Here is a 72,089-nt window from a genome sequence, read left to right as displayed (position 1 = left end):
AATGGTTTATGTGTGGCGCACTCTTAATGCAGATGTATGGCATTGAATGAGCACGTGGTCGCTTCTCGTCCACCAGATGTCCAACTTCTGGGGTCAATTATCTGAATGTGCTTCTCCTACGCTGGTGTGCTGCGTGGACAGAGGATGGCAGTCAGGCCCAAAGGGATCGTAAATAGATAATTAATGCTTGGCTGGTTTCTAGCATTTCACGCCAGGATCAGTTAGACTTTCCTAGCTTCGATCCACTTGCGAGCCAAATAGGAAATTGACATTCTTTGCTAACACAACTAGTTAATGTAAGAAAAATAAAATATACAAACGTAATAAATAAATAGAGTAGGCCTACCTAACAAAAGTTTGAGAAAATCAGTTAATGTACGAATTTATTGTACGAATAGGTGTGGAAAATATTTTGTGGCTTTTCGTGTTGACGAAAATCAACCGTTGAAAAATCGAATGAAGTTTAAGAGTTCTAATTTTTCAAATATTTTGAGAACATATAAATGTACCCCACACTTCGGTGCAATGACCATCCCATTCACTAAACTATAAAAAGTATATGACTATTTTTTCCTAAATAATTATCCAAGAGAGTGTATATTGGCATAAAAGCCAATTTGCATAAATATTAGGGGCCCGGCTTATTAGAACCCCTACACGTTATGTTACTCACGCTACATCACGTAGTAGCGGGATAGATGACTCTTCCTACTGGCTAAATTAGTTTTCATTCCAACGTATTTCTGCATACACATCCGCACTCTAGTGATGTTAGTAAGGAAGAAACCTAAGAGGATTGAACGTTAGGTACAAAAACGCGAAACTGAAACAGGTAGATTATTTCAAGGTGTATTCTCCCAGGATGGTAGTTTATTAAGTGAGATTGAATCAAGGTGCAGGCAAGCTAATGCAGTTCATCCGCAGTTGTGACGAAAGGTATTCTGTAAGAAAGAAGTCAATTCTAAGACGAATTTATCTTCACATTTTGCTCTAGGGGAGTGAAACTGGGTGAATCCAGGATACGAGGTGTATTAAAAAAGAAACGGAACTTCTGAAATAGCGCACCAGTCGGCAGAGGGAGCGCGCTGAGTGCACGTGACAGCAGCTGCTATTTGTCGCGTGCGTTACGTGGTGAGCTGCAGCCGTGCACAAGTTCTTCGTCGGATTAGTGCCAAAGTGACAGTGAAATGTTGGTACAAACTTGACAAAGCTATCACAGAGGATCTCCCCGTCCAGAAATAGCACACATGAGTCGATCAAAGATGAAGGTGATGTTGGTTGAGTTTTTTGGCTGCAAAGTCATTGTCCATCAGGAATTTGTCCTCCGTGGTCAGACGGTAAACAAAGAAAGCTACAAGGGGACAAAGACTTTAAATATTACTTATCTAGACTCACAGAGCGCGCTGATGCTATGAGGAATATTGAACACATTCGCGCTGTTCTCAAAAACGTGCATTTTTTACGGACAATGTACCGGTACTAATAATTGAAAAAACACGGGCCCACAATGTGGAAAATGTGGTTGATAAAGCTACATAAAAATCTGTCCACATTTAGGGCAATGTATTGCTTCAAACTATTAAAGATTATCTGAGCAATGCTTTATAGGTATGGTAAGTCTTAATTTATCTTTGTTTCACACCTGTACTGTGATACAAGAATAGTTAAATATGCTATTCCGAATACTTTATCTAGGCCCAAGTCTATAAAATGCTTATTACAAGCCTGGTATATGATGGCTATTTTTCTGTTTTCGGGGACTGTTCTCTTAATTTAACTTAATTGTTCAATAAAAATGAAAAATATATTAACTTTTTATGTGTGCATGGTAGTTGGCGTAGCTTATGTATTTCAATATCAATTACTTCGTAATGGCTAATTTTCTCTGAGTCCTTAATGAGGCATTGTCGTATATTTACCGACAATCACTGTGAAACAACACACAGACTTTCACACTTCACGGTCCATTTTAACCACTTTAGACCTCGGATTACTTCCATGTATAAAACTTATGCTTGGCATTTGATTTATAATTAGCAGTACAGTGTTTTTTGTAGGTGAACTGACGAGAGTATCCGTACGGATCTTCTGTTTCCTATTGCGGTCACTTATTGAAATATTTTCGATGTACCTAATTAACATTAGTTTTTACCGTGTTAACTTGTGATATAGAAATATTAATAACATCGAGAGATGTTTTCATGCATGTATTAATGTAAGTTATCGCATGCCTTCCGTACTACGATATCCTTGGCGAGCTCAGGTGTGCCCTAAACATGGCGGTACGCGCATAGACATCTCTCTCCCAGGCACCTGCTACTGCGCAGCTGGCGGTGTGGGGCCTTGCCAGGGAATTCCGTCGCGTATGAGGGATGTTATGTTCAGGTAGAAGCCTGAATCGTCGGAAGATCAGACCTGGATGTTGCATCATGACAATGCCTCGGGTGACGCGTCGTTCATTGTCCGCAGCTATCTAGCAGAACGTCACAATTCCATTGTGCCTCATTCATGATATTTCCGGACTTAGCTCCAGCAGACCTTTTGTTGTTTCTCAAACTCAAATCCACGTTAAAAGGTCATCAATTTCATACTATAGAGGAGATTCAAGACAATGGGAGAAGAGACCTGCGCGCCTTCCCAGAAAGTGCGTTCCAGGAGGCTTTACAAAAATGGAAGAAATGATGGGAACGGTATAGATTTAGTAGAAGGAACTTCTTTGTGGTTGGCAGTGCTTAAAATGAACTATAAGCGATAAAGATGTTATACCAAAAATGCTGTTCCTTTTTTAACATTCTTCGTATTTTTGGTGAGTTGAAAGTAAGAGGCATGAATGTAGCGGGAATGCTTCCAGGTACAATGGCAGGGGTTTACTCTGAATGGGGCGTTAAAGGCTAAGTTGGTATTAAATTCATTGGATGAAGCTGTATGCATAAACCGACTTCCATGGTTAGGTTATGTGAGGCGAATGGAGAAGGGTCCGTTACTTGGAGAATAATTGAGTCGGCCACGGAGGATTGCCAGTAAAGAGCATGTTCAGAGTAACGGAATGTAGCCTATTCAACTTGCACGCTATTATTATTATTATTATTATTATTATTATTATTATTATTAGTTTATTAAATATTTCTTGTGATTTCGGTATAATATCTTGTGCAGACGAAAGTCTGTTGTATTCTTAAATGGTTTTCTATAATCGTATGTTGGGTGTCCCGTCATAATTTTGTACTGGGAGGTTCTTTGAGAGATTATGGAGGGCAATTAGCCTTCTTCTTGAATTACACGCTGTGTTGAGCAATAGATTGGAGCAGTGCTCGTCAAAGAGGGAGGTTTATAAAGAGGAGCTGCTTGGGCCATTGTCCATGCAGGAATCTTACCCTTTGCGGTACCCCCTGGGTCGACAAATACAAACTCAGATGGGGCGGATCGAATACAGCGTGCTGGGTCTTACAAAGGAACGGTAAGCGTGCGAGTAAAATATTAGATCCTGTCTGCTCTTCAGGGGTGTCACAAGCTGTGCTTCTCAGTAGGGAGAGCCTAATTCGAGGGCTGTGTCACCCTAATGAAAACAAGAACATTAAGACAAAGTAAACATTTTAAACTTTTGTTATTTTCAGCTTTCCTATTATTAATAACATTTGTATGTGCATACTCTACGAGGCGTTACTATAGAAGTCATATGAACATGTGAATATACAAAAATCGTTACAAATGTAAACTGAAAATAAGGCAGCAATTCTAAACGAGAATCTGCTGTTTGAAAGAGAAAGAGTTGTGGTTATTAAACTTATATCATTAGCGCATGAAGCAAATGTGTGATTTTTAAAACAATTTGGAACCAGATTATAATTATTGCGCTATAAAAACGTTTACAAGTTTGAATCAAAAAAATCCCTTCAGACAAGTAACGCAGTGTAGAAAGCATCCTAGGGACATGAGCTACGAATTTTAGGTAAATACAATATAACAAAGTATGAGAATAAATTCTTTACTTTTTCCTAAAAATTACAACTTTTCTTAATCATCGTTATCCGGTCGATTAGTTTGGCAGTTTACCTTTTTTACCACTACTAGCGCTAATGTTAGTCAATGCAGAATTTCGCTTAAGCCCTCATAACTACATTCGGTGTGGACATTTTTCAAAAATTAAGAAGAAACGCCTGAGGGTATTCAACGGGCAAACACATCACAGAAATAATTATGTAAGGAAGTTAATTCGGATAGGACTCGAATGAAAGAATAAAGAAACAAGCTATTTTACGCTGTTTTTCCGGAACTGCATTTAGGGCGGAAGTGATTTTGGATTTTTTCCGTTTGATAGAGAAATCCAAGATTCATCATTTGAAACCTTTTCTTTCGAAATATTGAAAATGGACTGAAAAGTAGATTAATAACACATGGCCCTATTTTAACACAGTTTATGCCAGGAAAATTTGGGTCATATTTTCAAAGGTTTACAATCAATATCTAGAAGATCTACAGTTGTACCTGTGAAAGGTCACAAACTGTTTATTATATTTTATTTGACTGTCCCATTTTTTAAAGTAGATATGAATTAGTTAGGTGTCATATATTGAGCCTGGATGTTGAGGCAGTAATACAAATTTGTAGGAGATGTAGTCCACCCCGCTGTTCTGCAATTAAACGGGGAGCTACATAACTTTCAGGGGTTCTGAGAGGTCGTGCCCCTAATATGTATACAAATTTCGTAGCATAAGTGTTGTCCAGGCTAGTATGTACGCGTTACATGCTTCAGTACGCTTGCATTCTAAACTACAAAACTATTCAACTTTTAAAACAAAAGTTGCTGTTATGATGTGTTTGTTAAATTTCTCCATTTTATTTACCAGTATTCGCAATGTTTTAGTTATTTCATTTTCTTGTCCATAGCTCTAATATACAATGTGTTAAGTAGGGTTTGTAATTCGATAATGAATAATAATAATAATAATAATAATAATAATAATAATAATAATAATAATAATCTAAATATAGTAGATTTAGTATTAGAAAGGCAATTCATTTCACAGAAGCGTTGTGATGTGGAACCCGCATTGAATTACACTATTATGAGATGTCTTATAGGAACAATTGTGCACTGAATTTTGGCATCAATCGCTCAAGAGGATATAAGAACAAATCTATGAAGATTACGACAACCGAAAATCATTAAAATATGACCTCACACGAAGGGAATTCACCTTCCCACTGAATTCCTCCCTCCAGCACAGTTTCGTTCTGATGTAAACCGCCACTAGTGTAGTTTCTGTGAACTCAGTGATTTAGAAACTTATTTGTTTGTTAACATCGCGTAGGCTGTCGTTCACCAGATAATTATGAAACGGGGGTGAATATTTGTCTACTTGTGGTCTGAGGACGTTAAGAACGGAACTGTTGATATGACTGGAACCAAATTTTATATTTCTATAAGAACTTAACCAACAAAATCATCAAATAAAGTAGCGAACAGGTTAGCTCAATGCACGGCCATTTAAGGAATACATTATGATATATTCCTTTTTTTTTGAAGGTATGATCGCCAACTGAGCTGCCTGAAGCCGCTGTCCGAAACAAGAAGGGATTCAAAGATGCAGTCAACAAAGTGAAAGAATATTTGAGCGGTTTTATGCCGAAACTTTGGTATAGACTTACGTTATTCAACAAATATTATAGAATATAACAGCCTTTATATAAAGGAAGACGTAAAATCGAGCAGAAGAAGAATTTCCATTAAGTATCATCCTCCTTATAGACTCAGATCAGTATTCCGTTTATCCGTGAAATTCGAACTAAATAAGTCAGAGTATTCTGGGACATCGCCTGTTGGAATAAGTTGATCATTATCCAATATTTACGCTCATTTGGTCCCAGTTACGATCTCCAACTGCACCATCAAGTGAGGGAGTAAATTCAGACATCAATGCCGTACCTCAGAAGAAGAGCGGGTTAAGATTCCCTAAGGCATCACGTACTTGCATCTTTGCAGCCGAATGTTGGGATGGCACCTGGAAGATAGACCACCGAGCAACACAAGTTGTTGGACAGAGACCAGGTGCGATGAACAGTAACGGAAGACCACTTTATTTCATATTACAGTACGTAGAATTTCATATTTTTATGTTCTGTGAAATGTAGTACTTTACAATACTGTACTCAGTGTCTACCAACTTATAAAAATATCATCAGATACAGGTACAGGTACAGGTACAGCCGCACTGAGCCATTTGCACAAGTCAGTGCTCGTGAATGGCGTCCACTGCTTGAAAGGAGGGCCCTGAATTCAGCATACTCTTTGAAAGTTAGGCCCTGAACTGAACATACTCTTTGAAAGGTGGGCCCTGAATTGAGCCTAAAGTATACCTATTTTTATTATTATTTAAATAATAATAAACAAAGTCAGCATATTACGAAATAGAATATTGTACTTTTCACCTATTCCATTCGTAAATCAACATATCAACTAATGCGTAAACTCTCACCTTCAGCTCTTATAACGTAAATATTTATTTCGACACCCCTGTATGAAATATGACACGTTACAATCAACCCTCAAGATTAAAATTAAGAGCATCCCTGTAGCGGGGATCAGTAAAGTGTCCACGTACTGTGTGGAGCTCGGCGGGAGTGGTCGGGCGTTTCGCGTAAACAAGCGCTTCTTGGCACTAGGAGGACATATGGAGGAACAGTGTCGGATCAACCAACACTGAGACGACGTTCAGCCTTCGTTGTCCATCACCGTGCGTTGGTCACGTAGCTGTTGGTTTGAACCCCACTGTCGGCAGCCCTGAAGATGGTTTTCCGTGGTTTCTCTCTTTCACACAAGGAAAATACTGCGGATGTATTTTAATTAAGGCCACGGTCGTTTCCTTTCCATTCCTAGCCGTTTCCTATCCTATCGTCATCATAAGACTTATCTGTGTTGGTGCGATGCAAAGCCAATTGTAAATTTAAAAATCTTCACTTATACTTTTCTTCCTGACACGGAACCAATGGAAAAATACGAGTGCGATCGTCCCACAAGCAGACAAGGTATGAATTCAAACGTAGTTACGTAGTCAGCGTTCAAATGACACCCATTCTGAATTGTGGCAACTGCGGAGTGTTTTGTATTTCGTTTTTGGAGACTTGCAGGGATAAGCGATGACTTACAAGCGGTAAAAAAAAAAAAACACAAACAGAGAAATGCAAGTACCGTCATTATATCTGAAGGCTGAGAGGCAACATCATTGTTAACTTTCATGTTGGTCTATGAATTGAACACTTGCGTGACAACCGGTGATGATAATGATTGTTGTGTGAAAATGGATGAAAAATGCTGTTTGTTTTGATTATTATTATAAGGACCTTGATCGCAATACAGGAAACAAAGTCTGCTTACGTATTGAGATGAAGACTCTCTCCTAAATGTTCAAACAAGAATGTCCGAAATGTCAGGCTAGTTAATCATATCTTCTGCGAGATCTAAATGGAAATATCGATATCCGTTGCTTTAGCGAGTTAGAAAATACTTCTATGCACCAAGGAATCGTGTTTTAAAAGTAAGGTGTATACTGAAGGTTCCATTCCATGTGGAAAAAGAATTAATATTTTCTTTAATTTAAATAATGTTCTTCTTCTTCTGCACGAATGGGTCACTTAGGACCACGAGTAATCAACATTTGTTGAGCTTTGCTCCAGGGACTGCCTGGCCGAGGCGGTAAAGGCGTGCTCGGTTCGCCCGGAAGGACGTGGGTTCGAATCCCCGTCAGGAAGTCGTAAAATTTAAGAGTTGAGATTTACACTTTCGGAGGTGCATATGGCCCTGAGGTTCACTCAGCCTACACAAAAAATGAGTAGCAGGTTAATTCTTGGGGGCAAAGGCGGCCGGGCGTAGAGCTAACCACTCTACCCCATCACGTGCCGAGGTTAAAATGGTGGAAGCCTTTACCTTCCACTCCTCCAAGGGCCTTCATGGCCTGTACGGAGGTGACTTTGCTTTGCTTTTGAGCTTTGCTCCTCGCCAAATAGTTCTTCATTTTGATTGAGTTTTGTAATTTCTGTTCCTCCGACCGAGTACGTCGTGTTGGTTTCTTCTCATCTTCCTCAAGTCCAGTTGTGTGAAAAATGTTCTTCATTACATTTCAATCCTGTAGATTTGATGATCCTAATTCAGTGAGGTCTTTCCCTACTTGCTTATACCACCTTGCAAACATTTGTGTATTCGATAAATAAGTCTCGTGTTATTCATTCTTCCCAGATGGCTTAAAAATTGAATTCGTCACCTTCTCATTGTATCAGTAAGTTTAGATATTTTAAAATATATTTCCGATTTGGGTTTCGGGTAATATTTTCCATTTTTATTTCATTTTCATTTTTTAATCTCTAAATGTTCCTTTACATATTTATGATGTAAATTGAGTGTTTATGAACCATAGAGTTTCAGGTTTGATCACTGTTAAGTAATGAGGAATTTTACTGTTCCTGGACAAGCATTTTTGATATAAATATTCTTTGTGTATTCAGAACCAATTTATACTTTCTGAATGCTATTATTTTATTTATTAATGAATTGTATCACATTTTGATATGGTTAAATTTTTTAGTATAGTTTTTCTAGGTCAATATAATATGGGTATATTACTAACAGTGTTTTCTGTTGTCCAGTGCTCTGGAGGAAGATAACTATAGCACTTGACAGTTAAATCTGCGCCAGTTCCAGGGTTGATAAATGTCTTTGCAGCCAGTTCAGTCTACAAATATATTCTATATTATGATAATTTTATGCACTATTGAATAAGCGGGAAGGAACGTTTTGTGACAAATATGGTTAATTCGCTGGCTTCTTGGAAGAAGACACAATAGAGCGAGTGTTCTCATGACGACATGTAATTACTCTGCTCGTGGATTCTAAGAATTTTACAGCTGCTTCTCTTCCAACCGCGCATTGGAGTCTCTGGCGCAAGAAGGTGTTTCTGTGTAGTTTTGTAATTACTACATTTTTACTTCTTGTCAAGGAACCGTGGACGAGGACTCCAGTCAATTACTGCAACAACTTTCGATGCGCAATTCTTAATGTTTTGTCACTGAGGACTTCCATAAGTTGCAACATGCGGCGTACCGGACTGGAACCTACAAATGGGTGTTAATGACCTTGACTTCTGATGCGGTAATGTATTTTTCATGGAGATTCTCGTAGGTGCTCGGATGAACGTTGACCTTAAGTTGGTAAGAGGGCTGAAGATGGTATTGCGAGGGGCCTTCATAGCCGAGTGGCAAGGTCAGTAGCCTCACACTAAGATGGTCCTGAATGAAATCCGTGTTAATGAACATGTGATTTTTGAAATGTGAAGTCACGTCTCTGTCGTTCGTATTCCACGTAAAACTGTAGACAAATATCCCGTGGCCATGATAAGCTTGGTTTGCTTCTTTGAGTTCACTGTCAATAATGTATTTGAAAGCTCAATAAGGTGGAGACAGACATTGACATCTAGGAGCTGTCACTAGTGACTTATATTAGTTCTCTTTTAGTCAACGAATATCCCACTCTACTACTAATTACTAAACGTTTTCATTCCTTCCCTGAAGGGGGAGGCGGGCCTTCTAGACGGTGACGCCGTCTCTCAGGCCAGGAGATTTGTTACGGTGAAGGAGATGTGCGGAGAAGGTGAGGGGGTGCGCGGCCATGGCCTATAATACGAACTGTCCCGGCATTCGTCTTAGTGCAGGAGAATGGAAATCCATTCTCAGGACAGCCGATGGGTAGGGCCAGGCGTGAAGTCCGGCACTGTGCCCCAGAGCCACGGTAGAGCCGTGGCCAACTTTCCTCTGCTCGGTTGGGCGGTCAGAGTACAGAGCTTATGGGACAACAACCCACTCTGCATCTACCGCCGTATCCCACTCTTGCTTTCTCACCAAGTAATGTATTCTGTAACATGGAGTACATGGGAGTGTTTGTAGACGTTAATTCGTATATTATAGGAATGCAACAAATGTAAAAATTGTAAAAAAAAAATAAAATCGTACGTAACCTCTTTCTGTCCACTGTATACATTTGGTAACATTATGCAGTAAATACACTTTAAAGTTATTCATTCTTTCCGTTTTGGTCACTTGAGGACCACGTCAATTCGTATCAGCTTCGTTTCTCCTGGTCTTTCTCCTTGTCCAATATTCTTTCATTTTCATAGTTTGCAACCTTCTTCGCTCTTCTGTCCCTGATGATTTTGTTCTGGGCCTAGTTCTGTCCTGTAAACTTGTGCAAGCCTGAATAATTGATTTAAAAGTCACTCTGTTGTAGACCTCTGGTTCCTGTATTCCCATTCCTTATAGATCGCTTTGCTCCTCTTGGATCCAGCGTACTTTGGTTCTCTTGTTCTCAGGAAACCTTCCCAGACCCACTCTCAGGATATGTCCGAAGAACACGCCTCTTCTTTTCCGGATGATTTCCGAAATTTTTCCTATCTTGGTATACAGTTCTTTGTTCGCTCATTTTCTAAATTGACCGTCCTGTGTTCCTCGCAGTCCCAATGTCTTTCTGACAATCTTTCGTTCCACTATTTCTACTCCCTTAAGTACTCCTGTTCTTACTAGGTTAAGAGTTTCAGCTGAGTGTAAGCCTTCAGGGCGCTTCACTGTCTGGCAACGTCTCAATTTCTATTATATTTTGCTTCCAATGCCAAAAAATGAATTATTATGATATCGGTATTCTCGAAATATTTGAGTAACTAAATTGCGTTCATATTTTAGCATGTAGAAGGTCTTCAGTTTTATATCTAATCGGTATTACAAGGACGTGATTTTCATTTTACAAATCTCCATGCATTAATCAGGACTGGAACCGAACCCACTTTGATATTTAGATGTATATTTACTCTCTTCTATTCATACTACCTGACAACCTAGAATATGTTCGATGATGTGCCATCCTTCCAAAAGCAAGTGCATTTCTTTCCTAACTTTTATACTTCGGAAATGTGTCATTGGTTAGGAAATTTTATATAAGCCAAAACCGGTCCATTCTTTTCCAGGTTATTGATAAACAAATCTTTTCCAGGTTATTGATAAACAAAGTTTGAACAAAAGGAAATGGGCAATTATTTAAACAAATACGCTGTAGAATTAAATGTTCGAAAACTTCAGGAGCTCTAAAATAATGACGAAGTGTTTATAAGTAAGAATTCTCGTGAGAAAGGGTCAGAGTGTGGCCTGTATTAAATGAGAGACGAGAATGGTGGTGGTGAATGTGACGCTCCCTCCCGACTTCCTGACCAATCACTGTCATGACGAGACAAGTTCAAATAATAGAACATTACTGGCCACTACCGTTCTGTTCCGAGAAGCGGGCTGGCCCGAACATGGAGCTACTCAACTGCACTGTGGGGGGCTCGATCTGAACGCGCGGCACCCAGTCCACGAACAGCCACAAGAAAGAATTTGTTATGAAGGGCGTGAGGAGAATCTTATAACCCTGAGAGGACTCTGAAAATATATTTGCATGCAACGTCGTAGAGGTATCGGCATGATTACGTTACAGCAAAGTGTCGTATAGAATTTGTATCATTATTCGTCTTAATCAGGTCGATGTATCAAACATGGGGCCTTAGGTCTTCATTTCTCCTTTCTTTCTATAAGATAGTAATAAGTGATAATGCAAAAACAGCGATTTTGCAAACTCTCGATTTGTCCGACCAAAATACAAACAAACAAATAAACAAATAGCGTTGTATACACTATAGAAAATTTCAAATTTTGTTTTTATAACTTCATCTAATAGACTTTATATTATTTAGTCTCTGTACTGATTGACGTGCAAACCTTCTCAGTAGTTTTTATTTAGATAATTGAATTTTACTGAAACATTGTATGCTTCAGTCAGGATGGTGGGTGTGTCATGTGAGTACAACACTGCTCTGCATATTTGTTGTTTTATTTGCACTATTTACGCTCTTGATCGATGAGTAATCAAAGTATCATATTATTCTGACCTCATATTTCGTAACTTAATCGAATGATTCAGTTCATATTTTACAAAAAATCTTTAGATTTACAATTCTCAAAGATGAGCCAAAATGGTCACATTAAATTAAAATCTGGAGGGACTAGAGGCGAGAGGCTACCAAAACGTTGTGAATATTTCTGAAATATTTATACATAGTACCTGTTATCTCATTCTCTAGAAGAAAACAAGTCAAGTGGAGTGAAACAATTGCCCCTTTTTATTTACTTTTACTTTTGAAAAAAATGGCGACAAAATTTTGAAGAACCAAGAACAACTCACAAAATCAATGTTTTGTCACGTTGTTCAAAAGACTCCATAGTGAATCAGTGGTAGAGTGTCGGCGTCCGGATCCCAAGATAGCGGGTTCAAACCCGGCAGAGGGAGTCAGACGTTTGAAGGGCGGAAAAAAGTCTTTTCGACACTCCATTTCGTATGATGTCGGCATGTGAAAGATCTCTGTTGACACGTATGGTGCTTACCCGACAAAATTCATTAAATCTCAGCCACAGACGGCCAAGAGGGATTCGCTTTACTCTGCCATCTAATGCGCCTGAGTAAAAAAACCGTCGAAATTGACGAGCTGACTGCCAAATGGCGTCAAATTGAAATGTCTGCACATGGTAGCCGAGGCCATACGATTGTTATTACGATTATTAATAGCATATATGGGTCACATTTCAGGAATACTCCCTGAATGGTTGCACAAATATTGCCTATTTTCTTAACTATACGTTTGCTGGTGTTTGAAACGTGCTAAAGAATTCATTTTCAGAATGAAAATCTCTCGTATTTGATGTATTCTTCGATGTTTTAGACATGATGGATACAAAGAATTTGCTATGCATATGAGATCAACGTTTTTTTATGTTGATTATGAATTCTAATGGGCTAGTGTTCCAAAAAAAACGAACCGGAGTGTGAACAATTAATTTGGTTTAATTTAATTTAATTGTCCTTGAAGTGGTCTATACATAACAGATACCCCATTATATGTTTGGTCGGAATTATACCTTAGGAAATAATAATAATAATAATATTAATAATAATAATAATAATAATAATAATAATAATAATAATAATAATAAAAACTTCGTGTGGCTATTGATGATATGGCGCAGCCCTTGTAGGGCAGACCCTCGAAGGAGGGTGAGCAAAAGCCTATCGAGTATGTTAAACTGCGTGTTACTGTGATGGGGGATTGCATTGTGTACGAGTTGCAGGAATATTTATGGCAGCATAGGCACCCACTCCTCGAACAAGTAAATTAAGAATTTTACATTAAAGTCCCTAAACTGGCCTGGAATCGAACCCGAGGCTCTCTGTACTGAGGACTACTTCACTGACTTTTCATCCAAGGAAAATGACATTTCGATAATGAGAGACACGTTTTGAAAGTCTCTGATTTTTATAGCTACTAAAGTGATGTGTTGGAAGTTGTGGAACAATCCTTTTTCTGGAGTGTCGGAAGACGGGCCTCAACATAATATATGTTCATTCAGGGTCACAAACTGCTGGGTTTTATTTTCCTTTTCTCGGCGTTTTTGGCTTATTGGTCTTCTTTAGCCCTTTTTTAGGTCTTAAGGGCTTTTGTTTGCTGCTTTACCGTGTTTCGACTACATCTCCCTGCCCGTTCTCAATTCGAATCATCATTAGTTTATCCATCACCTCTTGAACATCTTTTTTCTAGTATATACATATATTTGAACCATATCTGAAAAGAGACGGAATGAAAATAAATGAAATGAAAACACGAAACAAGTGCTTGAAGAAACCAGGGGTATCAAATTATGTGCAAGATAAGTGAAATACTGGAAGGAGAAAATTTTGATGTGAATATTTTTGAAGAGGAAGATCTCACATGATTCGAGTATGAACCCTTAACATCCGCTGACGTGGAGAGGAGTTTCTCGATGTTTAGCAATGTGCTGTCTGTAAACCGAGGATCCGCTACACCTAAGAATCTGGAGATGACTTATGGTATACTGCGAAGCCAACTGAGGTCAGGTTTCCGAATTACAATTTCTGTAACCTTAGTGTGTTTAAGGCAATATGATTTCTCCACATGTCCTTTGAGGGTTGGCCGAATTCATACTAGGTGGGAAAAATATTTCATTCTATATTCTGCAAGTACCAAACACGAAATTCCTTTTTAAAATGGTGTGAATCTAAAAGAAGTGTTTCACTCGTATGTTTTTGCACTGCATATTGCACCACCAGCATTTTGCAATTTTGAACATTATATTTCTTCATTAAATATGCAATTAAAATGCAATTAATTCGGATCGCATTTTTACTTCGTTTTTGCCAGTTGTTAGGTCCTTTCCTGGTCTGTTTATCGAATTTATAGGTATTCAGTTTAGGAGCCTTAGTTATGAGTTTTAAACCACAATAAATCATATACAAACCGAGGTCGGTAGAATTCAGTATTTTCTGTGCTCAACGGACAAAAACGTCTCTTACCCTCGTAAATCTCCCTCGGATTCATCCTTGAATTTGACAATATGAAAGTGATTCGGGTATACAGTTTCTTATGCCATCAATCCCTGTGAGGAATGCTGTGTATAAATTTCCGTGGACTTGTAGCCTAATATGGAATAGAACGTACTGTATCAGTGAGGAAAGCAACTGAAAGCTTCAAACCAAAATAAAACCCTCACGGCACTTAACGCCCTTGAAAGGGATTTGACCTGCCCAGTGACCGCTGCTCATCCCGGAGGCCTGCAGATGACAAGGGGTCGTGTGGTCAGCACGACGCATCCTCTTGGCCGTTATTCTGGGCTTTCGAGACCGGGGCCGCCATCTCACCGTCAGATAGCTCCTCAATTCTAATCACGTAGGCTGAGTGGACCTCGAACCAGCCCTCAGGTCGAGAGAAAAATCCCTGACCTGGCCGTGAATCGAACCCAGGACCTCCGGGCGAGAGGCAGGCACGCTAACCCTACACCACGGGGCCGGCCAACTGAAAGCTCACACGTGCCGATTCCCTTACTGTCCTCTTCAGCGTTGCTAGAGCTGCCTATGAATATGAAAGTTAAAGTGTTGCAGGAACTCTGGCGGCTAAATGAGCATTAAAAGTACTTCCTCGTCGTTATATTTTCAATTTAATACATTTCTTTTAGTAATAATGACGGAATATACATATGTGTTATAGTTATATGGCTAACATTTATTTTAACCGATTTTTGAAAGAGTTCTTCTGTGTCGGGAGTAATTGAAGCGGTGGCTGGGCGAACTGTTCTGGAGAATACTGAGATTAATTGTCCATTATTTAATCTGTAAGTTATCCCTAGGAATACATCTACTTTAGTGTGGGAAATACAGACCAAATTGGCTTCTGATTGGTCAGTTGAAGGCGGGAATGCTTGTGTGTGGCGGGAATTTGAAATGTGGTGCGCAGGTAATTTGAATGTTTGGCGGGCTGTCAGAGGTGCTTGACATCTGTCAGTAGCATGTGGAGTTGTGTGTGGTAAGCTCTGGTGGTAGCTGTGGAAACCAGGGGTGCATAGGTTAGGTAGAGCAATTTGAAGCAACAATGAAAATTCCTTAAGAGATAAAGTTTCAGTTTGTTGTAATATTCTTCTCAGTTATACATGAAATTTTGTTGACAACTCCTGTGGGCTGTAGTTTATTTATTCGGACATTTCCATTATTATCATAATTGAATTAAATTTATATTCCACATTCCTATCTTTTTAATATTCTGTTTAGCATTCATAATTAGTAAGTTTATAGTTCACATTTCATTTTGCCTCATTAACCACTTTAATCATTGCTCATTATGATACGTATCTTATGGTACTTATCTAGTATTTATGATGCCTGCATTACTTACCTCGTGATGTCTTTTAAGTACCTACTAATATATCGCATTTTATGACCACAGAAAGGAAGATCTTTTACTTTGGCAACAAACCAAGAAATGACCGTAAGCAGACGTTGCAGCGGCTACTAGAAGGCCGAGATGAGGGTCAAAGAGGGGTTGGAATAAGGAGAACATTGTGGATAAGAAATCAACGAGTGGACTGGAATTTCTAGAACTGATCAGCTATTCTGACTGGCCGTATTGATATCCACCGTCTGAGGAACCTGTTGTGGCTAAAAAAAGAGAAGCGCAAACCGCTCACGGCATCGTTATTCAAACCCCTATAAGTCAGACACGTTTTCACAATGCATATTTGCACAATTTATCGGAGATTTGTTAAATTAGTGCATTTGGTTCCCTTTGCCTTCCTCAATGCCCTGACAACACTGCAATGTAAAAAAACAAGGATCAGGTTCATATTAAAATAATACTGAGGGATGTACAAATCCCCCATCAGGAAGTGGGGCTGAGGTTTGGACACACATACCACAAAGCTTTTAAAATGCTCATAGGAACTGCCCATTAAATTAGTTGTAGTTTCTTGGACTTGCACTGTGAAACGACGACCAACATTAGGTAAGTGAGAATGTAGGCTCTTATAAAAAACTTCAAATGATAAGGTTGCGGTTTTTCTCACAGGTTCGTTAGTCCTCAGAGAAGGACATAATTTTTCTGTCGTATCCCAAGGTCAGAAGTAATTCCCTGGCCAGGTGGCTATCTTACGTCATCATTGGCGACATGCAGCGAGATTGCTATCTCTTCCAATAACCAACACAGTAATTGGTAAATTGTGGGCTGTATTTAGCTGCACGTCTTGCCTTATCCATTGTCTTCCTCTGCTCCTTCTACCTGTTGCTGCACGTCTCATTAACATTCATTTCCATTTCATTATTCGTGAAGGTTGCGCCGGTGAAAGTTCAATGTAATTGCACCGAAAATTAGAAAAGAAACGTAGCAACATAGCTACCGAGTTTGTCCCAATTAGACGCGAGGTTTATTTATCCAGTTACGTAAGTTTCTCTCAAGAGAATGGGGCTCTCTAAAATGATGAATAATAATAATAATAATAATAATAATAATAATAATAATAATAATAATAATAATAATAATAATAATTGTTACGTGGCTACCCGTGGATCAGCAGAGGTGAAAGAAGGTGGCGGGGTGAATGGGTCTAACTGCAATGTCACGAATTGATTTAAAACTTTAACAAAGCTTATATTTCTTTAGAATTTCAAAAATCAACAAATAACAATGTAACAGGTACCAGTAGCAATAATCAAGTTTCGGAAAGACAAGACTTGTGGTATAAACAGATCTTGGGCTTCAAGCCCTCACTTTACAATTCCTGAGCTCCTAGCTCCAAATTTACACAAGGCACAAATTTATACCAGGGCAGAAATCCCTCAATACATGGGGCACTTGCTCCAAACACACACTATCAAGCCTCCCAGAGGCACTTTTACAACACTAGAAAAGAGCAGACGTGCTCTCAGTTTTCCAAGCCTACTCAAGGCAACATTACATGAGAATCTACTAATCGCAGGCCTTACGAGGCACTATTTACAAATTTGAAACAGGGGTATCTTGTACCCAACCTATTGGGCCTTTGCGGAAAGAAACAGGTTAAGTAAATGGCCCGAAACACAAATTGAATGGAGGCGAGTACTTGCACTCCTAAATATGCATCCTTAAAAGCTAAAGGGCTCTAGGCCGATGAAACAGGGACTATTCCCAAACTATGGAGGTGACTAGTATAATAATAAATTAAAGCTTTACGCAAAGGAAAAAACAGTTACAAAACGTAGTCACCTCAAACCAATATGAAGGGGAGCTCGAGAGGATACATCACTCGCTATCCCCGACTCACAGTTAAATATTTTATGAAGTTATTACATAAGCCGGCAGAAATGTTTCGGACCTCTCCCTTGGGTTAAACTGCGGAGCTAGCAAGAAATAAAGATGTTAATTGGCCATTACCTTGCTGAAGAACTGCTGCATGATGATAGAGGCGCCTCCCGCCTCCTGCTTCACACACACACTTAGTTAGATGACGAACAAATGGCCAAGAGACGTAAAAATCCGCATTTTAGAAACTTCGGGGAAAGTTCGAGACCTTTCATGAATAATCAAGACACACCCATAGGGTTTTATTGGTTATCATCATAAGTGACACTCAGAATCGAGGAAGAAGCCTGTGATAGGCGGAAAATTAATTACAGAAATTCATGATTGGCTAGATTCAAAACTGGCGGAAAGAAAAGATCAATATTGCCAATCCAAAAATGAATGAACGTAATTTAGTAAAAAAATAACTTATGAATACAAAACTTCTTAAAATCAAAGTTCTTCCACTTCGTACCAGGGGGTATGATCATAGTTTATTAGCAGTGACATCTGTTGAAAAAAGTCCCAACATCTTGATAAATGGTAAACAAAACACGTAGAATTTCATACAGTACATGAAACTTCAAAATAACAAAATTTCATTAGATTTCTGTAGTGACATCTTCTGAGTAATGGTTTAACTAGGTGTAATTTCAAGTTCACGATTTCTCCAGAAGAGGAGTTCTTTTAGGTGCAAGATTTAAATGAGCGGTGCAGAGGTGTACCTCCCGGTACAATAATAATAATAATAATAATAATAATAATAATAATAATAATAATAATAATAATAATATCTAGTTTTCAACTGTACTTTAGAAAAACAACAAGTACTTGAAAGGAAAATCGTAAGTTACATCTTAGAACCAATGAAAACAACAGGCCATAGGTAAATAAGATATAAGAAGGAAATAGACCAGAATATAGAAAAACATCTGAAACACTCAGAAAAAAGGATTGCTTTTTTTTTGGACATATGTACACTGACTGACAGAGCAAATGCAACACCAACAAGGAGTGGTCAGAACTTTATGCCAATTGCAGGGTAGACTGACGTCACTGAGGTATGCTCATGATGTGAAATGCGCCGCTGTGCTGCGCACGTAGCGAACGATAAATGGGACACGGCGTTGGCGAATGGCCCACTTCGTACCGTGATTTCTCAGCCGACAGTCATTGTAGAACGTGTTGTCGTGTGCCACAGGACACGTGTATAGCTAAGAATGCCAGGCCGCCGTCAACGGAGGCATTTCCAGCAGACAGACGACTTTACGAGGGGTATGGTGATCGGGCTGAGAAGGGCAGGTTGGTCGCTTCGTCAAATCGCAGCCGATACCCATAGGGATGTGTCCACGGTGCAGCGCCTGTGGCGAAGATGGTTGGCGCAGGGACATGTGGCACGTGCGAGGGGTCCAGGCGCAGCCCGAGTGACGTCAGCACACGAGGATCGGCGCATCCGCCGCCAAGCGGTGGCAGCCCCGCACGCCACGTCAACCGCCATTCTTCAGCATGTGCAAGACACCCTGGCTGTTCCAATATCGACCAGAACAATTTCCCGTCGATTGGTTGAAGGAGGCCTGCACTCCCGGCGTCCGCTCAGAAGACTACCATTGACTCCACAGCATAGACGTGCACGCCTGGCATGGTGCCGGGCTAGAGCGACTTGGATGAGGGAATGGCGGAACGTCGTGTTCTCTGATGAGTCACGCTTCTGTTCTGTCAGTGATAGTCACCGCGGACGAGTGTGGCGTCGGCGTGGAGAAAGGTCAAATCCGGCAGTAACTGTGGAGCACCCTACCGCTAGACAACGCGGCATCATGGTTTGGGACGGTATTGCGTATGATTCCACGTCACCTCTAGTGCGTATTCAAGGCACGTTAAATGCCCACCGCTACGTGCAGCATGTGCTGCGGCCGGTGGCACTCCCGTACCTTCAGGGGCTGCCCAATGCTCTGTTTCAGCAGGATAATGCCCGCCCACACACTGCTCGCATCTCCCAACAGGCTCTACGAGGTGTACAGATGCTTCCGTGGCCAGCGTACTCTCCGGATCTCTCACCAATCGAACACGTGTGGGATCTCATTGGACGCCGTTTGCAAACTCTGCCCCAGCCTCGTACGGACGACCAACTGTGGCAAATGGTTGACAGAGAATGGAGAACCATCCCTCAGGACACCATCCGCACTCTTATTGACTCTGTACCTCGACGTGTTTCTGCGTGCATCGCCGCTCGCGGTGGTCCTACATCCTACTGAGTCGATGCCGTGCGCATTGTGTAACCTGCATATCGGTTTGAAATAAACATCAATTATTCGTCCGTGCCGCCTCTGTTTTTTCCCCAACTTTCATCCCTTTCGAACCACTCCTTCTTGGTGTTGCATTTGCTCTGTCAGTCAGTGTATATAATGGATGAAAACAGATTGACGAAACAGATATTCAAGTACTTTTGGCAGAAAATATGAGCAACGAACTGGATACGGGAGGTCAAGAAGGTTTTAGGGAGAAATAAATTAAGAGAAGAGGAAACTATAGAAAGAGAGATTTTTAAAAGAACTTTAAGAATTGAAGGATTCCAAGGAAGAATGAAAAGAAAACTCGATCCAAAGTGTTCTGGGGATAAAAGAATAAAGCATAAAGAACAAGCAAGGAGGAATTGAAATTGGCACGCGTTTCCTAGCAAATCTCATCGTAAATAATAATAAGAAGCAGAATCCTATTCCGGCTCTTTGGTGTAGTGGTTAGTGTGATTAGCTGCCACACTCAGAGAGATCGAAATCTGAAAAGTGGTACGAGAACTGGAACGGGATCCACACAGCCTCGGGAGGTCATCTGAGGGATTCGACTCCCACCTCAGACATCCTTGAAGTGCTTTTTCGTAGTTTCCCACCTCTTCTCAAGGCAGATCTCGGAATGGTACCTAAGTTATCACCGCGGCCGCTTCATTCCACCTTCCATGCCTATCCCTTCCAATATCTGCATCCCCCAAAATGCACCTTTTCAGCGTAGAAGGTGAGTTCGCCTGGGCGAGGTATTGGTACTCCTGCTCAATTTTATCCCGGACCAAATGTCTCACGCTCCAGGGCATTGCCGTTGAGGCGGTGGGGTGGGAACTCTCACTGAGTCCGGCGGAAAGACAAACTCCGAAGGGTAAGCGGAATAAATAAATATACAGTATAAATAATAATCATAATTATAATAAATACTCTAACAAAAGGACCAAGGAATCGCGCGATTTTACACAAATTTTCCTACAGAGATGTCGGAGTTGGGCTATTTTCCTCCGAATACCATATTTTATTTTTGCTCTCCGTAGTCTCTCTCCATTATGTCTATAATCTGGAATTGTTTATTGGTCATTGGCTGTTACAGACTTTTTCAAGGCCATTATTACGTGCTTCTGATGCTGCCAGCTGTAGACCGGGGTTTCAGGCTTTCCTGCCAATCATTACTTATTTTCCTTGAAATATTCATTATTTTACTTCTTGTCCTTGTCTACTCCTGGCAGATTATCACTCTTCTGGCCCGCTCTTTAGCTGTTTCTCCTGGAACTTTTTGGAACTTGCACATTCGATTTCTGAAGTCCTTTCTTTTAAGGATCAACTCTGCTGTGCGCTCTTCTTGACCTCCTCCATCCCGTTCTTTGTGATTTTAAATCCTACCATATTTTTGTTACATTGTTATTTTAATGTAGAAAATATTTCTTAGCAGATAATGTGGGGTTCCCCATACTACGGGAAACGTAAGCAATTTGCTCAGTCGTGCAGAAAGTTTCAGGCCTGAAGGGACCCGAAGGATTTCAAACTGTGAGTCTTTGATAGTTCTATCAAACTAAAAAGATTTTGAAAAATCACTTCGGCCTAAAAGAAATTCCGGAAAAACAGCCTAAAACCGCTTGTTTCTTTACTAGTTTTCTTTTTGATTCAAATCCTAGCCAAATTATCTTATTTATATAATTCATCCTGTAAAGTATTCCTTGATTCAATACCCTAAACCGTTTTTGCTTTTCTGAAAGATATCCACACCGATTGTAAGGGCTTAAGTGAAACAAAGCGCTGAGTCACATTAGCACTTGTGGTGGTAGAAAAAGACAAACTGCTAATCTAATCGAGCGAATGACGCTGATTAAGAAAAGGATTGTAATTTTCGGAATAAATAGAGAATATATTCTCATATTTTATTATATGTTTTTACATAAAATTCGTAGCTCATATCGCTAGGATGTTTTCAATATTGAGTTTCTTGAGGATTTTAATTAATATTACCTTTCTTTCCAGGGATGGAACTATACTTTCGGACGCTGGAAAGAATTGCTATAACAATTATTATGAAAATTCTATTAGTTGGCATGGGCAGCGATAGCATAAATCCCATTAAAAAACAAAAATACCCCGATATTATTGGTGATTCTTAAGTTAACTTGTCGATTATAAACTTGTGTAATTCTGACGGTGATGCAGGGCATAAAAAGTCTCGGTAGTTCAGTTCCTCTTCAACCTATGACTAGACTATACAATTTAAAATTAGCTACATAGTCTGGAAAAGAAAAGAACATGCTGTTTAATAGCGGAGCTGGTTACGAACCATAGACCTTAAAGGAGCGTGACTCACGGTCCCGGACAGCACCTCACGACCAACAACAACAGAGACAGCAAGTGCAAAAAACAAGAGACGAGCGAAGGGCGTCAATCTGCCAGTTCCCGGCTGCTATTGGACACGGAGATATAAATGATCAACTCTAGAAAGCTTGCTCATACTTTTAAAGTATAAAGATAAATGTTGGGAAAGTACCCTGTACAGTGTAAATCAATTTATTCAAATCTATCATAACTTTAAAATTAATTGATCTCTTCCAGTAAGTCATTGCACCTCAATAAAATCGCTAATTTCAAAATAAGTCCTTGTATTAAGTAAAAGTAAGGGGAAGGCATTATTCTCACTGATTTTTCTTCAAAGTGTAATCTCCAATTCGCATATAATGATTTCTGTTTCAATGAAGTTGTTGTGGCATTTTATTCCAACCAGAACTTCTATTTGTATTTTAAAAGATAATTTACTCTCAATAGAATCTGAGGTACGTTTTCGACATTATAGTGAGAAAATCTGCATTGTCAATGGTCAAAATTATTTAATGTTTTTGTCGCAGTTCAAATGCATTGGAAATTAATGCGGTTGGTCAGTCTTTTGTGCACTAATGGAGACTGTTAGCACTTAAGCGAGTTATATCCGAGATTAAGAAAGGTGATCCGTATTTCATTACAATGATAACGAAAAATAAAATAGGAATATTGCTACTGATTCGTTATCAATTTTACGGATCATAATTGTGACCAAAAACCTAAAGACGTAGAATACGTGTATTATTGGCCAGTGAGCTTTACAAAATTTGAAAGTTGGGCAGTAATAGGTAAGAATACTGAAGCTAGTAATAAGCAAGCTCTAGGATGCACAACGGTTCTGCTACATGATTAGGGGTAAAGTATATTAGTACCCCCAGAATGTATGTTATTCTGGCTACATTACGGAAGGTCAGGCTAGACAACACTTCCTAGCAGCCAAATTAGTTTGCGTTTTAACTGCCTAAAATTCTTCGCTTTCCTCAATGTAAGAGGGAGGATTGGCGCAGCTAGCAACAACAGTCTGGTCATCAGGCGAAGAAATAGTTCTGTGATCTTGAGGTACGAAATCACTTTGCCGCGCGGCTAACAATTAGTGTAGCTCTAACACGTCGTGTGTTTTAGTGGTTTATATACGTAAAAACAAAACAAATAATGAACATTTGAAAAATGGCGAAAAATATATGGACAGTAAATGAATTCAGAATTTTTGCATTCCTGAGGCTAGAGTGGCTTGTCGGGATTCCAAAATTTTGAAAATTCCGAACACTGAGCATCAAAAGGATTGTCTGCATCGTCCCTAAGTTAAAGAGTCTGAACGTCGCGAGGCGTGTCGCGTGCTCTAATTGAGAACAGCTAGAGCCCAATGGTGGAAACTCATTTACGAATCATAGACGAGAAAAAGTAAATTTCTTTAGAATTATGAAATAAAACGTTAACAATGAAATTTCAAACCCATTCTAAATAAATACGTTATTTCGGCAATACATTGCCACAAATATATCTAATGTCTTTATCCGAAAATTTCTGTAACGTGACTCGACAAAATGAGTGACGGAAATGTAACCATAGCAGCCGTGCAGGCTGTGATGTAAGGTATTGTTACCTAGCAACCGTGCAGGCTGTGATGTAATGTATTGTTACCTAGCAACCGTGCAGGCTGTGATGTAAGGTATTGTTACCTAGCAACCGTGCAGGCTGTGATGTAAGGTACTGTTACCTAGCAACCGTGCAGGCTGTGATGTAAGGTATTGTTACCTAGCAACCGTGCAGGCTGTGATGTAAGGTATTGTTACCTAGCAACCGTGCAGGCTGTGATGTAAGGTATTGTTACCTAGCAACCGTGCAGGCTGTGATGTAATGTATTGTTACCTAGCAACCGTGCAGGCTGTGATGTAAGGTATTGTTACCTAGCAACCGTGCAGGCTGTGATGTAAGGTATTGTTACCTAGCAACCGCGCAGGCTGTGATGTAAGGTAGTGTTACCTAGCAACCGTGCAGGCTGTGATGTAATGTATTGTTACCTAGCAACCGTGCAGGCTGTGATGTAAGGTATTGTTACCTAGCAACCGTGCAGGCTGTGATGTAAGGTATTGTTACCTAGCAACCGTGCAGGCTGTGATGTAAGGTATTGTTACCTAGCAACCGTGCAGGCTGTGATGTAATGTATTGTTACCTAGCAACCGTGCAGGCTGTGATGTAAGGTATTGTTACCTAGCAACCGTGCAGGCTGTGATGTAAGGTACTGTTACCTAGCAACCGTGCAGGCTGTGATGTAAGGTATTGTTACCTAGCAACCGTGCAGGCTGTGATGTAAGGTATTGTTACCTAGCAACCGTGCAGGCTGTGATGTAAGGTATTGTTACCTAGCAACCGTGCAGGCTGTGATGTAATGTATTGTTACCTAGCAACCGTGCAGGCTGTGATGTAAGGTATTGTTACCTAGCAACCGTGCAGGCTGTGATGTAAGGTATTGTTACCTAGCAACCGCGCAGGCTGTGATGTAAGGTAGTGTTACCTAGCAACCGTGCAGGCTGTGATGTAATGTATTGTTACCTAGCAACCGTGCAGGCTGTGATGTAAGGTATTGTTACCTAGCAACCGTGCAGGCTGTGATGTAAGGTATTGTTACCTAGCAACCGTGCAGGCTGTGATGTAAGGTATTGTTACCTAGCAACCGTGCAGGCTGTGATGTAATGTATTGTTACCTAGCAACCGTGCAGGCTGTGATGTAAGGTATTGTTACCTAGCAACCGTGCAGGCTGTGATGTAATGTATTGTTACCTAGCAACCGTGCAGGCTGTGATGTAAGGTATTGTTACCTAGCAACCGTGCAGGCTGTGATGTAAGGTATTGTTACCTAGCAACCGTGCAGGCTGTGATGTAAGGTATTGTTACCTAGCAACCGTGCAGGCTGTGATGTAATGTATTGTTACCTAGCAACCGTGCAGGCTGTGATGTAAGGTATTGTTACCTAGCAACCGTGCAGGCTGTGATGTAAGGTATTGTTACCTAGCAACCGCGCAGGCTGTGATGTAAGGTAGTGTTACCTAGCAACCGTGCAGGCTGTGATGTAATGTATTGTTACCTAGCAACCGTGCAGGCTGTGATGTAAGGTATTGTTACCTAGCAACCGTGCAGGCTGTGATGTAAGGTATTGTTACCTAGCAACCGTGCAGGCTGTGATGTAAGGTATTGTTACCTAGCAACCGTGCAGGCTGTGATGTGAGGTATTGTTACCTAGCAACCGCGCAGGCTGTGATGTAAGGTATTGTTATCTAGCAACCGTGCAGGCTATGTTTTATGGCTGGCAGTCCTCTGAAATGAGTAGCCGTTGATGGATGCCCATGGCCGAGAGACATATTTATCATCATTTCATTTTCGCAAAGGGAAAATTGGTTTCTTGTTTACGTCAAAACTTGGAACCGTAACCCTGACACAACCCTGATATATGTATTTCTTGTACTGGTTGTTAAACTCTACAAAACTGTGAGACATCGTATTGTGATACGAGTACATATTTGCAATCTGAGTTCTTCGTTTAAATGAATCACAGTCAACTGCCTCAAAGTTTCCAATAACTGAGCGACGTGCTGTATACCAAGAGACGTGTATTCGTAAACGACTTCAAACCCGCACCCAGTCGCCTTAAAAATGATTTTTCATGGGCTCCGATTTTGACACCTGTTCACTACCTTTCCAATCTTAGCGCTTCCATACCTCATCAGTACCAAAAACCTGTTTGTTTTAGTGTGATGTTATCTGTGTCGGCTCTGTTTGTGATCGATAAATAAATCAAAACAACTAACGACAAAATACAAATAAATAATGAATCCTATCATTTATATACTTTGGTGGAACATTTCAGAACGAAAACAGTAACCAACGATATTAGATGCCAAGAAATGGAAACACTATATCGACTCACCAAAAATATGTACACCAAAGAATGCATTTCGAAACATTAAGTGGAATGTCTCTACGGATTGGAAAGACTAGTTTTGAACGCACATCGAAAAAATTTGGGAAACAAAAGGCAAAACCAAAAGGAAAATTCTAGGCGTGAAACTCACTGACAATACAAACTTAGAAATATACAATACACAGACATTCGATGTGAAATTATAAAGCTCAGATTTTGCGGTCACCAAAAGAAAGCTTCTACGACAGACTCACAAAAAATATAGTAGAATTCTTTTAACACGTGAGTAAAACGAACACAGACAGTATGAAATAGATGGGCAACAAAATAGATAACAGCCTTATATTTACAGCAAATGGGAAAGCCTAAACCAGCGAATCTTTAGATCCAAAATTCACAAGAGACTTGTTCACCATGAGAACAAACTGAAAGAAATTACCGGAAGAACTTGTACCACTGTGAAAGAAGAAGCATCCAGCAAAAGAAGTAAAACACATAATCTGGACACTTCGGAAGGCAAACAATGTTATCTAATGATAATAAAAATTATGCATTTGAAAATGAAACTACATTCGAAATGACATCACGTACAAACTGCTGGGCAGAATGTAATGATTTTTTTCAGAAATATTTTCCAAGGTAACTATCCAATGGATTATTATGTTTCAATCAAAATATAGACCTAATTGTTTATTATAAATAAAAATTCTTTATAGCTTGTAATGGGATAGTGCCTGTTGCTCTCTCGATCAGTCACTGAATACTACAAGGCCGATTGAATAGAATTTGGTACGAACATACCTCAGACATGTAGTTCAAACTCAGTGCTATTCTTATTGTTCAGTAATTAATGGTTTCAAATGGCGATGATTAATTTATAGGCATTTAGTGAACTGCACATGTTTTATTTACTAAATTGCAAAATAATTGGCAAATAGTCAATCCTATTACAAAACAAAGGCCAGCAAGTATGTTTAAAATTCAATTTTGAACAATTTTGTAACTTTAGTGGTTCCCAAAGAATTACACCCTTACGCGTTAAAGTACGCGTTCGAAAGATGTCGTGAACTAAACTCATGTCATTACCAGCGACTTGAAAACAAGTCAAGCATGGGAATAAAATAAAATTACTGACATCGCCATCTGTCAGCAAGCAAATGAATACATAAACAAACTTTTTTTCATGTTGTGCACGTGTTGGCAAGGAATCGGTGTTGGCAGGAGCCAATATTACCAGTTAGAATTAAACGCTGAGTATGTAACGTAGAGGCCATATATCTGCCGCAGCTCGCTATTTATTGTGATACTTTTGTGAAATGCAGTGTCTCACTTCCTCCTGTTATCGAACGTGGCGCTAATGGCGCGAGGAGAAGTTTGTCTTCCGCTTGCAAGGTGTCACCCTAATCTCTCAGCTTTACCATCAGAACTTTGGGTTTCTGTTTTCAGGCAATGATATCGTACCTCAGTTTGCTGTTTTGTTCGTACCCAAACGACTACGATAGTAGTTTGAATATGAATACAACTACTTCTACTTAACAAACATGTCAAAGCTTGTTGTTCCTTGTCACATTGTATGAGATCGACTCTGACAATACGTCTCATGCTTTGACATAACAAATAAAACCCACCTTTGCAAACAAACAGACTTACAATTTGTATAGCTCGGCTTTAATATTCCTCCGGAGTTTTATGCGGTAATAGCTTACAATGCAAACTAATTTGGTTATTAGGAAGTGTAGCCGAGCCCGTTCTTCCATTGTGTAGCGAGAGTAACACACAGATTAGGGGTTCTGATGGGCCGTACCCCTAACCTTCATGCAAAGCTCATAGCAGAACCGTTGTGCAGTTAGACTATACTTGTTGCCGCTCCATTAGGTTTGCGTTCTAACCTATTAGTGCATAGAAATCCGGACCCTATGGTACCTAAAAGATCACTGATTGTTTTTATGTCAGAGTCTTTATTTCTTTCGTTCATGAAAAAATTTTACGTCACAAGGGCCGAAAATGGGGTTTTACGTGTGAGTTGAGATGTTTCGAAATGAAATGAAGTGGTATATGGCTTTTAGAGCCGGGAGTGTCCGAGGACAAGTTCGGTTCGCCAGGTGCAGGTCTTTTGATTTGACTCCAGTAGGCGACCTGCGCGTCGTGATGAGGATGAAATGATGATGAAGACGTCACATACACCCAGCCCCAGTGCCAGCGAAATTAACTAATGTTGGTTAAAATTCCCGACCCTGCCGGGAATCGAACCCGGGACCCCTTTGACCAAACGCCAGCACGCAACCATTTAGTCATGGAGCCGGAGTTTCGAAACAAATAAATGAAACACTTTCTTTCTTGTAATTCATAATGATGGGTATACAAGACTGAATTTCCTGTTTATATTACAATAACATTGAAACGAACACAGTATGCTCTGTTAAGGGCCTGCCAACCAAAGAGTTGATGCCATCAATAAAGAATCTGCTGAGGGATGAACATAACGCAGTGTAGCAATGGGAATAAAATGAAATTACTGACATCGCCATTCGTCAGCAAGTAAATAAATACATAAACGAACTTTTTTTCATGTTGCACGTGTTGGCAAGGAATCGGTGTTGGCAGCAGCCAATATTACCAGTTAGAATTAAACGGAGATTCGACAGAATACAGTATGGAATAGAGACGTTATAACATGGTTGTTCACACTTAGCAGTTAGGAGCCACTTTCTTGTGGTATACTTTGAAGGCGCTCAAATACGTCACCCTCGTGTCGGTAGGATTCCTGGCACGTAAACGAACTCCTGCAAGACGAAATTCCGCCATCTCGGCATTTCCGAGAAAGTAGTTAGCGGGACGTAAATCCAATAACATGATTAATTATTCTTACAACATAAATTAGCAGGACTGAAATATTGCACCTCCTGTTCGGTGATGACGTTGATTATCAAGTACAACTCGCCAACCATCTTCTCTTAACACGAAACAGAGGAAAGGTATCGCATCCTTCGAAAATTAAAGGTATCAGAAAAAAAGGAAGGAAGACCGGGCTGAGTGGCTCAGACGATTTAGAAGCTGGCCTTCTGACCGCAACTTGGCAGGTTCGATCCTGGCTCAGTCCGGTGTTATTTGAAGGTGTTCAAATACGTCAGGGTCGTGTTGGTAGATTTACTGGGACGTAAGAAAGCTCCTACGGACTAAATTTCGGCACCTCGGCGTCTCCGAAAATCGTAAAGAAATATTTAGTCGGACGTATGGCCAATAACAGTATTATTATTATTATTATTATTATTATTAAACAAAGCGAAGGTACATGAAGGATGTGAAAGACTTCCTACACCTCGCAAAGCTAACATCGTCGAGATCGGTAGAGAATAAGGGTGTTAATCAACGAAGGTCGCATAGGAAAGATTGGAAAGGATGTCATACTCAGATACAAACCCTGTGGCCGCTAACTCACCCTGGCCTTCTAGTCCCTGGCAGGGAGTAAATGGATTACCGTGCGAGTTGACCGTGTGGTTAGGGCGGCGCACCTGTGGGGAGATAGTGAGTTCTAACCCCATTGTCGGCAGACCTGATGTCGGTTTTCCGTGGTTTACCATTTTCCCACCAGACGTATGCTGGGGCTGTACCTTAATTAAAGGCCAAGGTTGCATTCTTCCCAGTCCTAGTCCTTTCCTATCCCATCGCCGCCATGACTCTATCTGTTGTCGGTGCGACGTAAAACAAATAGTAAAAAAAAACAACTCAAATAAATAGCGGTTTAGTTCCCTTGTATATCAGTTGCTGTGGAAAGATTTCTTCTCGTGTATAATTTAATAGTTTGTGATCGAATTTTACGATTGGAAGAAATATCATACGTACTGTACTATGGTAATATGACTCATAACAGCCACGACGCAAACAAAGAGACTTGCAATGAGTACCACTTGGATTTAACATTCCCAGTGAGTTATATTGGATAACGAAAAAAAAAAAAAAAAAGAAATTGTTTTTTTAAATCTCAAAATCTTAGTATTGTAAAAAATATATCTATCGACACGAAATTATTTTGTCAATGCGGCAATCACTTTTTGTTGATCTAAGAAAAATATTTTCAGTGTGAATTTTCGACAAAGTTAATTCAAATTTCTATGTTCTCTAATCACCATCACATTGTTAATCCAAAAGTTGGTGGAAAACATGAAGGCAGTGAACTGGCTACCTTCTTTCAGCCATTTATTAAGGTCATCCTTGTGTGGTTCTATGGAGGAATGGTGCTCTAGTTCTTCCTCTGGGCGTTATGTCTTCTACGTATTATTCCGGTTGCGTGATGGACCAATTAGAGTGTCTTATCAGGCGAAAAATAGCTTGAGGTCTTCATTCCTTCTATCCTGGATACGTCCGCCCACCACATTTCAAGTTCTTTTATTCTTTCTGAAGGTTCTTGCTTCCGGAGCGTATGTAGGAATACCCCTATATAACTTTTTACAAATATATTCCATGTTGTTTGTGACATAGTTTTAGATGTTAGTAGACTTTCATTTTTTGTTAACGGATGATTTCGTTTGTACTGTCATGATTGCAATTTCCATCCGAGGTTATGAATCTGTCTAGATAATATTAATAGCGTAGTCCAGCCCTTGTAAGGCAGTCCCTTGACGCCTGCCATCTGCAAGAAACTGCGTCTTGGTGTAGTTAAGGATAGTGTTGTGTGTGGTGTGGTGCAGCACAGACACTGTCTCCGAGGTAAGGAAATTTACCACTTAAAATTAAAATCCCTCTACCAGGCCGGGAATGGAAATGGAGACCTCGAGCACTGAAGGTCTCTCACCCGTGACATGTAACTTGCTGCAACTTGTTACCTCCTAACCAGACGCCAGCTTTCTAATTACTATCACGGGTGTATTTCGGAACTTTAGTTATGAAAATTTTAATTTTTGGCTTTTCGGTAGAATTTGAAATAGCCTATTTGTACAGATTATCACTCGAATGCTCAGGATAAAACTGTGCCGTAAACTAACCAAGGGAGTGCTGTATATGAGCTCAATAATTGCGAACTTCCTTTTAGTCCCCGTACATCGTGAGTTATATTAATGGAACCTTTTGCTCCCTCGCGTATCGGTGCACGGTACGTCGGCTTATCTGCTTCTATAAATAAGACTTACTCCACCTAATTGTGTGTGGAAGTAAAGCCTGCCCGGAGAGGATGCAACAACCCGTGAAAGATCGTTCGGACGTTCATAAACCCTTGTCTGGACCACCCTCACAGCGTCCCTGCTTAACCGCACCAAAAGTCGGGAGGGGCTGAAACCATTATTTACATCGGCCATTTATTTCTGACAGGATTAATAACTATATGGAAAATTCATTCGTCCATGACAAGCAAATCCGCAGCAGTGAAAGGCCCATAAATGTATCTATCGATACCGGTTTACATCAATTGAATTACAGAAATCTATTTCCTGTTACAAGAGGCCATCGCTAACTGAAATTTACGTAGTAATATCGGTTTTAGTCGACATAATGAGCTATTGAAATACATCTCTCATGGTTTTAATACATGTGTCTCTTCTTCCCGTTGTTTACGTCTTGTGAGCCGTGTATGGAACTCAAGGCTGAGTTTGCCAGAGTTCACTCACTTGTGCAAGACAGATACAGGCTACGTTTATTTTACAACCTACCTCCCTTGGTCAATTCTTGTTCTTTTCCCGACCCTGACGATACTCTGCTTTTGTAAAGCATAGACCCTTGTTTTTCATTCTTCGATGTATTAAAAGTCGTCCTCATTCTCCAGGGGAGGGCAATGTTACGGGTGACTTGTGACTTCTTAGTTTCTTCCTTTGAAATAACGATCACCATGACTTCTTTCTACATCTGTCACAAACAAGCAAACAAAGAAACAAACCAAATAACTAATCAACAAAGTAAATAAACAAATAAAAAATAAGCAAAGAAAGAAACAGACATACTGTAGATACAAACAAAAACAAACATAAGCAAATCAAACAAATACACAGTCAACAAAAAGAAGAAATATAGGCCTACACAAACAAAACAAAACAAAGCAAGATCAGACAAATACAGTACCGGTCAAAAGTTTAGGACCACATTAAAAAATCGTGAAGTTCCATCTACAACCTAAAATTTTGCTACTAGACCTCTGTATTTTTTTTCCTAAGCTCTCGCATCTAATATGATATACGTCGCCTGATTTCAGTGATTTGCGCCAAGTAGTGTATAAGTTATACATTTTTAACTGTTGGAAGGTCACGTCAGAAAGTCAACATTTTTGGAAACATTATGTACTGTGTACTCTAATCGGCTTCAAGTATCACCAACAAGATTCATTTATAGACTTAGCAATAGTTGGGGGTCATTTTGGTATAAATAGAAAAATTCCGAAAAAATGCGGCACCGACTTTTGTCCTTTAATTTTTTGTTTCAAATCAGCTCTAAAATGGTCAGTTTTTTCTTGTCCTTGTCATGGGTCTCAGTGTGAGCTATCGTCATCAGAAATGTGTTCTTGGTTGCCATCCACAAAGTGCAAATGGAACTATCAAGGCAGATAAGTTTCATGCCGATAGCTCGTCCTGAAACCTTGGGCCATACAAGACAAAGGCACAGAAAAATCAACCATTTTGGCCCTGGTTCGAAAAAAATAAAACACGCAAAAAATGCCGCATATTTTCGGAATTTTTATATTTATACTAAAATGGCCCCCACCTATCTCTAAGTCTACAAAAAAATCTTGGCGGTGATACTTGCAACCAATTAGAGCGTACAGTACATTATATAGCCAAAAATTTTGATCTTTTGTTGTGACCGTCCAAGAGTTAAAAATTCATAACTTCCACCTTATTTCGACTAACTCAGTGAAATCAGGCGACATATATCCTATTAGATGTGAGAGCTCAGAAAGAAAATTACAGATATCTCGTGGCACAATTTTAGGTTCTAGATGACATTTCGTGATTTCTTTACGTGGTCCTAAACTTCTGACCGGTACTGTAAAAAAACTAACAAAGTCGAACAACCAAACAGACAAAAAAAAAGTAAATCAACAAACATGCAAAAAACACAGAAACAACCCAACAAAACCAAATAAAGAAGTAATCAACAAAATGCATCAACAAATAAAAAATAAGCAAAGAAACAAAGAAAAAATTCAAACACAAGCAAATAAAAGGAATAACCAATCAACAAAACAAGAAACATAGGCCTACACAAACTAACAAAAATCAAGAAAAACAAATAGACAATTGAAAAGGAAAACGAACACGCGAAGGCGAACAAGCGAACTGAGAGAAAAAATAAATAAATGAATAAATAAATAAATAAATAAATAAATAAATAAATAAATAAATAGACAAACCAACTAAGAAACAAACAAACAACCTTCTTTTCTGCGTTTTGTGGTTAGTATTTCACATTTTTCCCGGTGCACCCAAGCAATCTTGAACATCCTAGGGCACATCCACATTTCAAAAGGCCACAGTAGGTTCATAGAAGAAGCCACCAACACCACAAAGCAGCACCGTGAACACGCCAACTAGCTCACGTGTGCACACGTTATTTTAGAAACAAACTGCTTTTGACTCATACATCCCGACCCTACTCTTGTGTTAACCAGTGTGCTAAGGACTTTGCAAGGGTGTTTCAGACCAGGCTGATAACAGTGCTGGCAGTTTTATGTTCGCTGATTACATGAATTTAGTTTATAGAATGCATACGTTAAGCCAAAACTCTCTTCTTACGTCGTTTATATTATTATTATTATTATTATTATTATTATTATTATTATTATTATTATTATTATTATTATTATTATTATTAGTATTATCACTATTTTCACCAACCGAGAAGGAAACCACCCGTTTATTGTTCAAAGTGCCTCGGATCTAAGAAACGTTCACACTGCTACCTAATTTCCTGCATGTGATTCCATACGTCTTACATGGAAATCATTGTAAGACAACTCTCTTGTGGTCTGAGTTAAAATGTCGTTCGATGGACAGGTGAGGCGGTACTTCTGTGAGTTCTTGAAGGGTTAATAGTGCTCCGATGTTGGTCACATGATCCTTCAGAGGTACTTTGAGCGGTGTTTTGCTGTTTACTGCACTAAATTTGCACTCTCATTACGTCAAAATTTGCTCACAAATATTTACATATGTGAATAATGCCTCCTTCAGTAGAGCTAACGGGCTACCTTGTTCCATTCACTGGATATAATGACGTCTTAAGAATTTTACTATTCAGACAGAAGAATTCTTGAGGTACCTGTGATTCTGCTGAAGAGTGCTTAGAGTTTTATCTGGAACAAGTTTGGAGATAAGGAACGTCGCCTCTTCAGTTCTTACTGGAATATGCCCGCCTCTTGGTGTTTGTTCGTGAACATAGTCAGCCTCTAAGTGCAAGTCAGAATAACATGTAGCTTACACCGAAGTCCAAGTGTCATTCATAGCTGTGACAGTGTGGAAGCTGCTGGGGTATCAGTGTTATGAGAAGAGCTACTCACAGGCCCAGTGAAGAAAGCAACGGCAAACACCTCGCTCTTCATCACGTCTTATACGCCTTGTTACAGCACCACAATCGTTTATTGCATTTTTCTTATCACCGCATGACCTTTGGTGGTGCTATTTGATGATCCAACCAGCCTTCGGTTGATAGATTGGAGAATGGAATGGCCTATAGCGACAACGACGTAGCTGCCATCATCCGGAAATGGTTTGGACATATTCTACTAAATTATGCCCTACAACACTACCGTGGGATCTTTCTCGTCCCGGTAACATACAAGATTTTTCCCAGGCGTTACTAACACGAGCAGAAAGTCAACTGGACAGTCAACTCGGAGAATATCAGGGAGGCTTCAGGAAGAGTGGATCCTGTACTGAACAGTTCCTTAACCACAAAACTGTACTTGCATACTCCAAAATGAGAAACGGCAAGTGGTCGTCACTTTTGCTGATTTTCTGAAGGCCTGAAGGCAACAAAACCCGCAGACTCATTCTAGGAACCTTGACTGACACCGATTCCAAGGTTATATTTAGAGGCGAGGTCTCGGAAAGCTTTGAGATATAAACAGGGGTATGACAAGGCGATGGACTTTTCCCACTTCTTCAGATGCGTCATTGAAAAGGTTGTGAGAAAATGGTGTAAAAACCGATCAACTTGGGTGTCCAGTGTGGAATATACCTGGGTCATAAGAAAGAAGGATTGGTTGTAGATTGCCTGGCCTTTGCTGACGACATGACACTGATTACCGATTCGCTGGATAGAACAACAATACAGGTCAATTGCCCCAGATCATAGGCAGCCAAAGTGGGTCTTCAAGTCTTGTTGGAGAAAACAGAGTTCTTCACTAACATCAAAGAAGCTAGCAGACAGATACTACTATAACGGGGAAAAATCAAGAGGACTGAGAAATTTAAATATCTCTGCGAATGGATTGCACCCAACTTATCAGAAAGAACATCATTATCCATGAGAGTCAACAAGTTGGAACTGGCAAGAAAACATGGCTGTCACGCAACCTGAAACTGAAGCAGTACACGATCAGAAGCTTTCTGTGCCATGGAGTGTCTTTCTTTGAACACGAGAGGCCTGATGGAGAAACTGGAAGTCAGAGAGAGGAGAATTCTCAGGAAGATCTTTGGTCCGGTAAAGGAAGATGAGGAATTCCGTAGACGACACAATTCCGAGCTCTACGAAGATAGAGAGAGGCTCTCTGATTCTGTTAGGGAAAGTTTTCTATGGCAATACAGTAAGACTGCCTTCCATAAGACTGACCAATTGTCTGTTCATCTTCTGGCAGAACAAGAAGACTCGTACCACTTGGCTGACAGAAACTGAGAAGGACAGTGAAGAGCTGGGAATAACAGATCTTCAAGTTAGACACTCTGTAGGACGTAGCCTGGAAGAAGTCCATGGATTTCAGGAAAAACCCCGGAAGGAAGGTATCCGCTGGACAGAGGAAACAAAGGAGTTTCACTGGCAGAAATTGCGATAATACTGGGTAAAGATCAAAGTCCAACAGAGTCCAACAGTAGAACAAGCGTGGTCCATAGTAGACCCATTCGAACCAGGAAGAAGAAGAAGACACCAATGTAAACATAATGAATTCATCACCATACACTTACATTTCACATGCAGTTCTCATTTGAACATTCTATATTTAACAGTTTATCGTTCAAGAAACCTTGTTTTTTTGTGAGGTGTCTTACAATTCTTGGCATTTGAATTACGCAAACATTTATACTTGTATTAAATCTACTCTACTTCTGTTTCCTTAACTCTCCATTTTATCGCCGTAACTGATAATATTTCCATACATGAATTAGATGGACATATACCTAATAAACGCTTCAGTATTACTAATACTTTGTTCAGTTTCCTGAGCCAACACCCACCTCTCGGGTATTGGTTACCATTATTCACCACCGTTTGCAGAATACTTTCCATTCCTTGGTCAAAAACGTGCACTCTTCCGTAGCGTAACGATTAGTGCTATTAGCTGTCGTCCTCGGGGGCCCGGGTTCGATTCACGGTACTGCCAGAAATTTAAGAATGGCAGGAGAACTGGTATGTGGGTTCAAATGGTACATGCAGCTCACCTCCATTGGGGGTGTGCCTGAAAAGAGCTGCGCCACCTCGGGATGAGGGCACGAGATTACTTAACGTGCACTTATTAAGAACGGTATTATGGTCTAAAGCGCGAGGTTTAAAAACAGAGTATTTGGTTTCTGGAAAAGGGCAACCAAATTTGACAGCCTGGTGGGAAGAGATCTGTGGCTTGGCTGGAGATTTCGACAATGGAGAAGAGGAACACTTGTCAAGGCTGAAACCGTCTATGCTTAAATGATTAGTAATTGTAATAATACTGGAATGTTTGACGTACAATAGAATTATACCCAGAGTTGAATTCAGGAATACATTCTTTATTTATCGACGTAATCGCGCCTTATAATTGGATCTGCCGACAGGAGTCCAGGCTAGAAAGTTTGGCGTAAGAGTTTGCAACCTTCGTGCGATAGATGTTAGTGATGGATTACCTTCATTTGTATATCAATATGTGGGTTGTACGTGGCTAGGTGTACCGACTGGGAGTCACGGGGTCCGGACACCTGATGTGTACAGTAAATTTCCGTATGGCGCTCTGATTAGCGTAACATCGCCATACAGAGGGACACTTAGGCCTACCGAGGTATTAACTAAGGAAACGTGCCCAGGCAGATTAGTGGATCAGGAAACTCAGAAAAGGAACTGAACGTACCAGAAAACTACCACACGATCTACACCCACGTTCTTCGGTCAGGTTGGGCTTTTGTGTTTGAGATGCCTCTGCTTCAGTAATAATCAAATCCAGGCTTCTTAAGTTCTGACCTATTCTGTTGCCACTGTTTTATACTCCACATGTCACTTTTCCTTTTTCATGTTATGGAATATGATACGGGAGCAGCAATCGGATACTGGATAAGTTATCGCTCGTTATTTATCCGCAGGAAGGCAGCCGACCTTGGGTTCCTATATAACGCTGTTAACGGTTTATTTCGTTGTCCTGAACCTACATCACCGGTCGAGTTGGCCGTGCGCGTAGAGGCGCGCGTCTGTGAGCTTGCATCCGGGAGATAGTAGGTTCGAATCCCACTATCGGCAGCCCTGAAAATGGTTTTCCGTGGTTTCCCATTTTCACACCAGGCAAATGCTGGGGCTGTACCTTAATTAAGGCCACGGCCGCTTCCTTCCAACTCCTAGGCCTTTCCTATCCCATCGTCGCCATAAGACTTATCTGTGTCGGTGCGACGTAAAGCCCTTAGCAAAAAAAATAAAAAAAATGAACCTACATCCTCCAACCCTCAAAACCAGGATAAATCCACCCTTCATATTCCGCATTCCCGCCTGTCTCTTATTCAAAGAACTTTATTTATCCGCATACCAACCCCCCTTAACTCTTTCTATTCTGACAGGAACTTAGGCGTTTCTTCTTCGTATGCCTCCGTTAATCGATTCTTCCTTAATTTAACCTGGCTCACTTCCCTCATATTCCATTTTTCTCTTCCAATTGCTGTCCCCTCTATCGTACATAATGTAATATTTATTTAATTTTACTGTACTATACCGTTACTTATGTGTTATATCTGTATTTATCTTACTGTGCCTAGTTATGTCCGGCTCCATGGCTAAATGGTTAGCGTGGTGGCCTTTGGTCACAGGGGTCCCGGGTTCGATTTCCGGCAGGGTAGGGAATTTTAACCTTAATTGGTTAATTTCTCTGGCACAGGGACTAGGTGTATGTGTCGTTTTCATCATCATTTCATCCTCAGCACGATGCGTAGGTCACCTACGGGCGTCAAATCAAAAGACCTGCACCTGGCGAGCCGAACATGTCCTCGGACACTCCCGGCACTAAAAGCCATACGCCATTTCATTTCATTTGTGCCTAGTTATAAGTTCTCTTCGTTTTACCTTCAATCTTCAATTTTCCTCATTCCAGCCTTTATGTTTTATTGTTAATTATTGCTTCCTTAAGTTATATTGTTAATTTTTAATTTTCATCCGCTATTTTTGTCATTAGTTGATTTTTCTTCATTGTACTTTCATTTATCTTTTTAAGTCCATAAGTCTTGGTTTGCCAAATAAATAAATAAATAAATAAATAAATAAATAAATAAATAAATGAATAAACAGTAGGATAAGACCTAAAATAATCTATTTTATACTTCAGAATGTAAAAAGATCTGTTTCGCGATTTTAACCAATACGCCGGCATTTTTTGCAGTTTTTGAAAAAATGTGGAAATCGCTGAAATTGTATTGCAGTAGATTGCAGATACGACTTATTGCAGGCGGCGTTCGTTCAAAGAAAAGCTCTACGAAGTGGGATAGCTGAGGAAATTCAAGGTCGTATTGAGAGAATTAGACACTGGTTAGAAATCCCACGGAGATCGCTACACTGAAGTTCCTAGCTCTTACCTCGTGTGATGTGGAGCGCGGTTTATCCATAGATTTTAACAGTAGAAATAATCTGTTAAAATACTGCACTGGTTACGGTTATGTTACAAACGCTAATTAAATGAGTCGTTTGTGATTGAAGCAATTTAATAAAGATACCGCTTTATGAACAACATAGTCTATAAATATGTATTAATATTGGTAAATAGTTCCGTAAGACATTTCATACTCGTTAAGTGAATAATCGGGCTGCAGATAAATTGGATATTTTAATGAAATAGGTTAATACTATGATGACTGATTTTTATCTTCTTCTGTTAGAAACCAATAGACTGATTAAAAATCTTAAGAAGTACTAAAACATGGGATGGAAAAACTTAATATTAGCTTTTTAAACCTAAAAGTTCAGGGCTTCTTTAATGTTCGAAGTGCTCGTTTCGTTGCCTACTCATCCGGGGCAGGACGACATACAATACAATCTCCTCTGTCTGAGCTTGCGTGTATATAATCATGATACTTCCAGTAAACGCTCCTCTCAGACTTAAGTAATATGTAAATTGACCTCGATAGCCTTGCAAGTTGTTCTTATCCGTGATTGTTTTTTCTCCCTTTAAAAGTTTGAATTACGCTGGGAAGAAGGAAATGCTCCACATTTAATTTTGTTTAGTATTTCAGATTCTTGAGGAGGTTTATTTATAACGCAGAATATGGTAGCATCAGAAGAAGTGACATCGTTTTATATCGCTACGATGGGGAAAAGCAAAATTGCTAGAGCACCTATGTTCAACCCAGCGAAGTAAATCAGGGAAATAGCGTATTTATATGGATATAGGATAACTTTATCGGACTTGTAAGCCGTGGTCGAATTGGCTTTCTAGTTTGTGGTTTTTTCTTGCCAAGTCCGCAAGTGTGACTAAGATTCATTCATCCATTCATTCAGAATGGGGTATTCTCTCCGCAGTTGCTGGTTCGTAGCTAAGGTCGGGGGGGATTCCGTCCACGCACTTAGGAACTTCCAGTTTACACTGTTGGTAACTAATGTTTAGCCGCCCGCACACGCGTAGTCTCATCTAGTTGTCTTGTTGTGAGAGTTGGTTGTGTACACCACGTTTAGTTTCCGTCTACAAGGAACATTCAATTTTTATACTGAGCTGAGTCAGGGCAGCATTCAAATTAAGAGCCTGTCATTCCTAGAGTGAGCACTGGTATGTGTATGAGGTACTGGACTGTATTTCAGTCGTGTGGTGTAGTAATCGCTACAGTGAGGTGACTGGTGTGACTTACTGTAGCGGTCATTATAAGTAATGAGGGATTGTTCCTAATTTCGTCCCCTTCATTTTACTCGTTATTTATGAAGTTTATTATTTTTTTCAGATTGTCACAGTGGGATAATGAGGCTGTGAAAAAGGTTTATTAAGGAGTGAGGGACAAGATAATGGGTTACAAACTTGCAAGTAAAGCGTTTAACATCATACGACCAACACTGAAACACTATGCTAAAAAAAATGCCAAGAAAATATTCTTCATAAATGGCCTTCAAGTAATTCATTATCGGGAAAGTGTTTGGTAAGGTTAGAAAGGAAAAAATATATTAAAATTATTTGTACTGTTCGTACATTTTTGTAGTGTTTTTGTTTACGTCAAATATTGACTATCTTATAAGAGTTTTCATTGTGACCGGACGAGTTGGCCGTGTGGTTAGGGACGCGCAGCTGTGAACTTGCATCCGGAAGATAGTGGGTTCGAACCCCACTGTCGGAAGCTCCGAAGATGGTTTTGCGAAGTTTCCCATTTTCACACCATTCAAATGCTGGGGCTGTACCTTAATTAAGGCCATGACCGCTTCCTTCCCATTCCTATGCTTTTCCTATCCCATCGTCGCCATAAGACCTATCTGTGTCGGTGCGACGTAAACAAATAGCAAGAGTTTCATTGCAACTTGCCCCTAAGAGGAGTAATAGTCTCTATATGTATATATACAGTACATTTCTAGCCTTGTTCATAAAACTCCTGAATTTCTACAAGTCGAAATCTGCTAAAGGGACGAAGTATCGGCCCCGTACCTTATAGGTCGAGCGCATTCGATTCATCCGTTCTGTCATGCATTCATTCATAAATTCATCCACGCATTCACTGATCGACTCATTCAATTAGGAATGCTCCCCGTGACTGGGAGAGGATTGGTGAAAGCAGCGAGAGAGGCTCACAGATTTGTCTACTATTAGACAGATGTGGTGATGGTAGTGATTATTTTTTAAGACTTAGATCTCACAAACAACCTCAGCAGGATATGGGAAAAGTGGCGGAGAAAGAAAGAAGATGAATGGAGGTGTCGGCGAAAGAATATGAAGTGTCACGAAGGGTGTGACCTTGGCCTCGCAAACCCAAGACCATCTATGTGGGAGGCGAGGAGGGTGACAGTAGAAAATGGAAACTCAGCTAGGTCGCCCCTTTTAGTCTCCTCTTACCCCAGACAGGGTATGGAGATGGCTGCATATTGGTTCCACTTGTCTCAAACCACAGAAGCACCATCGAGAACAACCCCAACAACAACTGGTGCTTTTATAGTAATTATATCTGTCCTGTGCTCCGAGAACCAACCGTGTACGCGGCTCCGATATTTGATTATGTGGACTGTTTCACTTTAGACTGCATGTCGTTCTCTCGATTACGACCCATTAATAAATAAATAATGGCTGTGACATCGTTAAGTCTTGGTTGGCAATACGGTCGTAATATCTGTCGCTGTTCAAACTTCTGGTTTCGTTTTATTTTCGCTACATAATATTCTCATTTGGGAGTGATACTGAACAGAGTTTTAGTGCTTCCGGTAAATGATATCATTTCGAGCTAATATACGTTATGGATATTTTATATATGATCGCTGTTTATCAGAGAGGCTCAAAAAATAATGACAAATGCCATTATATTTTTACAGTAGTAACTTGGAACTATTAAACAGTGGTTCATAAGCAAATAAAGCGTTAAATATGAATTCAAGAGGACATTGTCATTAGCTGATAAGCTAATTTGTACCGAAAATGACGTTTTCAATAACAGTTATTTCTTGAAGATAGGTGCATCTGGTAATGTTACGTGTTTGCCTTTTCTTTAATCTAGATCATCATCATCATCATCATCACCATCATCATATTCTAAAGGCTAAGCCATAGATGTCTATCTTGAGCCAATCTTTTCAACTCAGCGTAGGTCTCGCACTTCATCCTCAGAAGCAGGTTCTTGAAATAAGACACTCTTGGCTCGTCCTCTTCCTCTTTTCCCGACAATTCTTCCTTCAACGATGTTACACAGAAACTCTTCACGCCACAGAATGTCGTCAGTAAATTTTATTTTCTGTTTTTCAATTTCAATTACCAGACTCTAATTTTCTCCTCTCTCTTCTAAGGACTTCGGTATTCTTCTTCATTTCAGTCTAACTTCCCTATATATTTTCCTCCAGATCCTAACGTCCAGATTTCGCAACCGTACAGACGCATGCTCAATACAAAGGTTTTTGCTAAGGCCTGAGTCATTTGTTGACCAGCAGATGTTGAAGCCGCTCTTTGTTATTGCTGTCCTTTTCGTGACTTCTGATATGCTCCGATTATCACTCGTGATTAGGGTTCCTGGGTAGCAAAATTTTTTCACTTGTTCAATTTTGTCAGGGCCAATTTTGATTTGTGTTATAGTAGATTTTTTAAATTTATATATTATCATGTTTTTTTGTTCCTTGCATTAATGTTGAGGTTCCATTTGCTTCAAATTCCTGTTAGCATGTTGGTCATTCTCTGCATACTATTGCCCGTTTCTTCTAGTATGTCAATATAATCAGCAAATCTTATATAATGTATTTTATTATTAACTTTGATCCCAGCTGTTTTCTCTTCAATGAATATGTTGAAAATATAAGGAGTGAGTGGTTCTTATTTTACCATTTCTGTTTGTCCCACTGATTTCAAAATCACTACTCTTCATTATGTATACATTTAGAATGAGGCGTCTATCCTTCCAATCAATTCGTGCATTTTTTCATGGCAAGCTGTTTCCAGTCGACTCCGTCAAAATCAAGTCGATGAACTAGGCAGAAAACTAACTGACAGAATTTACTTACCACCCATGTTGTTACATGCCCGTTGTTGCATGACCTGTTGTTGAAAATACAATCATCGCAACCATAAACGTCTTCCTTCGATACAAGATTAAACCTACTACTTACCGTGATTCATTCCTAATCTTCTTTTTCAGTTTCAGGAAGGAGAAATCTGACCAAATACATCCTTCTAGAACCGCATTATAGTGGTGGGAAGTGCTTATAAAGGACAATCTTTACAACGGCACTGGGCTGGCCTGAACGGGCGCCCTGCTGAGCACCTCATTGGCCTGTCTCAGTCTCATGCTTGGGTTTGCCAATGCGAAAGTGACTGAGGTAAGAGCGATGGTCGTATGCACCCAGTCCCTATCACGAGTAGTTTGAGAGTATCGCCCATAGGATGAGGTCGTGCGAGCATTTCAGTGGGACTAATACACTGATATATAATAGCATCTTCTGGCTCGGCGAGGAAAGCAATGGAAAGCTACCTCGCTCCTCATTTCACTAGTATGCTAGTAAACACGTCAATATAGGGGTGGTTCAAAAACCAATGAACAGTGGTTTTGAACTCCCCCCTAAAGAAACAGTACATTTATTCTAGATGGGAATGTTTGAAATGAACACGTGTTTTGTTAGCGGCATATAAAATAAATTAATTGCAAGTCGGCTGAGTTTCTCAGACGGTCTCGGTAGATTTAGCGGCTCGTAAAAGACCTCTGCGGGACAAAATTCCGGCACCTCGGGCTCTCCGAAAACCGTAAAACCAATAACATTAAAATTATAAATTGCAAACGAAATATTTTAATTATCAGCCAAATGCATTTATAACTGCTATTATACCTTATCAATAAATAAATAAATAAATAAATAAATAAATAAATAAATAAATAAATAAATAAATAAATAAATAAATAGCCTAAATAAAAATAAAAAATAAAAAAGTATTTTCGTCAATAACAATTCAACATCCTAATCTTCTATTAAAATGTATAATTACCTGAATCTTATTCGTAAAATTATACTAGTGACCTATGTTTTGTTCTTAGCATTACGGTGAGAAGAAAACTGAATATCGTATATAGTAATGTAATACTTGTTTGAATTCCATCCCATTCTTTCATAATAAAATACAAAGGCGATACCGCGCTCTAATAAAAAACTCAGTCTCGATAGGCATTCGCTAGCAGAGAATGTGATGACCTGCCTGTTTTCCTTTGAATTTAAGCTATATAGTTAGATGTTTAGAATTCATTGCGATTTTGTATAAGTTTTCACTCTTATGATACTATAATATGATCTAGTCGAACGAACTTGAATAACTCTGGAAGCACGTATTTCGTTTAATTAATTGCCAAATTTTGGGGGCAGCCTCCCTTCAAATATATTTATGAGGCCGAATGGACCTGGGGCTCATGGAGTTCGTGCCTCCGGTGACAGGTAACTCCCCACATTCTGCTGCTGTATAATCTCAGTGACTTTCGCTAGTCTACGTATTCGCTAGCTATTATCACTATGTATGGAGGGAAGCCTGAGAATTACGTTTATCAGCCTTTTAATGAAATGTATTGAATATTTTGCGATGACATTGTACTTGAACTAGATTTTCATCTCATTAGTCTCTGCCAATAGAATACGTATGATCTTGGACACCGTGGCTTAAATGGCAGAGAATCGGGTGCTAAATACGAGTGTTGTAAGTTCGGCCTCCCACGGACGCCACTTAAGTTTACCTGAAGCAAAACCTGCAAATTTTTGTGTAGGTTGGTATCTAAGGAACAATTTTTTCCAAGACCAGCAAACTTTGCTCACATTTTAGCGTTAACTAGGGAAAATAGAAGCATAATATCAACTATCTACCTCACTTAGTTCTTCAGTAGAAATACAAATAGCAAACAATTCGTCTTTAAGAATTCAAAGTCCTGCGACACTTTGCGTGTTGTTTCCAAGGAACTAATACGTAATGAGTCATCATTCCTTTTGTGCATGTTAACAACGTCGCGCCTCTATACGAGATGTAAACTAAACACATTCTTTTGGGCAGACTTGAGGTGGAACTCTTGAGCCTTGTACTCGCTTCGGAGGTATATGTTCTAAAATTGGAACGATACAGAGAAGATTAGCATGGCCCCTGCATCCAAGCGTATCCTAAAATTATTTTACCCCATTATAATGGGCTTTCAAAAGGCTAGTTGCTTTACGTCGCACCGACACAGATAGGTCTTATGGCGACGATGGGACAGGAAAGGTATAGGAATGGGAAGGAAGCGGCCGTGGCCTTAATTAAGGTACAGCTCCAGCATTTGCCTGGCGTGTAAATGGGAAACCACGGAAAATCATCTTCAGAGCTGCCGACAGTGGGGTTCGAACCTACTATCTCCCGAATACTGGATACTGGCCGCACATAAGCGACTGCAGCTATTTTCTCCCCAAGAATCTTGAAGTGGTTAGTACCAAGCTGCTTACATTTTGGACGAAGACCTACTTTATGTCTGTCTTTCTCGTAATTGCAGGCAATTCAGATATGTGCGAGTTCGAGTCCTCTACCTCCAAGGAAAGTATTCCTAACTAAACGGCCACTTTAGCTGAGGGGTAGTTTCAGTGCTACCACCATATTTAAATATCCAGTTAACTTACGTTTCAGGAAAATACACAAATTATATACGTATCGATTCAGTAAATCTCACTGTATTGAAAGAAGGGAAAAAGGAAAGTTGTTTTGATGTTTTGTCACGTCAAAGTTCCCTCTACATCTCTTCGCCACATGGCCTAATAAGCTATTTGAAGCTTCAGTTGTGTATTGTCCTAACTTACTGAGCTTCCCTGGTTGGTCGTTCTTGTCGTCCAGAGTCCAAACATGTTTCGGGAGCGAAGAAGACAATGTTTTATTTAAATATTCGACAAGTGTAGACTGGGCCGTGCCTGTATTGTGGGATGGAATGGGGTGTGTTTAGTCGATAATGATATTATAACAATGCCGGTAATGTCCACCAGCGCCTTATGGATAGGCGACCTTCTTGTCCCAGTCGTTCTGGGTGTGGTTTCATAATATGCAAATCATGTGAGAGACGAGGGTGTTGGCCTCCTGCGACGTGTATAGATTATTACGTTAGATCTTCTCTTTTTTCAAGAAGAGAGGACGATGAAATAATAATAATAAGAGGATTAAAAAAATTGGAAGAATTTCTGTGTATAGTTTAATGGTACCAGGGTGGGGTGAGGTGGTTGGCGATATAAGGAAAGGGATACGGGACGAATGGGCTTTTGGCAGCGATTATCGTGTCGCCTGGGTGGGTATTGTCTCCATAGAAGTCGGCGCGCGTTTACTGTCGTAATTATAATGACAAGTGGGAGTGAAACACCACAGGTGTGCGACATTAAGAAGACAGATCCTGGATCACCGTCCTCCCATCTTACTTGTTTATTTTCGATAAAGGACGTATTCTTAAACAGGCCTACTAAACGAGGTGGGCTGCCACAAGGTTATGCATCATACCGACTTCTAAACTATATTTCCATGAAGGAGAACTTTGAATAGAGGTAGCTTTCCTGAATCCAAAAATATATAATATGTATGCATTTCTGCAACAAAAGTATATATTTAGCTCTTCGCAGCAAGATGGAGAACAGTCAAAATCACCTAAGATTTGCGCGTTCATGGATGGTGGCTAGCGACAGTTACCACCTTCTTCGAGTGGTAGCCATTGGTAACCTCTAATTTTTGTTCATTTAAACTGAAGTGAGAATTCAGGCCAAAGAATTTTACGTCATGAACACACTTTGATATGATGAAAAAATTGTGATGTGAAATTAAAAAAACATTTATCTTATTCTGCGAATTATGGGACACATAACCTGTGCTGCAAACAAACAAACAAATAAACAAACAAAAGAACAAACGAACAAACAAACAAACAAACAAACAAACAAACAAACAAACAAACAAACGCATAATGAACAAATTGCGATGTGAAATTAAGAAAAATATTGAACCTCTTCTACGTATGGTGGGACAAAAAAGATGGACTTCTCCTATGTTAAAACATTACAAACAAACAAACAAACAAACAAACAAACAAACAAACAAACAAACAAACAAACAAACAAACAAACAATGCATTTCCGAAAGGGCCATTTTTAAATCTATATGTAAACTTTTCTCAGTGTCTATGAGTGCTACAGCAATGAAGCTGCGACAAATATATTTATCCATAAAATATAAGTGTAGTGGTCCTAACTACGTGCACATTTTCCAGGCATAGTATTTTCTCTTTGAAAGCCAGATTTAATAGGGTAAAATACGTAGTATTTCGATATAGAACGTTAATTACGTTTATTATTGTTGAAGCTAATGTTACTAACCTGAGCAAAGAGAAGTATGACTTGTTGTTGTTGTTGTTTTCAGACATCAGTTCATAGACTGGTTTGCTGCAGCTCTCCATGCCACCCTATCTTGCGTTAACCTTTTAATTTCTACGTAACTGCTGCATCTGCTCTATTCTGCTTGTCATATTCAAACCTTGGTCTGCTCCTTCCGTTCTTACCATCTGCACTTCCCTCAAAAACCAACTGAACAAGTCCTCGGTGTCTTAAGATGTGTCCAATCATTTTATCTCTTCTTCTCGTTAAATTTAGCCAAATCTATCTCCTCTCACTAATTCGATTCAGTATCTCTTCATTCGTGATTCGATCTATCCATCTCACCTTATTGTTCTTTAACACCACATTTCTTCCTGAGCTAGTTATCGTCCATGTTTCACTTCCATACAATGCCACGCCAGACGAAAGTTTTCAAAAACATCTTTATATTTTCTATATCATTGTTAAAAGTGAGCAAATTTCTTTTCTTAAGAAACGCCTTACTTGCTTGTGCTAGTCTACATTTTATACCCTCCTTACTTCTTTCATCTTTTGTTAATTTGCTAACCTTGCTACTTCCTTTAAGACTTCATTTCCTACTCTAATGTTAGAACAAAATTACTGAGAGAAAATTGCAGTACAGGAGAAACACGTGTCTTTTCGTTAACTGCGTATGGTGCAGATGTGTTAGTTTTGGAGTCACCATACCTTGGATCTGCCATGAAACATGTTATGTGACCCGATGACTTGCCGACGCTGGGGCGGCACATGACCAGCTTGACGTTCCATCAACTTCATTGCTTGTGCTTCATGACTGAATTCACTTCCTCACATATCAGGAGTCCATTTCAACCATCGGATCAGGAATCAAGCACGGGAGACAGATAACTAAGTTCTGTGATTGGTTCTGCTCGTCACGCGCACACTCTATTACTCACAGCGGAGCTACTTCCGAACTCTCTTCCTCAGGGAATTACAAATAGTAAAAGTTCAAGTCAGTCACGTGGAGCCCATTTCCTCGCTTGCAAGTGGGTGTTGGAATAGAACAGAGCGTATAGGAGTTCTCTAGTAGTCTGGTCTCTGTTGCTAATTAAAATATAGAGGACTACTAGGAAGTATGTGTTATTTTGAGATTGATTATATTAATACAGTCCCGATTATTATGTTAGAATGCAATATTACTGAAGCGGATTACAAGTATAGCCTACTCTACAGAACGGGGGTACCCTGAGGAGAGCCAGGAATTTTAGTTGCTGCTGCTTAATTCTTTTTCGCTATTAAAATGCCCAACTCAACTTGTCTTGTAAGGAAAACAAAAGAAACGCAAAAGAAACACCCCTACCTGTGTTTTAGTTGAACCTTTTTTGCACCCTTTCTCAATCCTAGCACATTTTTGCACCTTTTCGTAATGTCAGCACCTTTTCCTAATTGTTCAATACATTTCTTGGTTCCTTTATTCCTAAGGAAATTAAACAAGAAGAGCCGAACATTCTCTCTGTAAAGCTTGGTTCTATGCAGTTCCTCAATTCGTCGTTAGAATCGTAGGCTCCCTATACTACACTAATCGGGAACTTACGTACGAACTTGGTGATTGTTAACTATTAGCCTGCTGCCCTCCGTCAGCCGGCCTGTTAGTATTACGTAGGCGACGATTCGGAATACGCTTTGTGGAGCCTGTCATTGTCCTATTAGCCAATAGATTAATATTACTGTGGTATCAGTATCAAGTATGCTGAAACGGAAAATGAACGTCCAGGAAATTCGTGATTAGTGCTAAACATTTTACGTAGTGGTTGGGAAGGTGCGGTATCCATCTGATGAGGCTATACCGCACTGGGGGGAAACAATGGTAATTTTTGACGATTGAGTTTCCTGAATTTTATTTAGTTTAGTGCTGATGGTATTCAGTGCGACGGGTCAGTTATGAGATGCAATGTTTGTGATATATCAATAACAATTAAAAAAAAACCACCAACGTAGTCATGTTATGCAGAATATCTGGGGCAAAATATGTGAAGAATAATGAGGCTATGTGAGATTTCCTAAATGGGCTCTTGTGAAGGATGTGAAGGAAGCACTAGAGGGTATCGCAAAGCAGACACTAGAACAGAGCTTAGCCAAAAACCCTGATATTAAAGGAGGTTTTATTTTTTGCTAGGGGCTTTACGTCGCGCCGACACAGATAGGTCTTATGGCGACGATGGGATAGGAAAGGCTTAAGAGTTGGAAGGAAGCGGCCGTGGCCTTAATTAAGGTACAGCCCCAGCATTTGCCTGGTGTGACAATGGGAAACCACGGAAAACCATTTTCAGGGCTGCCGATAGTGGGATTCGAACCTACTATCTCCCGGATGCAAGCTCACAGCCGCGCGCCTCTACGCGCACGGCCAACTCGCCCGGTGTTAAGGAAGTTGCAACAAACAAGCATTTAATATCAACTGCAAACAAAATATGCACTACTTGCGTCTGTTGACATAGAAAAGGAAAATAATGTTCAATGTATAAGTATTTACTTATTCACCGGAGATGCAACTCACTGAAAATAACATTGAAATGTTAAATGTTTTGACAGTTGTCTGGACACGTGATTTTAATAGCATTGTGCTCAAGGACTTGTTTTAGGCAGATTTTTAATACATGTTAACATGAGTGAATTTTGTGTCCTTTTATGTTATGTAAAATTGGTTTTGGTGATGTTTGTAGGAATATTTACATTTCAAATTTGCATAATTTTTGCACCTTTTTGACCAACATTTTACACCTAAAATTCCTAGCTCTGGTTATAAGTCCTGCATAAACTTGTGCGGTACTGCCTGTCAGAACCCCTAGAATGTATGCTACTTGTGCTACATACCTGAAGAACGGGCTAGACGACACTTCCTAGTAACCAAATCAATTTGCATTGTAACCTGTTACTGCCAACAACCTGGAGTCTATTTATCAAAGTAACACTTACACACTGGAACAACCGTCACTTATGCTGTGTTTGTTTAGTGCTATAACAGTATTATAATTTCAATATTAAGTGCCTAGGAGGAAACCATTATTTAATTTCATCGACTGCAAATTTTAAAAACGTTCAATATGTTCAGATCATTTTAATGTTGAATTTACCAAATTATAATTTACTTTTCCAATTAATTCACTGAGTTGTAATTTTAGTACTTCGGCTAATTCCGGACAAGTCCGTGAATAACACTATTTGAAACTAAAGACTCACCCTTAAAGACAAGTAGTTGCCTTAAGTCGCACCGACACAGATAGTGTTGCGGCGACGATGGGATAAGAAAGGCCTAGGAATGGGAAGAAGCGGCCGTGGCCGTAATTAAGGCACAGTCCCAGCATTTGCCTCGCGTGAAAATGGGACACCACGGAAAACCATCTTCAAGGCTGCCGACAGTGGGGTTAGAACCCACTATCTCCCGGATGCAAGCTCACAGATGCGCGCCACTAAACGCACGGCCAACTCGCCCAGTATTCCGGCTGTCTACAAATGCCTGTTTATTGATTTTTTCCCTACCCTTTGCTATCGAAGTGAATGACTTGTGTTCCACTGCCCTGCTCTTCAGTGATAATCATAATAAAGGTCTATCGTCAGAATTGTCCTGGCAATGTCTGGGCCATCTGTATGGGCTTTGGTAGTCTTACAAGTTGAACGCCCTCAATGGGTTACCATTCTTTGTCAAATTTACTTCGTTGTTTGTTGTGAAACAGTTTGTTCGCTTCACGAAAAAAATCAGAAGAGAAAGTTGAAATGTTTAAAGGGTAATGGAGTTCCTACTGTGGGGTCGTCTCACGCCTGCAGCTAGGAGATGGGTTGCCCATTGGCCACGCTTTACGCTCCAACCATTTCCGCACATTAACTGCTCTAATTGTGAACCCTGATCCCTCTTACTTATAACACCTTGGTCCCATCATTCTGTTCCACTTGTAATTTCAAATTTTTGGAACAATTCTTCTTGTCTTCTTTTGCACCTGCGCGGAACAGTGTAAAGATTCCCTGAAAGGAATCAGTAAACCGCAACGAAATAAGTGTCCTGCTTCGTTGCTCACCTAAAAAAAAGAGGATAAACGTTGAAGAAGAAAATTGGTACACAGAGGCGGTGATAGGCGTTGTAATGGCCCCCTGTGAGGCTTGTGTACACAGCTTGCCACCAGCGTTACGTCCGTTATGCAGCAGTTACGAAAAGACCTCAAACTACCGGGCACCGTCCATGGGAAGTGGGCAAAGTCGTACAGCGTCCGGATTACTGTCTCAGTACTCGGACCGAATATCTCAATGCCACAGTTAATAATAATAACAACGATAATAATTCCTTGAAACACAGATTGGACGGATTCATTGGGTTGAAAAGTTCAAATACCTTGGTGAAGAGAGAACGGACTAGAGAAAGTTGCTGTAGATGATCGTTTCCCATAAATGGAGAGAGCTTATGGACTAACTAAAACCTTTTACAAGAAGAACTGCAGCGCATGGAATGCCAAAAGAAGGCATTAAAACACTGTAGTAAAAACAGAATGCCTGCACGTCAGTGAATGCTTGTTAATGAATTACAAGTTGGAGAAGCCGAAGATACTAGAAACAATCGTGGGCCCAGTCCAGACTGAAAATTTTAGAAATTATGAAGACAACGACGGCATGGATTAAGGAAGTTCATAATGATCTAGACAAGTTAAACATCCAACAAGTTGAGATGTTAGACAGGAAAACATTTCGGATTATGATTCAAAATTTGTAGGGATTTCAAGTCGAAAGAACTACAAAGACGGAAAGACCCTGGACGGATGACTAGAAGAAATAGCGTAGCGCCCATATGAAGAAGTACTGGAGGAACAGGAAACTTCAAGGAAAACAATGAAATTGTAGCGTGATATTCAGTGGTCAATTCGCAAATTAAATAATAATAATAATAATAATAATAATAATAATAATAATAATAATAATAATACGAAAAAAACAGTTTACGGAAAATCTATATCAACATAGCAAAATAAATCTTCGCTAGAGATGGAAAACGGCACAGTTTCTCAGGTGTCCTTCAAACACCTTGGAGAAATCATACTACCATCGGGGCTGGACAATAGGGCAAACATAGAAATAGCCACTGAACTCATAAGGCGCACAGATTAATGTGGAATTGCTACAACAAGGGAGTCATAACGCTTAATGAAAAATTACGACATTACAAGACAGTTGTTTTGCCGGAACCTTGACACGCCTCAGAAACCATATCCCTCGGAGGTCACTCTAAAATTATAAAAATTCAGAAGCAAGAAAAGAAAATTCTCCGGAAAATGTATGGTCCCACTAGAGAAGATGGGACGTGGATTAAGAGAAGAAAAACGGACGTTTAATCATTAACTCAAGAAATGAATATCACGGAAGACATCATAGAAGATAGTGAATCCTTCAGTACAATAGCAGCCAAGCAAAAATTCGTGGAGAAATCTAAAGTCAGAACTGGTAGGAAGTGGTCCACTCAACGTACGATGCAGCACAGTGCATTCACGAAGAAATTTTGGGAGGATAAGAAGGCGAAAACAAGTTCAAACATGCTTTTGAATAGGCATAACTAAAATAATAATAATAATAATAATAATAATAATAATAATAATAATAATAATAATAATAATAATAATAATAATAATAAAACAGCTAAACTTCTAAAATGGTCACAACCGAAAATCGTTCAAGAGCTATAGTTAATCATTGAAGACATTTGGAGAAATGAGAAGATTCCGGAAGAATGGAAAGTGGGCCTTGCATAGAAAAGGTGGCAACCAAAATGTCGATAATCATAGGGGAGAATTCCTGCTGCACGTCGCTTACAATGTATTCTAAAATATCTTGCTGGACACAGTACAAACAACACTTGACAAGCAATTAGGTGAATAACAAGGTTGATTTCGGAGAAGAGAGATCTTGCTCATAACAATTATTTAACTTGAAATCAGTAATTCGTCATAGAATACTGAACTCCAAGGACATAGTAGTGACAATTGTAGATTTCAGAATGGCCTTCGATTCTGCTGATACAGAAACCTTAGATAAAACAATACGGAAATTTGGAGTGAAATCTACAATTACTCAGCTTCAAAAGTAAAATTTATCGGAGAAATATCAAAACCTGTCAAGATAAACACAGGTGTACAACAAGGTGACAGTTTTGTTGAACTGTATCCTAGAGTAAATTTGATAGAATTTGGAATGACAAATATAAAGGACATACATTTTCGTCAATAAATTTGAGAAGTAAGAAAAGTGTTGAAATTGACTGCCTGGCATTTGCAGATGATTTTTCTATACTCTCAGAAAGCCTGACAAATGTAACAACACAAATCAATTTCTTAGTTGAAATATGTAGTCTACAAAGCAGGTTTGATAATCTCTGTAGAAAAAAATTACAGACATAAAGATCACACCAACATTTTTAACAACGTATATCGGAGCGTCGAATAGGCCCCTTTGCCCCCTTCTTCCTCACCCGGTTTGGACCCGCGACGTTGGAATCCACTGTAGCGCTGATCAACAAAGAAATATATTTTGGAAGTAAACAACTCAGCACCCAGAATGAAACTTATATTCCCCTAACTTCATTACGATAATTCATCCTACATGTTCCAACCGACTGTCGGCAGCTGAGAACAGTGTTTTCCGTGGCTTCTCATTTTCACACCGGGAAATTACACGTCAGTTAATGCCACGATCGCTTCTTCGAGAATCCTAGTCGTGTCCTACCACATTGTCGCTCGAGGACCTTTCAGCGTCTGCGTGACGTAAAATAAAAATAGGACAACAAATTTATTAACATAGTATCGTTGATATCTGTAAAGGGTTACATTGCTATTTCGAGAAATCATTTGAGAGAGGGGTAATTTGCCTAACTGAGTGGCTCAGATGGTTGAGGCGTTGGCCTTTTTATCCTAACTTGTCGGGTTCGTTTCTGGCCCAGTCCGGTGGTATTGGAAGGTGCTCAAATACGTCAGCCTCGTATCAGTATATATACTACGACGTGAAAAAACTCCTGTGGGACTAAATTCAGGCACCTCGACGTCTCCGAAGACCTTAAGGTAGTCAGTGGGACGTAAGGCCAATAACATTAAAAATGTTGTTATTAGAGAGATAATTTATATTGCCACAGATAATGATCAGAAATTTCCGAATGTACGGGTTGCCAACAGTAGACACAGCAAGCAAATTCACATTTAACATGAAAGCTGTTACATAACTCAAAAATGGTAGTATGTTTGATAAACTTCACAACAGATGTCTCGTCAGTCTTTATAGAGCCTTCCCACTCTTAAGACTTTCCTATTCCAACGTCGCCGTAAGATCTATCTGTGTTGGTGCAACGTAAAACAAATTGTAAAATATAATTAAAAATAACAATTAATTTTCTTTATAAACTTTCGAAAAACAGTGATACTAACTGTTATATTCCCGCTGTTTACAAATGCCGTTCAGTGATCTTTCCCCTACTCTTTGCTGTCGAAATGAATGACTTGTGTTCCACTGCCCTACTCTTCAGCCATAATCACAATAAAGGTGTATCGTCAGAATTGTCCTGGCAATGTCGGGGGTGAACTTTACTCACTGAGATCCTAGGAGTGAGAATTAGACACGGCCAGTGTTTAACGACCGTCTGGACCCTCCGACTTTTATTGCACAGAGCTTTGAATGACGGAAATGGAAGACGCCCTAACCACCGATACCCTTTAGCTTTAATGTCAGAGGGGAGCTGCAGTGCAGGGGAAGATGTCAGATGGGAGAGAATCTTACACAAATAGACGGAGCAGAAGATTAGAGGTCTTCGAAACTTGCGCTTTCCATGGCTTCAACTTTCTTCTGAAACAAACATTATAAGAATGCATCTTTTAACTAAGTTACATCTTTTAACTAAGTTTACTAAGTAAACACCTGAATTCAAATTAATTAGGGAGATTGTCCACATCATGGTGTGGTCGCGGGTTCGAACTCTGGACTTAGCCATGTTTTAGTACCCAAGCAAAGAATTAATTAGACAGAACTAAAATCCCCGACCGGGAATCCAAGCCGGGACCATCTGAACAGAAGGCCTGGCTGCAGACCATTAATCCGGAGAACTATACAAAGAGAAAAAATACTAGAAAATGGTGCCAAATCAATTACTTGATGCATAATGAAAATGTGGTCCTGACAACCCCTCTGTAGTCTGAAAGCACACTGCGTTTGATCCTCCAACTTAGCCGGGCTGAGCAGCTCGGGCGGTAGAGCTTTGGGCTTCTGACCCCAAGTTGACAGGTTCGATCCTGGCTCAGTCCGGTGGTATTTGAAGGTATTTAATACGTCAGACTCATGTCGGCAGATTTATGGGTGCGTAAAAGAACTCCTGCGGTAAAACACCCTAGCACCTCGACCGTCGGACATAAAAGCCAGTAACAATATTATTACCGGTATTATTATTCATCCAACATACTCTCCACCACTTATGGATCCTCCTTCCTTTCGAAAGTGCCTTTGGACACCTTGCCTGGTATTCTGATCAATTAAACATCTTCAAAGTTACTGCAATTCTTTCTCCTCACTCCCTTCTTCTCTCGGTTTTGTTTGTTTGTTTGTTTGTTTCTTTCTCTGCTAGAGTCTCCTAGGGCGTAAGTAACAATTTCAATGCTCATCCTTTGTTGTTCCTTCTTCTTCTTCCTGTCACTACTCCTTCATCCGCTCACTATGTCTCCGTTTTCCTTTTCTCGGTCCATTTTGAGTCTATTTTCTTACCACTTTAAACACTTTCTTTCTAAAAATCTCTCTCTCTCTCTCTCTCTCTCTGTTGCTTCTTTTTCACGTTTATTATTATTATTATTATTATTATTATTATTATTATTATTATTATCATCGAATTTCCCAATATTGGAAGACGTTAAGCAAATATCTCAATCAGTTCTTCTGTGAATACTGTTTGCACCTTCCCAACTGCTTACTTTGTGTCTAGAGATGTCTCTTTCTGGAATGTCGGTTGAAGTTATGTTTGAGTTTTTGAGGTTCATTCGAAGTTCGTTACGCCGGGGTGTTGAGTTCTTAAGCGAGGTTACATAATCTACTGTTTTTTTTTGTCAATCGATTCTCTGGTAATCTAGTGAGGTGATGGAAGAATTTCATTCCTCTTTTAGTAACGTCAATTTCGATGTTTGAGAACGTTTGTGTCGTTTTGAGTGGTTGTAACCTGTAACTGTGTTGGATGTACGTATCTTGCTTCTAAGATTTTCCTGATGATCTTCCCCCCTACTTTTTTGATAATTTCAAGTTCTTGTCTTCTGTTGAGTGCCAGTGTATCACTTGCATAAAGGACTGTTGGTTTTATGACTCTGTTGTAATGTCGAAATTTTGTATGTCGTGACATGGATTTTTTGTTGTAGATGTTTTGGACTAAAGCTAATGCTTTATTAATATTTTTGGAGACTTATTTGTTGTCAGATCTTTTCAAGGCCTGTCGGTTCGATAAATTCTCCGAGGTCTTTAAAGTAAGAGACCCTGCTATTTTATTCTCAAACTCTTGATACCTGTCTTTGAACTTAAGAATTTGGTTTTATTGAACAATAACTGTAAGTCCCATTTTCTTTAAGTATCTCGAGCCTATCTTCTCATCGTTATTACTATTCTTTGTTTACAGTAGGTGTACAGAGGGGCACTATGCCAGCTATAATTAAGTTATCGGAGTAGGCTCACACACGACAAGTGTTCGATCGACCGTAGAGACTCGGGTGAGTTGGGGTAACGGTAGGCAAACAGCACGACGTATGAGGTAGGTGGGGGCGGCCCACCGCTTCCTTCACCGTTATGCAAACAAACTGGTGGAGACTAATTTGCTATGCATTTCTTGCTATCATACTGCTTTATAAAGAACGAGGGAGAAAGCCGTGGAAATAAGAGCACAAAACGAAAGAGAGAAAAAAATAATTTATTAAGTAAATTTCTTTTTGTTAGTCACACCTGCCTTGAGGCGAATTTCGAACTCAACACAGGGAACAGTACAGTCACAGCTTGATGAAAACAAGTAGTGAAGCGGAAAGAGGAAGTGTGTTACATACGCTGAATGAAGTCTCAGTTTAATTTCGCAGGACAGAGTTACCACGAACCAATTTTAAGTAGAAGTTGGTAGATTTTGTGCAGTTTTAGAATTTCCTCAGCAAATGATGAACTAGGAGATATAACAATTTATTTAAATAGTTACTTGATAAAGAGCCTCCGTGGCTCAGACGGCAGCGCGTCGGCCTATCAATGCTGGATACCGTGGCTCAAATCCCGGTAACTCCATGTGAGATTTGTGCTGGACAAAGCGGAGACGAGACAGGTTTTTCTCCGGATACTCCTGTTTTCCCTGTCATCTTTCATTCTAGCAACACTCTCCATTCTCATTTCATAGCATCTGTCAGTCATTAATAAACCACTTTGGGAGTGGCGACCCCATCGTACTAATAGCCTATATCTGCTTCATTCATTACATCCCTGACCCCGTCAATGACTGGAAAACAGGTTGTAGGTTTTGATTTCAGTTACGTGATAAGAGTAAAACAATAACGTCAAGCTTAATGCCTTCCGTTGTGGACATCGTGGTTTGAGACCCACATTACACCAACTTGATAGGAGAAACTTGAAATAGGTTGTACCTGGTGGTACACCTCCATGCCGCTTATTTAAAATTTGCGCCAATTGAAACTCCTCTGCTGGAGGAAGTCTGAACTTTATCTACGGTATTAATTTTCAAGTTTCTCAGAAGATGTCACTACTTGGAAACTTTGGAGTTTTTGAATGGGGTCATTTTTGATGTATTTTTGTTTTACCTGTAGTAAGAAGTGTGAACTTTCTCTTCTAGAGGACACTACTGAAAAACTACAATGGTGCACCCTAGTGCGAAGTGAAAGAACTTTTTTTTGGAGAAAATTTAATTTCAAAAGTTTGTTCTTTGCTAAATGTCTTTCAGTCATTGTTTAAGTTGGCAATATTAACCCTTTCTTTCCCCTTGTTTTGAATTTACCCAATCCCGAATTTCTTCAATTAATTTTCCACCAATTATGTGTTTCTTCTTCAGATTGTGTAGGGGTTTTCTTGGTTAGCCAATAAAGTTTTTTTGGGAGGGTGTTCTCATTCCCCTAACGCCTCGAACTTTCCGCGAGAGTATATAAACTGCTGATTGTAGGGTCTCCGGGCCACTTCTGTACCATCTTTCAGTGTGTAAAGTACGTAGCAGGGGGCGGGAAGCACCTCTTTCTTCGGGCAGCAGCTCAATAACCAGGTAATGGCCTTTTAATAACTTCTTTTCTTGCTAGCTCAGCAGTTTAACTCTCGGGGCGGGTCCGAAGCGTTTCCACCATGTAACCTTTTCCTAAAATGTAACTACTATTAGCATCTATTCTCTTTTAAAGCTACATATTGGGATAGAGAGTGCTTAACCCTCTCGAGCTCCCACTCATATTGCTTTGAGGTGAACTTATTTCTCACAACCGATTCTTCCTTAATGTAATGTAAATTGTTCTTTTCTAAAGTCACCTCTGTCGTATGGGATTAGCCCTTGCATTAGCGGCCTAGAGCCAGATTAGGTTTTAAACAAAATGTATTAGGAGCGCAGATCGCCTCCTCTCAAGTGGTTATTTTAGAGGTCATGTAATTAACCTTTTTCTTACTTAATAGGCCTCAGTAGGTTGGGTATTTTACCCCTGTATCTATGTCCTTAGAGGACAACTTGAAGGTGGAGTTTGGTGTGGCCTTTAATAGGCTTAATGTTGAGAGCGAGTGGCTCTTTCTCGAAAATTGAGTGTTGTATGCCTCGAGGAGGCTTTACTGTGTAATTGGGAGCGAGTGCTCCTGGGCATGATTGGGGTCTTCTGCCCCTTTGTTGAATTTCTGTATATCGTAAGATTGAGCTAATTGTTCATGTATTGTGGGTTTGGCTCTCGGAGCCCATCCTGTAACTCTGTAATTGTACATTCTCGAATAGTGGCTTTGCTACTCTGTACCTGCCATGCTTGTTATTTCTTAATTTTGAAAAGAAAATATAACCTTGTTAAATTTTAAATTCACTTTAATTTCGTAGCCTGAGACCTGTTCACCCCCCCGCACCTTCTTTCACCTCTAACTACCACGGAAAACTCCGTAACATAGGTAATAATAATAATAATAATAGTAATAATGTGTATGTATGTTGGGTAATCAGCCCGAAGGCTGGTTTGATCCTCTGCAGCTTCGCCAACGGCTGTCATAAATAGCCTAGGCGTCACTGAAGAGGCGTACTAGGGAAACGAGGAGTGAGGTAGTTTCCCGTTGCTTTCCTCACCGAGCCAGCAGTTGTTCTTACATATCAGTCTGCCAATCCCACTGAAATGTACGCACCAACTGAACTTATGAGCGATATTTTCACACCATTCATAACAGGGACTGGCTGCATAAGGAATGGTATTACTAGCATCACTCATAGGGCCTACCTCAGTCACTTTCATATTGTCAAAGCCAAGGATGAGACTGTGACAGGTCAATGAAAGTAACAAATTTGATATAGCTCATACCAGAAGACATAGTGCACTGTAAACACTACATATCGCCAGCAAAGGCAAAATAATAATAATAATAATAATAATAATAATAATAATAATAATAATAATAATAATAATAATAATAATAATAATAATAATAATAATAATAACAACTTGAAATCAAAGGTGATGGCACTGTCATTATACGAGATGCTTTGCATGCAGAGGAATTCCTTGATATGAATAAGAAAATCCGTGGTCCAATTAAGGACAGAGATGGATACCATGAGCTGAATACTCATGGCCAGAAGATCTCTGATGTCATGCGGAGAAGGAGAACTGCATTTTATGGCCACAACACAATAATCGAACCAGTTCTTTACCTATTTTAAAGATAAGAAGAGCCAGTTAACTTGGTTCAAGGAGGTGTACAGGGAAGTACAGGAGATCGGGATCACTTATGACAATATACGAGAACTGAACCCATTCAGGAGGAAACTAAAAGACCACCACGGTTTTCAAGAAAGGAGAAAGTTGAAGAGGAGAAAGACGTGGACGGGGGAAAGGAAAGAGTAACACCGGCAACAAATGAAGGAGCACAGCCCAGAGAAGAAACAACGTAGTGCTTAGCAGGCCGGTATAAAGAACTAATATTAATAATAATGATAATAATAATAATACTAATAATAATGGTGTGGCCTCAGCTACCGTGTGTAAGGATTTTAATATGACGGCATCTGGCTGCTTGCTCATCAGTTTGGACGTTCCCTTTTACTCCAGGTCTACAGTCGGCAAACCTGGATTTGGTTTTCCGTAGTTTCCCATTTATTTACCAGGTAAATTCTGGGGATGTGCGTTAAATAAGGCCACGCTCATTACCCCGAGCCCTTTCCCATCATTCCTTCGCAGGAAACCTTCGATGTATTAGTGCGACGTTAAACAAGTAGGAAAAATTGAAGGTGTGCTAGATGGCAGAATAAGCAGAATTTCTTTTGGGCGTCTAGGGCAGAATTTTAATGAATTTTGCTGGGTAAAGATGGCGACATCGTACGACACGAAATGTTGAGTGGACTTTCTTCCATCCTTCAAAATCAGACTACCTCTGCGGGGTTTGAACACGCTACGTTGGGATCCCAAGGACGATACTCTACCCCTGATCCACAGAGGGAACTAAACAGCAGGACTTACTTCATGATGGTTAACGTTAACAACCTTCTGTGAGAAGGAGAATAATAATAATAATAAGAAGAAGATAAATATGCCATCCTGATGTTATCATAAAAGGTATTCTACACATTCAGTTTCCAAGACAACTGTTTTAAGTTATTTATTGGTTATGACTCAAGATTACACCAAGTACTTAGATGAGTCAGTATCTACGTAGGACCCTTATTTCTTTCGTTATTTTGCTGTTGGCTTCATTGATCACCTCCGTCCAAGCTTTTCTGATCATTTCCTGCTGCTTTTTTCCTTTTGATCAACTTGCTATTTGTGGATTTTAGATCTCTGCTTTGGGTTACTTCTTGTGTGATTTCTGCCAATTTAAGGTCTTTGTGGGTCTATTTTATAGTGTCTATTTTTTTTGCTTTACCACAGTTTTCAAAGAACTCGACTACAGAATTTGTTTTTTGAGTGTCACGTGCATTATCTTACGTCAGTCTGAATGTCGAGTTCACGATGCCTAGAAGTTGTTCTCTGAGTGTTTTCATTGCCTGCTTTTCTGTTAACCGGGCGAGTTGGCCGCGCATCCTGGAGATAGTGGGTTCGAACCCCGCGGTCGGCAGCCCTGAAGATGGTTCTCCGTAGTTTCCCATTTTCACACCAGGCAAATGCTGGGACTGTACCTTAATTCAGGTCACGGCCGCTTCCTTCCAACTCCTAGGTCTAACCTATTCCATCGTCGCCATAAGACCTATCTGTGTCGGTGCGACGTAAAGCCGATTATAAAAAAAATAAAAGTGGAGCTAGGCATGGGGTTTCCAAGATTTTTGGTTCTGCCTCTCGCAATTAATGTCTTATACTTCTTTCTTTTTGTTCTGTTCCGGTCATTTCTGTGCTAGTCTGATCCCTTCCGTTACTTTCTGTACTCTTCTGTACCGTTCACAAAACCGAGAAATGTCATACAACTACAAGTTTGCATTCAGGCGGTGAAGTATTCGAACCAAACCATCAGTTGGCCGTAGGTAGTTTATATTTTGTGGCCACGGTAAAGCCACAGAGAAATTTACGAAGAAAAAATGAAACGCCACGTTTGTCCCAAGAAATTTTAAATAGTTGACTCAAGTGTTGAATTCTTCTTTATCTAGCACATACAACCTCATGGAAGAAATGTAAATGTAAAGCGACAAGACTGAACAACTATAAAATGTCGGCATATTTTTGTAATGTTGGTATTTATTAGAAGGCTGCTGGAAACAGAAATGGTCGATATAATGTCAACATTAAGTAATTTTGGGTGTGGTCAGTATATGGATAGGTAACCACTTGTTGCAGGTACAAGGTGGTCACGGTACCGACAGTATCTGAGCCTCCATCAGCTCTGCAGGTGAGACAAGAAGACTCCATTTCGTACAGCTGTCCTATAGGGAGCCACCCGTACAGGTCATATGCCTCACATCTCAAGTTGACCTTCATAAGTATCCTCAATTACCTGTTCTGTCCGAAGATGAACTACTAAACAACGAAAGCTGGTGTTAAGCAGTGTTGAAATTCGGTCCCAATCTTATCTATTTCTTCTGTAATTACTTGTCTGTCTCGTCGTACTGATAGCAGCCCAGTGGCTATTAGTGTTTTAGTGTAAATACTAAGCAGAATGTTTTCAAGCCATGTCGACAAAACAAATACACAGACGAGCTATTGGACCTCTATTATCGATTCACGATGACGTTTCAAACTGTGCGATGTACAGTACTGGCCAGAAGATTATCAACACCGTATGAAATGTCGGAAATTATATTTACTCAATATTTAATACAATAAATCTCATGTATACAAACAAATAAGTCTTCATGGCGGAACAGCCCCGATGGACTATGGCCTACCAAGCGACCGCTGCTCAGCCCGAAGGCCTACATATTACGAAGTGTGTGTGGTCAGCACGACGGATCATCTTGGCCGTTATTCTTAGCTTTCTATACCGGGGCGACTATATCACCGTTATTAGCTCGTCAATTTTAATCACTTAGGCTGAATGTACCTCGAACCAGCCCTCAGATGCAGGTAAAAATCCCTGACCTGGCCGGGAATCGAACGCGGGGTCTCCGGGAAAAAAGCAGGTACGCTACCGCTACACCGTGGGGCCGGCATACATTGACCGTGCGATTAGGGGTGTGCAGCTATGAGCTTTCATCCAGTTGATAGCGGCTTCGAACCCTACTGCCGGCAGGCCCTGAAGATGTTTTTCCGTGGTTTCCCTTTTTCACACGAGGCAAATTCCTAGGCCTTTCCCATCCCGTCGTCACCATAAGACCTCAGTGTGACGTAAGGCCAATTGTAAAAAATGTAATTGGTACATTACGCGATATATGTCTTTTTGGCAGCCTTCAAATGGGGTAGCAGAAATGAATAAATAAATACATTTCACTCTCCAAGTAGAAGAACGAATTTGCTATCGATTGGTGTAAAAGCTAAAATGTCAATTTTGGTTTTCCTTTTAGTTTCACGCTAAGCCCAGCAAGAGTAACTCTTATCCAGCTGAGAGGAAGATGGGACGGTCATACTCCCCGAGAAGATTCCTTTGTCTCTGATCAACATCGAGGTATGGACAAAAAATTAGGACGCTTTAGCGATCATGCTTAATGAGGCAGTATTACAAACTATGCTGATGACATCCTGAAATGTACCCACAAAAAATGTTTCCTTGCTTCAGCAGAGAATCGATTTATTTTTTCTAGCGAGTTGACCTCCGCTCCTGTGTCTTGACCGAGCACTGTTTTTTGTTAGGTACATTCCCGTGGCCAGCCAGTGGAACTTTTCAATCGGATGGATGAACAGTGGCTCCGGGTGACGTGAGGCGGCCACAGGTGTCGCACAGCTCAGATTATCTGTGTACCAAGTCTGTTGCCGTAAATGAAACAGCCTCGCCCTTGCCCTCTTGAAACCATGTATCTTGATTTTCTTTGGGTTTGCGATCTTTAAAAATTATGCCATAGATGTTATGGAAAGGTACCAACACAATCGTGCTGGTTAGGTGTTTACCGAAAAAGTTTCCTCATTAATTGTGAATTAAACTTTGAATGACTAAGTAATTCTTCTAACAATTTTTAACGTCATTGGATCAATTAATATGAAAAATATTCAGTCAGATGTTCTATTTCTAGCAGCTCGTTTCTCCATACTACACACAGCTATTTCCCTTGAAGAAGCACAGCTAGGCATCACACAGCCAGTCTAGTTCGAGTTTTATATGGACAGAAATCTAGGCTTAGCAGCTGCTGGCCAATCACAGAAACACACTCTGCCAGACCCGCACAATCATTCCAGTCCTGAAGAGCTCATTAGATAGCCAGATTTTTAAACTTTCTCTCTCCTAGTGCACGAAAGAATGCGACAATTTGAGACGGACGTTTAGGCGTCGTAAGTTTTTTTTTGCTGGTGTCTTTACGTCCCACGGACACAGATAGGTCTTTTGGCGACGGTGGGATAGGACTGGGCTAAGAGGGGGAAGGAAGCAGGCGTGACCTTTATTGAGACACAGCCCCAGCATTTGCCTGGTGTGAAAAAGGAAAACCACAGTAAGAACTTTTAAAATCCTTGCCGAGGTCCCATGATGAACTGTCAAAATGTTGTTGTTTGTCCAACCCTTGTCCCGTTTCCCCACTGGGCGAGATGAATCTGCCGTGGTGGTTTTTTGGACCGGATGCCCTTCCTGACGTCAACCTCATCAGAGGAGTTAATGAAATGAAATGAATGGCATGATATATGATAGTAGGGAGAGGGTGAAACCCGGTGCCGGCACATAGCCTACTCCTGTCGAATAGCACCAAGGGGTCTGCTCAAGGCTTAACGTCCCCATCCGACGGACGAATCACCATCAACAGAGACATATGCCCTCACTCCATATGAGCACTGCGGAGAGGTTTGCAATTTAATCCAGGCTTTTGTCACGCAATCTAGTGATTAGAAATTGTATACCACCACCTCCCGTACCCTGCCGGCCAACATTCTGATGGTGAAAATTTTTTCAACCAACGGGACTCGAACAGGCTAACCTCAGTGTCAGACGGTTTAGACTTCAGCGCCTTAACGTTCATGGCCACCAGGTGGGCCCTGTCAAAATGCTATTGCGAATTAGAAACATCTCCAGTCTTCATCTTGCAGTAACAGAGGTGATTAAAGTAATCTTGCGGACTTAACAGCTGCCGAATTGCTGAAGAAATGCTCCCAAAGGCAAACGCCGAATCCATACGAGACTACGTAAATAGTGTAACGTAGTCCTAAAACAACTTTTGTGTGTGAATACGTTCCATTTCGGTGAGCAGTAACGATAGTGATATGTGAGTGGATAAACGGTACGCTCACTTCATGCTGGATTTTTGTCGTGTATTTTGGAAACACTCTGTAGAAATATTTTCCTAGTTTGACAATAATAGTAAAGTTTTTCATTTGAAGATTTTATTACCTTATTGCAGCTTGAGTGTTCTTTTCAAAGATTTACCTAGGTCCTGTTGCCTGTGATAATTGCTTCAAGTACGAACTGGAGAGACTTGCGCCAAACTTAACTAAGTAGCACTAAAAAACTGAGTTAAAGTCATAGAACGAAATATTCTAGTACGCTCGTTACGGCATTATGACTCTGGAGTCCGTTAAAGAGCACTTTTGTTGTGGTATAAGTTTGGTAGTAACATGCTTTGCTTTGGAATGAAAATGAGTATTTTTCTTTTGCCTACGTTGTATCCAATGGAGCATAGCATCAATAAAAAGTGGAGCTGGAAGATTTGGGAAGTCTAATCAAGTTCGTCCCATCTACACATCAGTCCTTTTTACGAGGAACTGAATACAACACTAGAAGGAAGTAGTAATCGCACTAGTGACGTTACAATGCAGAACTATAATGAGTAATGTTTATTTTGTTTGAACAATAATCACTTGTAATAGTCTTTGCTTTGATAGAAGTGCAATAATTCTTACAAAAACGGTAAATATGGAATTATGAATGCACGTCATGTATTCAGAAATATTGTACTAATTATATTTCCTTGAAATATTAACGCTTTTCTCAAAAAATAGTTAAAATCCAACGTTAATTTTGTAATTATTATCAAAGTGTTCCATAAGTTCCGTTCTGTGTGAAAGGTGAATAAGTCTTCCACAACTACAGGTTTGCGATGAGTTCATATCTTCTTCTTTTTCTTCCCCTCCTCAAACCTAACGTTGCATGTCTTCCAAGAGTTTCGTTTCTTTGGCCAGCAGCTTCATGTTGCAATAGGTGTGCGTGCCTTTAATGTTGTAAATAAATTGCACTCTTGGTCTTCCTTTGGTCCATCTACCTTCCATCTTCCCTTCAAACAGATGGTGTACCAGTCGGAATGAGGCAGCAGGTGGTAAAGGAAGCTATTTTTTTTTTTTTTTGTTCAAGGTTTCAACCAAGGTAGTGTCTTAATTGCTCTTTTGAGTACGTTCTCTGTAATAGTCCGACATATTCTTAAGAGTCGATGCCAGCACCATATCTCAAAGGCCTTGAGTTTCACCACTTTCGCTTTTCGCAGGGTTCATGTTTCTGAGCCATAGCTTACAACACTCTATACAAAACTTTTCACTAGGTGTTTTCCTATCTCCATGCAGATGGTCTAGATGCTAGCAGAGAAATATTTTTTTTGAGAAAGTACCTTCATATAGAGAGTAAAAAAGTTGTAGGAATGTGCCAGTTTCCTATTTTTTCCTAATTCTAACCGAAGGCCATCCGACTGAGACAGTTTATTTTCAACTCCTGGATGTTTATGCAAATTTTCGTACATAGTGGTTGTATGGGCTGCGGAACCATGGGAGCTTGTTCGAGGAAATTGCAGTTTAACGTAGAAATGCGCAAAATCTGCTCGCTAGTAATTACTGAACAGTTTTTGTTCTCCCTAAGCGTCCATTTGGGCGAGAGTGGACACTCTACCATCAGCGGGGTGGATGGCTGTGTTAATCATAGTTAGTACCCTCGCGAATAAGTGTGCAGCCCCTTTATGGCTGTGAGAGGGGATGAACAACAGCTCCTAGCCCGCGGCACATGCGTGTACTTTACAGCTTACTGAGCACAAACCCGCTCCGTTTTACTTAAACCATTTCGGTGCGGGACTATTCAACACCGACAACTTAGCATTACAACATTCTCTATCATCTGTTTCTCCTCGCAGTATAGCTGTTTCACATGTATTGGTATCCATGTGGATAAAAATGAAAGAATGTGAGTGTCTGTCTTCGTAACGGACATCGCGTCTAAAGTCCTCAGTGAAGTTTCATGAAAGTTTGCAGAAACATTCTAGGAGAGAATTGTCACGCCAAGAACTGCCTTATTACAAGGTGCTGAACAGAAACGACGCTATTTGGAACACTATTTCCGATAACTGCGAAAAAATCATATAATGAACTTTTCAGATAATTTTGGTGCGAAGATTTGAGAAAAAATGGCACTACGCTGTCACTATTGTAATGGCGGTTTAGTAGACTTAATTATTAAGTTGTTTTCGCTTTTATAGAAAACTGAGTGTGACGTCAGACATTTGGCAGAAATGTTGCCTTACTCTGAAGCGCTATTTCACGAAAACTAGCTTTCATATTTTCAGTTTTTTTTATAACAGGTAGCCTCCTCCTTTATCTGTCAACTGAGACATGTTAAATGCTCTGGGCGATATTCGCTAAACACTAAGAGAGTCTCGAAATATTCTTCTTTCCACCTTCCCGTTGTCGAGGAACGCTTCGCCTCGCATTGTCATACCATTCTGGAGTATAGAGTGTTTTGTTGGAATTTCAGGAAGTCCAAAATCATTAATACAGAGCATCAAGAGTCTTATAATTCCTTTCAAAACAATCATCACCACCATCAAACGTGTTATCGGCTCGAAGTTGAGACAGCCCAGCATCGCGAGGTGAGTTCCGCCAATTGTTGTCTGATCTGAACAAAACATACTACCGGGTGAGTCGGCTGTGCTTTCATCTAAGAGGTAGTGGTCTCGAACCCCACTGTCGGCAGTCCTTAAGATGGTTTCCATGCTTTCCCACTTTAACACCAGGAAAATATTGGGGCTGTACCTTAATTACGGCCGTGGTCGCTACTTTCCCACTACTAGACCTTTCCTTTCTCATCGTCGCCATAAGACCTATCTGTATCGGTGCGACGTAAAGCAAATTGAAAGAGAAAACAGTCCATCCTTTGGAAGATAGGGCTTGAAAATATCGGAAAATGTTTACAAATATGTTAATTTTTATACTGAAATTGAACATGTACAGCCTGTTTCTAGCTATTATATCCGGGCAGGAATAGAATAAATGAAGCCCCCATCAAGCGGCGACGATAGGAATTGTGCCGTCTGCTGAAGTCTGTCGCACACCTCTGGGGCAATGATTAATGACTAACAGATGAATTTAAATTGTATTGGAGAGTGCTGCTGGAATGAATGATGTCTGGGAAAACCGGAGCACGCGGAAAGAAAACCTGTCCCGCCTCCGCTTTATGCAGCACACATCTCACATGGTGTAATCGGGATTTGAACCACGGAATACAGGGGTGAAAGGCCAGCGCACTGCCGTTTGAGCCACGGAGGCTCCTTGTTTTGAATATTACTGACAACTAAATGATCATTCAGTTAACATCGAGAAATAGAACTGAATAACTTTCGGTCATTTATCTGTGATGATGAGAACGATGGTTATTGCCTGAAAGGGGCTGCCCTCTTTTTATGTTCATTCTTGCTGAGATAGATGTGGTTCTCCGTTGGCCCTAGAAATACCATACGAAGTTCGAAATCCTAGGAGGATGTAATTTTCGCCCTCCCCTAGGAATTATTTGGTAGGTCAGGTACTGATAACTCACCTCAGTCATTTAAGAGTGCGTAAATGCAAGAGATGTGTACCATTGGCAAGTCAAGGAAGACAGCCAAGTTAATATATCAGCATGGCACCCCAAATTCCCTTAGGCCTAAGACTGACAACAGAAGGGAAGTATGATGTGCATCCGTGTCAATTACTTTTGCCTAGTACCTTGTGTCTAGAAAATGAGGACGTAATACAATCTGAAGTTATATAATTTCGTATTTTCTGCAGGCGTTTACAAAATCAGAAGCACGTCTTCTCTCACAGTGTTGCGAATCACGGAACTGGATATTAATCACCAAGCGCTACCGGTGGTGCGCCTATCGAAGCTTGCACGACTCACTGTGGTACAAATGTAGATTCCATTTTCACGTGCGATGTCGGCGTGTATTTATTTCCATTCGTATATTACTTAATAATGTTATTGGGTTTTAAATCCCACTGACGACTTTTACGGTTTTTGGAGACGCCGAGATGCCGGAAACTAGTCCCGCAAGAGTTCTTTGTCGTTTCATTAAATCTACCGACATGAGGCTGGGCTGACATATATGAGCACCTTCAAATATCATCGAACCTGCCAAGCTGGGATGAGAAGGCCAGCGTCTCAAACGTCTGAGCCACTCGGCACGACTGTATACCCATTGTACACCAACTACGTCTTACATACGTGTAACTTGAGAGTTAAGAAATAACAAATTAGATATTTTATTTCGTTATTCTCCTCTGATCACATCAAGTAAGTATCTTCATCATTTAAAACGGTGTGTTTGAAATTGTCCACCCTTATCCTTCTTTTAATATTGCTTCTATCTTTCATGCCCTCTCCTCCGTTACATCCATCCACCTCTTTCAACGCCTTCTTTTGGTCTCTTTCCTGGAGCTCATAAGGTCACGGGGTCACGTGTCCTCCAAACAAACATTAATCTTTTAATTTTTACTTCTCAATACAGAGGAGGATACAGGTTTTAAGCTCATAAGGAAGGCGACTATTACAGTATATCTAAACTAAAAAATCCGGCTTCAGGATAAAGTTTATATCAGCTCCCGGTCACAAACCCCACGTGACCGTAGAACAGACGTTTAAAGTACATGGTCTCCAAACGTTGCCAGTGGATCTGTGTCTTGAAGAAGAGGCCTGCTGTAATAGCGGAGCTCCGGTCACAAGCAAACTGTGACCGATCAGGGTAGCAGGTTGTTCTCTGGAAAAATTGAAAGCTACACAGTTCATTTGAATTGTATATCGGAATGTGCTATTGTGGAATATAATACACAACCGCACCAATGGAAAGAGAAAGGTGTTTCTCTACATTAGATAGGATAGGTACGACTGAGAGGTAACAATGTGCTCGCTATGTTCGAGAGAGTGTGGATCTGTCACATGAATTAACAATAAGGTAATTTTTGCTGTGTTTTGGCATTTTATCTTTTATTGTTTACACTTGTTTGTGTAAACCCGTGTGAGGATTTTAGACTTACAGTATATTATCCATGTCTGTATTTAAACTATAACGTGCCCCTCCTTCACGAGTCCCACTCACACCGTGTGTCTGTACCATTTCAGCTTGCTTGTTCCTATCCACAACTTCTAATCTTTCTCTAATCTCTTCATTTCGGATTGTATACTTTTCTCGTCTTTCCTGCGATACTTCCAAAAAATTTCATCTCTGGCGCCTGAACTCTCTTCTCATCTCGTTTTGTACCTCCTCCGTAAGCCAATTAAATAATTTCCGGAGGTCGAATTTCTTTGCATTTACTTAGAACTTGTAGGTTCCAAAGTGCATACTCACACTCTCGTGAAAGCTATACTCTGTTTCTAGCCTCTTCAGTTAACTTTCCATCTACTGTCATTGCACTTCCTAAGCATTTGAAACTTTTCACAATTTCTATTGCTTTCCTATTTACTTCTATCTTCCTTCCCCCATCCCATCATTCTACCTCTTTGCATTATTATTGTTTTACTCTCCCGTACGCTTATTCTCATTCTAAACATTTCTATCACCTGTTCCCATGTCTTCACTTGTTCTTATATTTAATTGTCTCCAAATATCACTGTGTTGTCTAGGGGCTTCCCCGTGTTTATTCCCATCTTCCGGCTTACACGCTTGTGAATTTCATCCACGAATGCGATGAAGAATATATGATTTGATGAGATCTTGTTTCCATATCAAACCATTTTCTCCCTCCTGTCTTGGATCATATCAAATGGCGACTGAAATGATGACGGTGACGCCGCCTCTCAGGTCAGGAGATTTGTATCGGAGAAAGTGAGAGAGTTGGCGGCCGTCCCAGCATTCGCGTTAATGCATGGAAATTGAAAACTACTCAAAACCATTCTCAGGACAGCCGCCCGTGGAGACCAGCCCCGCTCCGTCTCCCGCATACAGACGCGTGGAGCCGTCGCCACCCCTCCCGTGCTCCATCTAATGACTTCATTTCTTAGTCTTAACATGCGGACTAAACTCTTGTTAAGTGAACCAAACCATCGGAAATTCCAATAATCACAACGAAATCTTATACCAAATACAAGATAACCTAGCATTTAACTCTTGTAAAACTGTTGGTAATGTTTACACGTTAATCTTGAGCTCACGCCAACACGACTCTGATGGCTTCCGCGACATCTCACATTATGGCGAACGTCCGGAACTGATTGTAACTACACCCGCGGTTACTCATTTACAATTTAACTACCTCGCGCCATGAAATTGAAAATAAAGCTTCATAAAACACAGTGAAGAAATTATAAAAGGTTTCTTTAATAATATTAAAAATCGTAAAAACCGACAGTTCTTGTAATGAGGGAAACGTGTGTTTGATTCTCTTTGCATGAAAATTTGATGGGAATATTTCTTATGTTCTCAACTTTTACCGGTATAACGCCGTCGTATCAAGAATGTCTCACAAGTCCCGTTGCCGGTTCTCTGATGAACTGATGTCAACGTATTTCTTCGTAATAAAA

At 40.1% G+C, this 72,089-nt stretch overlaps 1 non-coding gene across 1 annotated transcript; it reads left to right on the top strand.

The window, feature by feature from the left end:
- The first annotated feature begins 45,322 nt into the window (after window positions 1-45,322).
- LOC136883599 (U6 spliceosomal RNA) lies at window positions 45,323-45,424 on the top strand. The gene has a single exon (XR_011018855.1). It is a non-coding gene; the product is annotated as a U6 spliceosomal RNA (small nuclear RNA).
- Window positions 45,425-72,089: the final 26,665 nt, after the last annotated feature.

The sequence above is a fragment of the Anabrus simplex genome, chromosome 11 (genome assembly GCF_040414725.1).
Source record: "Anabrus simplex isolate iqAnaSimp1 chromosome 11, ASM4041472v1, whole genome shotgun sequence".
NCBI lineage: Eukaryota > Metazoa > Arthropoda > Insecta > Orthoptera > Tettigoniidae > Anabrus > Anabrus simplex.
This window is presented reverse-complemented; position numbering and strand designations above follow the sequence as displayed.